At 39.5% G+C, this 72,089-nt stretch overlaps 3 pseudogenes; all 3 read left to right on the forward strand.

The window, feature by feature from the left end:
• Positions 1–1,721: 1,721 nt before the first annotated feature.
• On the forward strand, positions 1,722–23,937 carry LOC149163411 (endoplasmin homolog; annotated as a pseudogene).
• Positions 23,938–26,898: 2,961 nt separating this feature from the next.
• On the forward strand, positions 26,899–28,154 carry LOC149163412 (endoplasmin homolog pseudogene; annotated as a pseudogene).
• LOC149163413 (endoplasmin homolog pseudogene) lies at positions 27,991–32,692 on the forward strand (annotated as a pseudogene).
• The last annotated feature ends 39,397 nt before the right edge of the window (positions 32,693–72,089 follow it).

Below are 72,089 nucleotides of genomic sequence, written 5' to 3' on the forward strand. Positions count from 1 at the left end.
GTCGGTCCATGTCATCATTCAGCTGAGTCTATCATCATTCATAGGGTTGTCCTCATCATGACAGGTTCCATTGGGTCATTTTACACCTTGTTCATGCTTCAGTTGCGCCTAGGCAAGGTTCATTTGCCTCTCCTAGGGTTTTGAAGGCAATTTCTCTTGGATGGTCAAATCATTAGAAAAACTAGTATCCAGATGTTCATACACCTTCCCCTATCATTAAAGTACCTTATAAAATGCTTCCCATCACTGAGATTCCCCAAATTCCTCATTTTCGCACAAACCCTAGTTTCTTGCTACAACCTGGCAATTTTCTAGGTTGGGCCTGTGTTTTGCCCTTTTGGACCCCTTCCCCTCACTCGATCTCTGCGATTCCACTTTCCCTTGCTTCCTAACATCCCTCCCTGCTTCCAAAAATTTCCCCAAGAATTTAAAAGCCTCTTATCCCCTTCATTTCGCTTCATTTCGACAAAATCCCTTGTTCCACACATCGGGATAAGTTTCACTCAAATGATGTTTCAGAGAAATAAAAGATGAATTTTGGAAAACTGAGAAAGGTTTTTGTCCACAACATGCCAAAGAAGAAAAACCTCCTTCCCTTTTTACACAGGTGTCATGGTTTTATAGAAATGTCAAAAATACCGTTGCCTCAGGAGAATCAAATGCACCTCTGAAGTGACCTTGGGAAAATCAAGTTTTCTCCTAGCGTGGTTGGCCAAATGACTTTCTTGATGATTTAAATGATAACTAAACACACATATCTTTCCAATGAGCTATCATGGGCTCAATTTGGAGTTGAGGAAGGCATTCAAAAGTTGACTGCAACAGCACTCTGCCTTGAGGCAGCCTCATTTGGCACATTTTGACTAGTCTTGGGAGATTTGATTTTTGACAGAGCAAATGAACTCCAAATTTAAAAATTCTAGTTTTTTTGGAAAGTAGACTTAAAGACCTTTCCAACGAGCTATCCTATGCCTGATTTCAACACCGAGAAGGCCTCCAAAAGCCTCCTGTAAAATGAACTATGTAGCTGGGTGCGCGCTACGCATCAGGGTGGGCGCGCTACGCACCAGGGGCGCGCTACGCATCAACACACTTTTCTCAGTGTAAATTTACTCGTGCGCTATGCACCAGGGGCGCGCTACGCGTTGGGAATTCTGCCCAAAAATTCGCCAGCAAGTATTCAACTCCTCTCCTAACTCAAGCAAACCACAGGTAGGCTTCATTTCCATGGCTGGTTCTTGGTTTTGCAAGATTAGTGAGAAAAAATTATGATAGATGTGCCATGAAAAATAAATGTAAAAACCCTAAAGTTTCTGTGTGGATTCAAAGGCCTAGTTTGCTAGGGTTTCAAAATTACATGCTGCCAAGGTTTTCCCACTTTTGTGTTTCCTACCCCTCCCATATTCACCAACATTTTCCTCAAAAATTCTTCATAAAACCCTACACTATCCCCCTACAAAATTCTAACCCCTCCCTTATATTACAACCATAATATTCCCTACTTCACCCCAAACCCTAAAATATCAAAATTTCTATGCCCTTCCCTTCCCTAAATTCCTTGTTTTATTCTCATTGCCCCTATTTCCCTAATGTTTCCCCTTTCCTAACATTTCCCTTATATATTTGTGTCCCCTTGGTCACAGCATTGTCAGAGCAAAAAAGCAGTTCACATTCAATTGCACACCACAGTTTCATTCAAGGTAGTTTGTATATCAGCAGTCATGTCATCTGGTCACTCATCTGAATATGAGGCAGAGACCGAAAGTGATTCTCCCTTGAGAGAACAGGAATCCCGGAGGCCTCAGAAAAGTGGCAAACATGTCAGGGAAGAACCAATCAACCTTAGAGAATTGCATGCTTGTCCTCTTGCTATGCAGTGTTTTGAACATCATGAGACCAGGCCTATTTTCATTACATATCAGAGAGGCACTAGACCTTTGTTCGCAGCAACAAAGCGAGTATTATCTCCACATCATGTGGAAAGGGTCTCGCTTTCTTCTTCACCACAGGTACAGGATAAGGGCAAGAAGCCCAAGCATGAGGAGAGGTTTTCAGGTGAGCCATCGGGATTTGTTATCATTCATGATGATGAGACAACTTCAGAATCAGAGGAGGCCCAATATATCAGGATTATCAAAGAGCAAGAAACAGACATTCAAGCCTTGCAAATCCAGCTGGAGATGGCAAAGTCAAATATCAGGTATCTAGAGCAGTGGAATAAGCAGCTTGAGGACCAGCTCGCGATCATAGAGCTACAGAACATCTGTGAGAATCGCCAAGCTGCCCAACATAGGCAAATTGAGTTCACCTCTCTAGAGCAACAGGTAAATGAGGATCGAGAGGCTAATCTCGAGAGGGTCAACATCTACTTGGAGGAACGGCTGAAAAGGGCCGATAGAGATCATGCATTATTGAAACACATGATTATGCATTACAAGGTCCGGAACCTGGTTTGCAAGGCACGAATTAGGAGTCTTAAGGCAAAATTGAGGAAAATGGTCAAGAAGCAAAAACGGCAAAAGGAGCTTGATCGTCTTTGGATTTTGGCCAAAGCCTCTTTGGCTGAGCATAGTACTTGATTGGGGACCCCCAGGGAAAATTTTGTCAATTTTGAAATTTTTATGTAAAAAACAGGTTTTTGGGCTCAACGCATAGCGCGCCGCGCGCTACCCTGAAGATTGGGAGGTCCAATTCACGAAAGGTTTGCATTTTTGGATTTTTCATGATGAAATACATCTGCTTAGCCATTTCCAAGACATTTCATCAAGGTTTGGGTCCCCAAAAGGTCAAAAAACATGCAAAAAATGACCTCACTGCCCCTTTTTGGACACACAGGTAGCAGCCTTGGGAGAATTCACTTTTGGAGGGGCAAATGGACATCAAATTGGAAAATTCCACTTGGGTTGGAACGTATACATCTAGGGCTTTCCAACAAGCCAACCTGAGATCAATTTGGATGTCGGGAAGTGCCCCAAAAGCAGGTGGAAAGGTGCACTACACGTAGGGCTCAGGCGCGCTACGCATCAGGATTTTTGTACAGTTTTCACCTTCCAGCTCAGGAATTCGGTCAGTCTTGACCAGTTTTGACTTGTGATGGGATTTTTCACCCTCCTTGATGTAATTAATGGAACTTTATGTTGACTTGACACTTATTTACTTATTCTATATGATTCATTCATAAAATAGCAAAAATTTAATGAATGAATTGGTTTCCTAGCTTATAGAGGCAAGTTGTTTTGACTGCCTAGATTGTAGTGCTTTGTTTAGAATTGGTTGAAACAGCTCCTAGGATGATGAGCTCGACCCCTAGAGGCTAGGGAATGGGTTGGCATGGTCTATATTATGTATTTTCTAAATCATTTTCAGGGTTGGAGAGGTTGGACTCTTGAGGGATAAGCTTAGACTGTATTACACATTGTATCTCTGCAATTTTGGCAAAGGAAAGACCAAGGTTTTGCAGCACTATTTGGGATTCCTGTGGTTATTTGTGTTGATGGTGTGTTTCTCTCATGTACTTGTAATTTTGTTATGTGTATCATTTTCCTACTATTCTCTTCTGCAAATTAAACAAATGAAGTGTTGAGGTAGAATTCATAATCTTGTATGCTCTGCCTTTAAGTTTGTTTAATATCTATGTTTTCATCTGTTTAAGGAGAACTCCTAAAAGTTTCTCGCTCTCCTTAGCTCCTCACCAGTCATATCTATCCATTCAATTCCTTTAAAGACATCAGGATGATTGCCTACCTTGCCCCAAAAAGACCTCTGCAAAAACTGTGTCACATCCCCGCACCCAAAATTGCCTTTCCCTGTTTTCCAACAAAACCCTAAAAATCTTAAATCAAAATATATTTATCAATTTACTAGCCTAAAATCAGTATTCATATCAGTCATCTCAGCCCCTTTGAAAACCTTTTGCCGAGATAGACCCGGAGAGAGCCCTCTCCTGTCCTCGTAGGGCTAGCTACGAGGCTGAGCGTGGTTTGATGTTGCCTCGAGTTTTGCCTTCTTCAGCCTGAGGCAGATTTGAGCGCTAACATAGTGGCGACCATATTGGGGAGAAATGGTTTGCTTGTTGATGTCATTTGTTTTATAAGCTACAGACGGAGCCTGAAGTTATGCCAGGTAGCCTTCGAAACGCTTTTGCTTTGCATTAGCAAAAGTAGATAAACGCTGCTTCAGTCAATCTCCGGTCTAGCTTGTAAACGTGACATTTGACTTGTTAATTACCCCAGTACATGTATCAAGTTCAGATCTGATGGTTGATGGTGGACAACGATCAGACACATGAAAGGCTGAAATCATTCACCTGGCGACTCTAAATTAGTTTTGAGATCAGATCCAAAGACTCCACTGGAGGATGATCCTGACCAGCAAAAACATGAAGGGACAATATGGACAGATCAGGTATTCAAGTTGGAATTTCATCCAAGACATTTTGTTCTTTGTCATAAATTATTTCTTCTCTTTTCCCAAGAATGTCAAGAAGGCTTTGCAAAGTATATTGTATTTGAGAAGAGATCCTCGGCCTGCAGTTGATTCTTTCCCTTTGAAGATTGTGAATACCAAAGATTTGCATGCCTTTGAGCTTGATCAGGATCCTTTTTCTGAATTTTGTGATGACCATATTCAAATTGATGAGCCTCAAAAGACCAAGACCGATTCTATACTTGCTGTACATACCCCTACACCTTGTAAAATTCCAAATCGGTATAAACCTCTTGTTTTACCTTCTGTTCTTCATGCTTTCCCCAAAAATTATGATCTATACTTGCCGAGGTTTGATGGTGAATGTAAGAATGTCAATGCTGAGCAACATGTGCAGAATTTTGAGTCTTTTCTAGACCTTTTTGAAGTTGATAGTGAAGATGTTAGTATAAGGCTTTTTGCTCTTTCTTTGCAAGCCAAATTGAAGAGTTGGTTCAAAGCCCTGCCTGATGCAAGCATCTCAGATTTCCAGCAGTTCGTCAAAGTTTTTCTCGACAAGTGGATGATCGGGAAAAACCTTTTCTTGATTATAGAAGAGTATAACCAGCTGAAAAGATTGCCAGGGGAGACAGTACAACAGTTTTCAGCCAGATTTAACCAAGTTTATTATTCGATGCCAGTTGATATAAGGCCTACTCCTAGATCAGCTCTCTTGCACTATCCGGGTGCCTTTGATCCGGAGATGGAGTTTCAGCTGAGAGAAAGGGATATTGCAACACTTCACGAGATGCAAAACGGTGCAGTAAATGTAGAGGCTCATCTGCTGATCCGAAGGGCAAGGTTGAAGGAAGAAGAAATGAAAAACATAGATCCGAAAAAATCGACATCTCTAGAGGTAAAGCTTGACATTTTGGTAAGTGCAGTGGAAAAGATGATGGACAAGATCAACGCAAGGAATGATTATGATGTTCAAGCTCATGGCTCGCTGATTGAAGAAGAACAAGTTGTTGATCCAAAACATTTTGTTTCTGATCCCAGTTGTCATAGTGATTGTTTTATAGATCATTGTGAAGAAGAGAGAGCTGTTGATATGAAGTGTATGTTTGATGATGAATTGCCTCAGTTTGATCAGTATGATGATGATTATGTTCTCCAAAAAGAAGCTAATCTTGCAGACGAATCAGCAGCTGGTTTGTGGGAGGAAGAAGTTCACTTACAGCAGCTCGAGTACAATGATCAACCAATGCATATGAGCTATGACAATGATGAGGAAAGTGCATCAAAGTTTGAAGTAAGTGAAGGATCTTTGCCTTTTTGTTTTGATTCGTTTCAGTTCATCAGAGATAACTACCATGCAATCAGAAATCAAATGTCAACAAGTCTTGATTTGAAGCATCTTGAGAGCAATGAAAATTTTGTTCAAGACTTCTCATATTTAGATTTGCAATCCCCGAAAGCCATTGATTGTCAAGTTGCAGCCGAAGACTTGGAAGTGGACACACATGATTTAATGATTCAAGGTGACTCCATACCATTCTATTTTGAATCATTTCAGTTTTTGAAGGGTAGATTGCATAGTAAATCTTCAAATGAACAGCCTATAACAAATCAGCAATCTCTCAGTGTTAATGTTGAGGATGAGACAGACAACAAAATTCTTGAGCAGCTTGTAGCATCAGATTTGTAGCCACCAAATGAAATTGAAGGGCAGATTACAGATGAAGTTGTGGAAGACGAAATACAAGATTTGATGATGCAGGAAGATTCTATACCCTTTTGTTTCAAAGCATTTCACTTTATAAGGCAGAATCTTCGTAAAATCTATCAAGAAAAAGATGAACAACTAGAAGGATGTCATACATTTTCAATGGATACATTACAGTAGTCTTTTCAAGTTTTTCATGATCCAGTAGCTGATGTTTTGGATGAGGTTTGCAGTCAAAGTCTTTCTCCATTGACTACATGTGAGCTTGAAACATGTGCTGATATGAATTTGATCCGTCAGTCGGTTTCTTTGTCATTTTCAGCAGAGGTCTCGTCACAAGGCTCAGATCAAAGTTTGCATTCATGGTATGAGGAAAAGAGAAGTAATCCATTGGATGAGCTAAGTTCCAGTGTGCTTGAATTTCAAGATCCTTATGCAGTGTTTTTGGAGGTGGATAGAGAATTCATATCATTCTACGGATCTGTTTCCAAGTTGTCATGGGAGTTTCCTTTCAGTAGTTCTCTCTTGTTATTCATAAGCGAGAACTTGTGGAGAATTCAACCAGCAGACGGGATACTTACTTGGTTGCATTGGTTGTTTCATTTCACTTGATCAGGTGATGAATGAAAGTGTTAGAGTAGGTTTTGATGAATAAGCTCCAACCTGAGCATCATTTCCATTTTGTCGATTGTGTTTAAGTATTGAGTCAGTTTTTAGTTGAGTGAGAGTCAATTTGTGTCATCCGAGTCATCAATTTTCAGTCATGCATTTTAGTTTGAGTTTTTGACTCGATTGCCCAATGGATAAGGCGCTGGTCTGCTCTCCCAAAGATCTGTCGTTCTTGGCACCTCCAAGGAGCTACCATCCCCATTAGAGCCAATGTTAGTGTCAGTCTTTCCAACCTTCCTCCAGTGATCAAATATGCTCTTACAAAGTGATCTCAGAGTGTCAAGGTCAAATTTTGTCATTTCAAAGAGTCTTCAAGCAAAATTTGGTCACTAGGCATTAGGTCTAGGGTTTCCTTTCACTCCTTCTAAAGTTGTCCAAATGTCGGTCCATGTCATCATTCAGCTGAGTCTATCATCATTCATAGGGTTGTCCTCATCATGACAGGTTCCATTGGGTCATTTTACACCTTGTTCATGCTTCAGTTGCGCCTAGGCAAGGTTCATTTGCCTCTCCTAGGGTTTTGAAGGCAATTTCTCTTGGATGGTCAAATCATTAGAAAAACTGGTATCCAGATGTTCATACACCTTCCCCTATCATTAAAGTACCTTATCAAATGCTTCCCATCACTGAGATTCCCCAAATTCCTCATTTTTGCACAAACCCTAGTTTCTTGCTACAACCTGGCAATTTTCTAGGTTGGGCCTGTGTTTTTCCCTTTTGGACCCCTTCCCCTCACTCGATCTCCACAATTCCAATTTCCCCTACTTCCTAACATCCCTCCCTACTTCCAAAAATTTCCCCAAGAATTTAGAAGCTTCTTATCCCCTTCATTTCGCTTCATTTCGACAAAATCCCTTGTTCCACACATCGGGATAAGTTTCACTCAAATGATGTTTCAGAGCAATAAAATATGAATTTTGGAAAAATGAGAGAGATTTTTGTCCACAACATGCCAAAGAAGAAAAACCTCCTTCACTTTTTACACAGGTGTCATGGTTTTAGAGAAATTTCAAAAATACTGTTGCCTCGGGAGAATCGAATGCACCTCTGAAGTGATCTTGGGAAAATAAAGTTTTCTCCTAGCTTGGTTGGCCAAATGACTTTCTTGATGATTTAAATGATAACTAAACACAAATATCTTTCCAATGAGCTATCATGGGCTCAATTTGGAGTTGAGGAAGGCATTCAAAAGTTAACTGCAACAGCACTCTGCCTTGAGGCAGCCTCATTTGGCACATTTTGACTAGTCTTGGGAGATTTGATTTTTGACAGAGAAAATGAACTCCAAATTGAAAAATTCTAGTTTTTTTAGAAATTAGACTCAAATACCTTTCCAACGAGCTATCCTGAGCCCGATTTCGACACCGGGAAGGCCTCCAAACGCCTCCTGCAAAATGCACTATGTAGCTGGGTGCGCGCTACGCATCAGGGTGGGCGCGCTACTCACCAGGGGCGTGCTACGCATCAGCACACTTTTCTCAGTGTAAATTTACTCGTGCGCTACGCACCAGGGGCGCACTACGCATTGGGTGAGGCGCGCTACGCGTTGGGAATTCTGCCCAGAAATTCGCCAGCAAGTATTCAACTCCTCTCCTAACTCAATCAAACCACAGGTAGGCTTCATTTCCATGGCTGGTTCTTGATTTTGCAAGATTAATGAGAAAAAATTATGATAGATGTGCCATGAAAATTAAATGTAAAAACCCTAAAGTTGTTGTGTGGATTCAAAGGCCTAGTTTGCTAGGGTTTCAAAATTACATGCTGCCAAGGTTTTCCCACTTTTGTGTTTCCTACCCCTCCCATATTCACCAACATTTTCCTCAAAAATTCTTCATAAAACCCTACACTATCCCCCTACAAAATTCTAACCCCTCCCTTCTATTACAACCATAATATTCCCTACTTCACCCCAAACCCTAAAATATCAAAATTTCTATGCCCTTTCCCTTCCCTAAATTCCTTGTTTTATTCTCATTGCCCCTATTTCCCTAATGTTTCCCCTTTCCTAACATTTCCCTTATATATTTGTGTCCCCTTGGTCACAGCATTGTTAGAGCAAAAAAGCAGTTCACATTCAATTGCACACCACAGTTTCATTCAAGGTAGTTTGTATATCAGCAGTCATGTCATCTGGTCACTCATCTAAATATGAGGCAGAGACCGAAAGTGATTCTCCCTTGAGAGAACAAGAATCCCGGAGGCCTCGGAAAAGTGGCAAACATGTCAGGGAAGAACCAATCAACCTTAGAGAATTGCATGCTTGTCCTCTTGCTATGCAGTGTTTTGAGCATCATGAGACCAGGCCTATTTTCATTACATATCAGAGAGGCACTAGACCTTTGTTCGCAGCAGCAAAGAGAGTATTATCTCCACATCATGTGGAAAGGGTCTCGCTTTCTTCTTCACCACAGGTACAGGATAAAGACAAGAAGCCCAAGCATGAGGAGAGGTTTTCAGGTGAGCCATCGGGATTTGTTATCATTCATGATGATGAGACAACTTCAGAATCAGAGGAGGCCCAATATATCAGGATTATCAAAGAGCAAGAAACGTACATTCAAGCCTTGCAAATCCAGCTGGAGATGGCAAAATCAAATATCAGGTATCTAGAGCAGCAGAATAAGCAGCTTGAGGACCAACACGCGATCATAGAGCTACAGAACATCCGTGAGAATCGCCAAGCTGCCCAACATAGGCAAATTGAGTTCACCTCTCTAGAGCAACAGATAAATGAGGATCGAGAGGCTAATCTCAAGAGGGTCAACATCTACTTGGAGGAATGACTGAAAAGGGCCGATAGAGATCATGCATTATTGAAACACATGATTATGCATTACAAGGTCCAGAACCTGGTTTGCAAGGCGCGAATTAGGAGTCTTAACGCAAAATTGAGGAAAATGGTCAAGAAGCAAAAACGGCAAAAGGAGCTTGATCGTCTTTGGATTTTTGCCAAAGCCTCTTTGGCTGAGCATAGTACTTGATTGGGGACCCCCAGCCCAAATTTCAAGAAATTTGGGGAAAATTTTGTCAATTTTGAAATTTTTATGTAAAAAACAGGTTTTTGGGCTCAACGCGTAGCGCGCCGCGCGCTACCCTGAAGATTGGGAGGTCCAATTCATGAAAGGTTTGCATTTTTGGATTTTTCATGATGAAATACATCTGCTCAGCCACTGCCAAGACATTTCATCAAGGTTTGGGTCCCCAAAAGGTCAAAAAACATGCAAAAAATGACCTCACTGCCCCTTTTTGGACACACAGGTAGCAGCCTTGGGAGAATGCACTTTTGGAGGGGCAAATGGACATCAAATTGGAAAATTCCACTTGGGTTGGAAAGTAGACATCTAGGGCTTTCCAACAAGCCAACCTGAGCTCAATTTGGATGCCGGGAAGTGCCCCAAAATCAGGTGGAAAGGCGCACTACGCGTAGGGCTCAGGCGCGCTACGCATCAGGATTTTTGTACAGTTTTCACCTTCCAGCTCAGGAATTCGGCCAGTCTTGACCAGTTTTGACTTGTGATGGGATTTTTCACCCTCCTTGATGTAATTAATGGAACTTTATGTTGACTTGACACTTATTTACTTATTCTAGATGATTCATTCATAAAATAGCAAAAATTTAATGAATGAATTGGTTTCCTAGCTTATAGAGGCAAGTTGTTTTGACTGCCTAGATTGTAGTGCTTTGTTTAGAATTGGTTGAAACAGCTCCTAGGATGATGAGCTGGACCCCTAGAGGCTAGGGAATGGTTTGGCATGGTCTATATTATGTATTTTCTAAATCATTTTCAGGGTTGAGAGGTTGGACTCTTGAGGGATAAGCTTAGACTGTATTACACATTGTATCTCTGCAATTTTGGCAAAGGAAATACCAGGGTTTTGCAGCACTATTTGGGATTCCTGTGGTTATTTGTATTGATGGTGTGTTTCTCTCATGTACTTTTAAGTTTGTTATGTGTATCATTTTCCTACTATTCTCTTCTGCAAATTAAACAAATGAAGTGTTGAGGTAGAATTCATAATCTTGTATGCTCTGCCTTTAAGTTTGTTTAATATCTATGTTTTCATCTGTTTAAGGAGAACTCCTGAAATTTTCTCGCTCTCCTTAGCTCCTCACCAGTCATATCTATCCATTCAATTCCTTTAAAGACATCAGGACGATTGCCTACCTTGCCCCAAAAAGACCTCTACAAAAACTGTGTCACATCCCCGCACCCAAAATTGCCTTTCCCTGTTTTCCAACAAAACCCTAAAAATCTTAAATCAAAATATCTTCATCAATTTACTAGCCTAAAATCAGTATTCATATCGGTCATCTCAGCCCCTTTGAAAACCTTTTGTCGAGATAGACCCGGAGAGAGCCCTCTCCTGTCCTCGTAGGGCTAGCTACGAGGCTGAGCGTGGTTTGATGTTGCCTCGAGTTTTGCCTTCTTTAGCCTGAGGCAGATTTGAGCACTAACAGGTTGCAAGTGAGTCTGACAACCACAAAGGAGGATGAATCCAGCTCTTAAAGATATAGTCAAAGAAGAACTGCAAAAACTACTAGATGCAGGATTCATTTACCCTATCTCCGACAGTGAATGGGTCTCCCCTTTAGTGTTAGTTCCCAAGAAAAATGGTAAGTGGAGGATTTGTGTCGATTACAGGGAGTTGAACAAAGCCACAAAGAAGGATCATTTTCCCCTACCCTTCATTGACCAAGTGCTAGATGGCCTAGCAGGGAAGAAATTTTTATTCTTTCCTAAATGGATTCAGTGGATACAACCAAATCCAAATCTGCCTAGCAGAGCAGGATAAGACCACATTCACCTATCTTTGGGGTACTTTTGCCTATAGGGCCCTTCCTTCTGGCCTATGTAATGCTCCTGCCACTTTCCAGAGAGCAGTCTTGAGTATTTTCGCCGAATTAGTACATGATGCAGTGGAAATTTATATGGATGATTTTACACCTTATGGCTGTGATTTTCAAGAAGCCCTAGCTAACCTGGGAAAAGTACTACACAAATGCATTGAAATGAACCTGTCTCTCAGTCCTGAAAAATACAAATTCTTAATGACTGAAGGGACTATGCTAGGTCATTCAATATCTCAACAAGGATTGCAGGTGAACCTGAACAAAATAGCAATCATCCAAAAGGTCCCACCTCTGCAAAAGCAGAGATATGTAAGGAGTTTCTTGGGGTTAGCTAGATACTACCGAAGGTTCATAAAGGACTTCAGCAAGTTTGCCTCTCCTTTATTTGGGTTGTTGGCCAAATATTCTGAGTTTATCTGGTCAAAAAGTTGTCAAGATGCCTTAGACATTCTAAATGGTAAGTTAACCACTGCACCAATTCTTCGAGGCCCAAACTAGGCCTTCCCCTTTCATATTCATGATGATCCCTCACACAAAGCCATAGGAGCAACCCTAGGACAGGTAGAGGAGAAACTGCCCTATTCCATCTATTTTATTAGTAAGAACTTGTCAAAGGCTGAGCTAAATTATAGTGTGACCGAAAAGGAACTCCTGGTTATTGTGCATACATTAAACAAATTTAGGCATTACATTACAGGCTATCAAACATTTGTGCATACTGACCATGCTGCAATCAAATATTTAACGAACAAACTAGATGTGAATGCTCAATTATAAGATGTTTTCTTTTATTATAGCAGTTTGATCTAACCATTGTTGATAAACCTGGTAAGGAAAATGTAGTCATAGACTTTTTATCTAGGGTGAATCTGCCTGCAGGTGAAGAAGGAATGGTGGATGAACAGTTACCAGGCGAGCACTTGTTTGCTATTTCAGTTCTCCCTCCGTGGTTTGCTGATATAGAAAACTATTTGGTATCAGCACAGTTCCCACCAAACTTGCCCTCCAAAGAAAAGAGAAAGATAGTCAGAAAAAGCACCCCATTCACTTGGATTGGGGGCAATCTTTTCAAACTTGGCCCAGATCAAATCTTGAGAAGGTGTGTAAGGGAAGAGGAATTTTTTGACATCCTTCTGACCTATCATGATGGGCCTTGTGGAGGTCACTTTGCAGCAAGGAGGACAACATTCAAAGTGTTACAAGTAGGATATTATTGGCCCACTCTTCATCAGGATGTGAAAAAGTACACTAGTCAGTGTGATTGATGCCAGAGGATGGCAAAGCCTACTCCAAGAGATGAAATGCCCCTACAGCCTCAAGTGACTTTCTATCCATTTGACAAGTGGAGCATGGACTTCATTGGGCCTATCAACCCTCCTTCAAAGCAAAATCAGTAAATTATTGTGTGCACTGATTATTTGACTAAGTAGGTTGAAACCAAGGCAATTAAGGTAGCAACAGAAGAGAAGGTGGTTGAGTTCCTAAGGGAAAATGTATTCTACAAATTTGGGTACCCTATAGAGCTAGTCACAGACCAAGGCAACCATTTTACCTCCAACATGATTGAAGAACTGCTCAGCCATCACAAAATCAAGCATAGGACCTCCACTCCCTATCGTCCACAAGCTAATGGGCAAGTGGAGGTGACCAACAAGGCACTGGAGGGCATCTTAACCAAGGTCGTGAGCAGCAGCAGGAAGGATTGGGTAGAGAGACTAGTTGAGGCCACCTGGGCCAATAATACCAAATGGAAGATCACCACTGGATTTACAACTTATGATCTGGTCTATGGGAAAAAGGCCTTGTTGTCCATTGAGTTTGAATATAACACATTGAGGATGGCATCCCAACTACATTTGGATCTCAGTCATGCGCAGAAAGAGAGATTGTTCCAATTGAATGGCTTGGATGAATTCAGAATGCAGGCCCTCCTACATACAGAGATAGTTCAGCTTCAGAGGAAGATATGGCATGATAAACATATTAAGGAGAAGCAATTTCAAGAGGGCAATTGGGCATTGTTATCTGATTCTAGGTATAAATACTTCAAGGGCAAGCTAAGGACAAGATGGCTCGGACCTTATGTTGCGGAAAGATGCCATGATAATGGTTCAGTGCAAATCAAAACTATAGATGAAGAAGCCATTTTGTTGCTTGTTAATGGGCACCGATTGAAAATGTACAAGAGACCTTTATCAAAACAAGAGTTCATTGACAATATCAATAAAACAGTGATGATGGTGGAGCAAGTTTTAGCTCCTCCCTCATCAAGTCACTGAAAAAAATAAATAAATAAATAAAGAAAATAAAGAAAAATAATAAATAAATAAATCATCGTGAGGCAGCCCAATGATGAGAAAAATAGAAAGAAGAATAAGAAAATCCCTGGGTGAAAACCTTCCTTGAGGCGCCTAGGGCAAGTAGCTAGGGTGAAAACCTCTCTGAGGCAGCCTAGGTGTTTTTCAAAAAAAAAAAGAGAGAAAAATATATAATTCTTATTTGCAAGAGGGTAAGAAAGATAGTCGAGGAGAAAAAAGAGAATCCAAATGGAACCCTGCCTCATACATATTCATCTCCTCCACTCCTTACCATGCATCCCTACATCATTTATATCGTTTTTCCACTCCATTGCTTCGATTTATGCGAAGACTGTGTTTTCTATAGGATCCCCTGTATTCCTACAGGATCCCCTGAAAACATACAGGATGATCCTGTAGGAATTATAGTGGCCCCAAAAACCTACAAGAATCAATCCGAGGTCACATGGTAGGTTTGTTAGGTCCATAAAATGCATCCTAGGCATGGTCTAACACCTCTCCTCATCCACCATCATCATCCCTGCACTCACCATTCAAAACAAAAAGAGATCAGTTTCTGCCCGTCATAGGAGAAAAGAAAGAATAAAAGAAAAACAGAGGGGAGTAAGAGCATTACCTGAGTGTCCTTTGCTCTACACACACTCCTACTCCCTCTTTCCATTCATTTCACCATCCTCACAGCCCCAGCGAACAACATGATTAAAGAATTCTGAGGGAGAAGCAGTGATAGGACATCGTGTAGGAATTCCTGTAGCAACCTATCCCACAGAATGCCAATCAACAGCTAAAAGTCTTCACTAGGATGATCCAGGAGCTCCATAGTAGCAACAACATCAAATCTTCAGCTACAGAAACCTGCAAAAGTCAAGAAACCATTAACAGACAACCAGAGGAGGAAGAAGAATGACATGAAGCAAATAAAAAACACATCACCTCTGATCTTCGACAACTGCAACATGGCATCGAAACCACAGATAAGTATCCCTCTCACTCACTCATATGCATCATCTAATCAAAAGTTGTAAGGGTTACGAGATAGTTGGTTTATAAGTGAAAAGGTGGCCAGTTAACTTGGCCACCTTCATTCAGTCAGCACATGCAAAACCGGTGTCCTCTCACATGTGGCTGCAATCAACTCAAAGATAGAGGAGGAGTATGACAAGAAGTGGTTAACTATGGATCTACGAGGTGGGAGCTGATTACGAGGAGTGGGAAATGATGAGGTGGTAGTGGGGACCAACGGTCCAAAAATGGAAACATACCTCTGCTGCCAGCACACCACCTCACCCCGAAACACCATAAAGGGAAATAAAACATTGTTTTCATGCATTCATGCATTCCACCTCCTCGAAACTCCCTCACTCAAGTCGCTCTCATAACTCTGACCACCCACCAGAAGCAAGGATCCATCGTTCTACATAGGAATTCCTACAGGAGCATGCACAGGGAATCCTACAGGATATAGTCTACAGGATCAATCTAGAAGATACACAGAGGCAGTCTACAAGATAGGTAGAGAAGACTTCAAGAGGGCATATCACGGGAATTGTCCAATGCCACCATTCTAAAGAGTTAGGCTCTATCATTCCATCCCCATTTACAAGAAAATGAACTAGAAATAATATAAAATCTAGTGAATTTAGTAACTGTGAGAGGTGAATTACATATACAGTCAACTCTATTTTCCTCCTGCATTTAAAAAAATTGTATCAACCCTCTCATTTTCTCCTCAAGCTTCACAAGAAAGATGACAGGAGAGTTTAATAAGAGAGAACCCACAAACACTGTGAGGATACAACAACACCCCCAGGTGCTTGAAATCTTTACAAGACACAACTAGATGGGGTTTTTCAAAAAATTCACAGGGTATGATGATGAGGTGGCTCAAGAATTTGCTCATTCCCTCACTCCACATAGCAGAATCCATGCCATTGTTTTAGTTGGAGGCCTCACTAGAGATCTCACCCCATAGCTCATCGGTAGGGTCACCACACTTCCCATAGGAATTCCATGGAGAAAAGAAGACAAAGGAGACAATCAGGTGGCAAAAAGGAAATTCTTTTAGAAGGAGAAGAACCTACTAAGGACAAAAATGGAGTAAGGAGGGACATTCTACCATACCCATGGAGTGAGGTAGGCTACAAGCTCATCAAATATATGTCATGTGAGGGAAGATATAGTGTTTTTTATGGCTACCATTTTAGTATCCTTGAAGAATTAATATTTGGGGTAGAAACACCAGTTCACCAAAGACTCAGCATACCCTATTTCTTGATGCAATCACTCATAGACTCCAGCAACAAAGTAAAGGAATGAATTCCCAAAAATTGGCTCATCATGGGTTGATTAGGATCCTCATTGAGGATGCCCTCCAAAACCTCAGAATCCCTATAAGATGGTCAGTCTTTAGAGACTTGCCAACAGAGGAAGACATCAAAACCCTCACTTATGATGTTAGTCCTTCTGTAAGTGAGGAGGAGGCAAAACAGGAAGAAGAAGATACAGAGCTAGATAAGGATGAGATGGATGAAGAAGAAGCTAACACAAAGGAACATGATGAAGCAAAAGAATAAGAGGGAGAAGAGAAGGAGTATGATGATGTAACAGAGGAGGAAACTAAGGAAGAAACTGATGGAGATGAGGAAGAGCCACAAGAGGAAGAAGACAGGAAAAACAGAGAGGAAGAAGGCATTGAAACAGAAAGGGAAGAACACAAGGAGGAGTCACCTAGGGTGTCTCCAAAGGCCACTGAGAGGGAGGTAGTAGCTACCCTCACTGCTCTCAGCACCCTAGTCAAGCAAAAAGGAAAAAGAAGGAGGCAAACCCCACTATATTTCAGAACAAGAAAGAGCACAAGAATCAAACAAGGGAAGCCACAAATATCAACAAAAATTCCTATTGAGATTGAAGATTCCCCTACACCAAGAGACAAAATGCCTTCCCCTAAGTCACCAATCACCTATGTAAGGAGGCCTAGTACCAAATCAACTTCCTCAAAGGGTAAGGCCATCCTACAGGATCCACAGTAAAACCTACAGGAAGCAAAAATAGTCCTACAAGATACTCTGCTGAAACTACAGGAAGCATAGAAATTGGAAAGAAAGGTAGGGGAGCAGCAAGAAACAAAAGAAGAAGACCCAGAGACAAAGGAACCAAGCCCCCAACCTAACCTGGACTCCTACTACCATTTTATTGAAGGAGGCAGGGTAATACCTCAAAAATTTTCCATCCCATTGTTTTTCGAACTTGAGAAGGAGAGGACCAGAACCCACCGATAGATGCAAATCACCAAGTCAAAAGGGGTGGAAGACATTAGGCACATGGAAGAGAAGCTCAAAGAAATGGGCAAATATCTAAGTGGCTTAAGGGACAGAGAATCAATAATTAGAGATCAACTTGAGAGGGAAAATGCATGGCTGAGGGGACAGCTGCAATAAAGGGAGAACCAACTATCATGTATGGCCAACCTCTCCTTGGATGCCATCCAGTATAGGATGATAGCTAAATCCTAAGCTTTTTACATCAAAGAAACATGGCTACAGTTTCAGATTAAAACACTAGCACAAAGGGGCACCATGCAATTTCAGGACTACAGGCAGTTTATTGATCTTTGTGATCAAAGTACACTAGAGGATAGGGCCAAAATGGCTGAGTTTTATTTGCACAACATGGCCCTCACAGACATGAATGTTTTGGATCCTAATGCCAAGCTAGGAGATCTACAATTAATGGCTTTGCCATCATGGATGAACCATAAGGAATCAAGAGCTACAGAGATGAAAAGAATATTAGCCAGAGAGCAAAATGAACCTCTTTTTATCAAAGTTGAATAATCAAATCCCATGGCCCTAATTAGCATCCATAATTTGATTACAAATGATCCTCAGTTGGCACCTAGATATCTTGCTACCCAAGAGCAAGCAATTTCACATTTTGAGGATATGTTTAGGCTGCTACGAGATGATAGTATACATGCTTTCCTAAGGATATGGAACACACTGCCACACAGCTTGAAGATCAGAGAATATCACTCCCCTCAAAGTTTGAGAGAGGCACTCAATAGGACACCTATGTATAAGAAATCAATACAAAGGTTGAAGGTCAATTGGATAGGCCTAAAACTCAGTCCACCACCACTCCTAGGGATGCTAGAAGGAAGAAAATAAGAAGAAGAAAAGAGGCAGTGGGAAGAAGTACAAACAAAAGAAGGATTCTATGAACAAGAATAAGAGACCACAGCAAAGGCATGGGATGTCAGAGAGGCTACCAGAGCCATGAAGGACATGGACATTGACTAAGTTGCTCAGAGGATGAGCAACACTTTCAGTAGGGGGGTGATGATGAGCCTCATCATTGGGTAATTATATGGGCCTTAATTCACCTCCTAGCTTAGTCAAACCAACTATTCTCACAACTTATTGCGTACTTTTGATTATATTTTGTTTATGAGATGATTTAGAGTTGGATATTTTTCTTTGTGGTCTAATGTGCATTTAATGCAGGATTAAAGGTTAAAAGCAAGGAATTTTGGAAACAACCTTGGTCAAAACTCGAATGGGACAAGGGAGAGGAATTATAGGAGGAAAATCCTCCTCATTTACTACCCCTCCATTCGAATATTCCTCCATCAGCTCGAAGTGCAAACAGCCAAATCATGAGGACTAGAAGGCAACCGAGCAAGTGAAGACAAAGCACCAGTTTATCTTGAGTTTTGGAGTTGAGCCTCCCTAATTTTAAGGAAGTTGTTGGAGACTTTAGATGTATAAGTATAGAGACCTAGGACCTAAGTAGGATTCGGATTTTTGATTGTAAAACTCTATTTTATTTTCAAGCTGCAAGACTTGTGACATTTTTTTATGTAATCCATTGTTTTGATAATAAGAATGAGTTTTGTTTTGAGCCAGCACTAAGTTAACTCGAAGGGCTAAAGCTCTTGGGTTAGGGCCCAACCCTAGCAGTCAAAGTTCCTCTTTATTGTACATGTATCCTAGCATAGATTCCTAGTTTAATTGTTCATTTGCTTAAGTAGCTGCATTTCCATTACAACATTGTAGATTAGATTAGTTGTATGTTAGTTTGCTTCCATTTGTGCCTTCTTTCAATTATAATATTAGCAAGGAGAAAAAGGATCACCATAAGGTCGTCAGCAGGTGTCTCGACCTCACTTCCTCCCTCTGGGGCCATGACTTAACGAAGAGACCCTTCAGCAACCCCAAAAACACAGATTTCTAGTTATTGCATGAGCTTTGGAGTTTGTTGTCTTGATTCAGTATTTGGTTCATTTCATTGTCATCTCTTTCCATTACTCTATTTTTGCAATAATATCTCACTCATTCTTTCATTTCCTCCAACACTTTCTTCATGCATAATATAGGCAATTGGTTCATGCTTTTCTAGTTTATGAAGATGTATCTTGTTGCATATTTCTTGGGAGACACACATGTTTTAAGCACAACAGGTACTTCAAGAGGAGACCCAAACTTCATCACTAGCATCCACCTTCCACCTCATCCACCTTACCCATCTCTTGTTCCACCATCACCCTCACTAGTTTTTTTGTCCATTTTCATTGAAATTCCCCTAGATACATTGAGTGAATCTAGCCAACTCTTCTCTTGGATATTGACTCCTGAGTGTTCCTGGACCTTCTAACACCCCATCCCACTCATCACACATCTTTTCCAAGCTTCCCAACACCTCCAACACCTCACAATTAGCTCTCGGTTGTACCCTGTAGGTTTCTTGTAATTCCTACAAGATCATCCTGTAGTTTTCTAGTACATCCTATAGTTTTCCTGAAACGGCCTGTTTTGAGGCCGAATTGATGGGGAACCTCTAGGAAGTCACAAAAAGCCTCCTAGGACCCTTCCACACCATCCAACCACTCCATAAGCCTTTTAGCCATCCTCAATCACCTTCCATCCACCTATCACATCCACAAGAACAAATAATTTGCATGCTTGATTTTGCCAAAAAACCAAAAAAAGTGAAAACATATTTAGTTTAAGTTTTCTTGCTTACACATTAGTATGGTTTGATGCTCTTTACTTCTATAGCTTAAATAGCCGCATTAGGTTAGTGTTGATTTAGTAATTTTGCTTAGCATAGTTGTTTAAATGGTTAATTAGGATATGGTGTGATTTAGCATTACATGTTGTTGTCTTCATTGTTGTAGTAGAATAGCTCTCTTAGAGTAGATTTTCTCTTCTTCCATCAAAGAATCAAGCTTCTTATGACTCTATAGAAGTCTAGCTTGGAGCCCCTAGGGTCTCTCGCTGGATGAATAGTGACAACAGGTAGGACCCTCAATTTTACTTGTGCATATATCACTGTCACCTCCAAGTTTGTATGAACCCCAGGTTGATAAGTAAAGTTGGTAGCCTAGGAGTTGCAGCGTCCTTGCTACAATACTGGCGCTCATCACACTCCTTGAACCAAACAAATTAAACTCAACAAGGTACACCCATATACATCTAGGAATCCAGACACATCAACCTTGAACAAATATCATGGGAAGATACTAGGGTAATACCAAAACTAAGTGTAAATACCATGCAAGCTAAAATACCATGTACAAATACCATAGTAATAACAATACCAAGCACACTTGTACCATGGTAATACCTATAACAACCCCGGGTTAAAAGTTCATGTAATGAAGTTAATAAAGGAAAAATAATACCAAGGTCATGGAAACATATTCCAAGCTTAATGTTGGGAAAAATATCCTAGTGGGCATCACTTGTTGTTTATTTATGGCTAAGGAAAAGGAAAAGGAATTTGCAAAGGCATTGAAAAGGAAAAAAGGCATTATTTTCATTTATTTATTAAAATAAAGGAAAATAGGAGAAAATGGAGATGAAAGGTCACAGGTTTGCAAGAGAGGGAAATTGAAGGAAAAATAGATGAAAATGAAGAAATTAGAGGCCTCAATTATAAAAAGGCTTCTGAGGATCAGTTCACAACTTTGGTTATCCTTTTGTCAGTTTAGTTTTGGAATTGGCTTCAGAGAGGAGAAGAGCACCAAGAGTAGAAAGAAAACAAGCAAGCAAAGGAAGGATAAGGAAAGAAAAGGAAAGCAAGGATCAAGTAAGGAAAGGTTGGATCAAGTAGATTCAGTGAGAATACTTGTAGGTAACAAGTTGCATGTATGATTTCCTAGCTACTTTTGGCATGCATGGTATATGCATGTGTGTATTCGGTTAATTTTTTGTCATTGGCATGGGTTTTTCCTAATTTGACAATGGTTTCATCCTTGCCTTGCCATTTCTAGATAGCCATGGTGTGATGGGATTCATTATTGGTTGAGCTTTAGATTTCCAGAAGGTTTTTGGATCCAGGTGAGGTGGTCTCAGGAAAATCCCAAGGGTTGGGGAGTGGAGATGGTTTTCTCCGATAAGCCCTCAATAGTTGGGAGGAGATAGGAAAATCCCTCAAGGGATGGCAAAGTAATTTTAAGGCATCCAATCTTGGTTTGGATTTGTGAACTCAGGATCAATTTAGGTAATATCATGGTAGTGTGAGGGTGGAGGTGATTTAACCTATGGATTCCATTGGTTGTTTATGCATTGGTTTATCCCATGAGATCCCACATTCATGCTTGGAATATGGCACAAGAGTGATTGGCTTAAAGAGAGATTTGGTTCATCTCAATCTATGGTCGAGTGTGTTAGACTCCGTTTCATGTCAGTGTGAGATTGATTCTTCTTCAAAACCCTGTTTTGAAGAAGAAATCATTAAATGTGTTGTTTTAGACTATGTAATTTATTCTCCAGCTCTTCAGATGGCACCGACTTCAAAACTCCTATCCCTGCACAAGCACAATTCAGAATATCATTAGCAATCAGAGGCAAAGCTATTTGGAGAGGTCTCACTGGAAATCCCAAACAAACTTCATTGTCACAGCTATTGAATCAAATGATTGTGTTAGCGCTGGGAATGCCCTGCGTCTTATTGATCAACGAAATGTGGTTTGAGGCTAAAGAATCCTAGACATGAGCAGAAAAAGTTTACTCAGGCCTATTGGAAGAGCATCCGAACTTGTAGACTTATACATTTCTCTTCAAATGTGTAAGAATTTGGGATACAGAGAGCAAATCCTACATATGTGTGGCAGCACGGCATATGGGTGCTGTAGGAGCTGTTGCATTCTCAAAGAAAGCTAAGAACTTCTTTGTAAGTGTGAGCAGTGATCGCACAATCAAAGTATGGAGTTTTGCTAGCATACCATATTTGGGTGGTATTAGTAAGTCAATCAAGCTCTCATCACACGCTACGGTAGCAGCTCATGATAAGGACATCAATTCTGTGGTTGTTGCTCCAAATGATAGTCTTATCTGTACTGGTTCTCAGGATCGAACAGTTCGTATATGGAGATTACTAGATTTGGTACCAGTACTAGTGCTAAGAGGCCACAAAAGAGGAGTTTGGTGTGTGAAATTTTCACCGGTAGATTAATGTGTGATGAAAACATCCGGTGACCAGACAATCAAAATATGGGTATTATCGGATGGCTCTTGCTTGAAGACATTTGAAGGTCATACTGCAAGCGTACCGCGAGCTTCCTTCCTCACTCGTGGGACACAGTTTGTTTCTTATGGTGCAGATGGCTTGTTGAAATTGTGGACAATCAAGTCCAACGAAGGTATTGCAACTTTTGATCAGCACGAGGACAAGATCTCCATTCTATTTATTCCGCCAAAGGCACCCCACGACCTTTATGAAAGTTACTACAATGTCGAGGCCAATATCAAGTTGTATGTCAGGCGTGTTTTCGTTTCCGATGAATTTGAAGAATTCCTTCCCAAGTACCTAGGCTTCCTTATGGGTATTGTAGATTCAGACACTTTCCACTGAATGTATCACGAGAAATGCTTCAACAGCACAACAGTTTAAAGACAATAAAGAAGAAGCTAATTCGCAAAGCTTTAGATTTGATTCGTCGAATTGCAGAAGAGGACCCTGATGAATCAGATGCAAAGAGAAAGACAGATGCCGAGTCAGAATCAGAACCAGATACTGAAAAGAAAGGAAAGTATGTCAAGTTCTGGAATGAGTTTGGCAAGTCAATAAAGCTTGGAATAATTGAGGATGCATCAAACAGGAACCGCCTTGCAAAACTTCTGAGATTTGAAAACACAAAGTCTGGCGATAAACTGGCATCGTTGGACCAATACATATCAAGAATGAAACCAGACCAGAAAGACATATATTACATCACTGGATCTAGCAAGGAGCAATTGGAGAAGTCCCCATTCCTTGAGAAACTGAAGAAATAAAACTACGAGGTTATCTTCTTCAGAGACCCAGTCGATGAGTACTTAATGAAGTATTTGATGGATTACGAGGACAAGAAATTTTAGAATGTTTCTAAAGAAGGCCTTAAGATTGGGAAAGATTCAAAGGACAAGGAAATTAAAGATTCTTTCAAAGAGTTAACTAACTGGTGGAAGGATGTTCTTTCCAGCGAAAATGTAGATTCAGTGAAAATAAGTAACAAACTGGACAACACCCCTGGAGTTGTGGTCACTTCAAAATATGGTTGGAGTGAAAACATGGAGAGAATTATGCAGTCGCAAACTCTATCAGATGCTAACAGACAAAGTTACATGCATGGGAAGAAGGTACTCGAGATTAATTCAAGGCATCCTATTATTAAAGAACTCCGTGAAAGGGTCACACAAAATCCAGAGGAAGAAAATATAAAGCAAACTGCAAGCCTTATTGTGTGTGCTTCTGTTACACCAATTGTTCTTCCTATTGTACACAGTGGGTTTGAACAGGTAAATATTGTTGTCAGCGAACCTATGGAGTTTGATATTTCCACACTTCAGCAGAGAGCTGAGTCTGTGTCGAGAGTTCTTAGAGCATCCGGGGATGAATGCGATGACGGAAACAAGGCCCATCTTGACAGCTCTGGACGGCCAACAGGATTGGGTAAAGGATTAGATGAAATCGTGCAGAAATGATTTTTCATACAGATCTCAGATCACATTCAAAATGCCATGCAGAAGCTGTGCGCAAAATCCAGGCCTCTTAGTAAAAACGACCACAAATAATTTACACCTCCTGCAGCTGGGCATTGACTTGTAGTGATTTTCTCCTATCAAAATGCGCTTCAAGGATCTGCTTAAAGGGTATGGTATATGGCCCAAGAGCGCTATTCAAACGCAGCCAAAATTAGAAACGCAGATCATCTACCACAGCAGGGAGATAGGAACGCTCGCCCATTTTTGATCCTCAGTCATGATTTCATGAGATCCTAGCTCCAGTTTATTAGCCACCAGAGGATTTCAAGCGAAACAATCATCTATTTTAGGAAAAAGAAATGATTTTATCTCTTTTGTTGTAACTGTAGGTGAAACAGCGCCCCTATTTTGGGGGTTGATCTGTTGTTTTTTTTTTTTTTTTAGTTTTATTTAATGTATAAAAATAATTTTTTGTAAAAAGGGAGAGTTTAGTGTGGAAGAGAAAATTCTGAGGGCTGAGAGCTAGTGGAGAACAGAGCTTACCATGTACAGTTTTTGGCAAAGAGTTTAATGAAATTACACAGCTCTGACTTTTGAGATTCCTGTGGTATGATAATTTAGCATATGTTTTTCTTGTGTTTCATATGTGATCTGTTATGTTTCATTTCACTACATGATCATTTCTAATTGAACAAATGAAGTGTTTAGGTAGAATTCATAGTATTATATGCTCTGCCTATAAGTTTGTTCATATTTAATGTTTTCCTCTGTTTGACAAGGATTCAGTTCTATGCCCTTGTCAGCTCCTCACCAGTCTTGCCATCCCATTTTAAATCTAAATTTGGTGTTAAATTTGTTGCCTACCTTGCCTCAGTCGATAATCTGTGTTGTTCATTATATTTCTCTGTTCAAGCTGTGATTTTGCCCATGCAGCCCGGAAAAATCCCGTCATTTAATTAAAGACCCCTTTTTCATCAGTTTACTAGCCTAAAATCAGTGTTACCTTATTGGTCATCTCATCTATTGAAGATTTTACGAGATAGACCGGAGAGAGCCTTCTCCTGTCCCGTAGGGCTAGCTACGAGGCTAAATGGTTTGATGTTACCTTGAGCTATACCTTTCTCAGCCTGAGGTGAAATTTCAAGCGCTAACATACTGGCGACCATACTGGGGAGAACATTCAACTTGTTGATTGTCTTGTCCCAGTACATGCAATCAAGGTGCAGATCTGATGCTGATGGTGGACAGCAGTCAGACACTAATGCAGGCTGAACCATTCACCTGGCGACTCCAACTCGATCCGGACAGTCCAGTTCTCGCTGATCCATTTATGCAATGGTGGGGTATGTGGCAAACCCTGCCCTGTGTGAAGCTCTAAACGAATTTAGAGAGTGGTTAGTGGATATTGAAATTAATGAAGAATTTTTCAGTATTTTCCTTCAATGTTTGAAATCTCCGAAGCTTCATCTTGAAAGCAAAACTAAATTTTGTGAGTTAGTTGTTGAAAGAGTTTAAAGGGAGATTCAGTTTCTAGATGAGCAGATTCAGTGATATGATTTCCAAGACCCTAAAAAGTTCTTGGAAATCCTTCCTCATTCGAAACAAGATATCCTAGGATTGCCTACAGACGTTTACATTGACAATGTGCAGCTGGAAGAATGCATTGCAGAGTTGGGACAACCAACAGAGTCTGGCTTCCGTGATCCTATTACGGCATACATGGACACATTTTTCAGTTTGTTTGATAGATCAGGTTGTCTTGTTCGTGACCAGGCTCATTACGTGCATGAAGGGCTGTCAGCAATTACATCTGTGTCCTGGCAGAAGCATTCTCAAGCGGCGTCATTCTCAGGTTTACTTGAATGGTTAATTTGTCATTTTAGTATTACCTGATCTATTGTTTGTACAGCAGATTAGAGTAGATTTTGTAAATAAATAAGCAGCCATAAGGGCAGCATCTTGTTTTAGTTAGCTTGAAGATTGTTAAGTCATTTCAGTCTTGAGATCAAATAAGTTTGAGTTCAGTTTCAGTTTGAAAATTAAGTCAAGAGTTGTGTCGATGATGACTCCATTGCCCAATGGGTGGAGGCACTGTCTGTTCTCCCAAAGTTCTGCGGTTCTTGGCACCTCCATGAAGCGGAAGCTGCCATCCCAAGTGGAGCCGATGTTAGACTCCGTCTCATGTCAGTGTGAGATTGATTCTTCTTCAAAACCCTGTTTTGAAGAAGAAATCATTAAATGTGTTGTTTTAGACTATGTAATTTATTCTCCAGCTCTTCAGATGGCACCGACTTCAAAACTCCTATCCCTGCACAAGCACAATTCAGAATATCATTAGCAATCAGAGGCAAAGCTATTTGGAGAGGTCTCACTGGAAATCCCAAACAAACTTCATTGTCATAGCTATTGAATCAAATGATTGTGTTAGCGCTAGGAATGCCCTGCGTCTTATTGATCAACGAAATGTGGTTTGAGGCTAAAGAATCCTAGACATGAGCAGACAAAGTTTACTCAGGCCTATTGGAAGAGCATCCGAACTTGTAGACTTATACATTTCTCTTCAAATGTGTAAGAATTTGGGATACAGAGAGCAAATCCTACATATGTGTGGCAGCACGGCACATGGGTGCTGTAGGAGCTGTTGCATTCTCAAAGAAAGCTAAGAACTTCTTTGTAAGTGTGAGCAGTGATCGCACAATCAAAGTATGGAGTTTTGCTAGCATACCAGATTTGGGTGGTATTAGTAAGTCAATCAAGCTCTCATCACACGCTGCGGTAGCAGCTCATGATAAGGACATCAATTCTGTGGCTGTTGCTCCAAATGATAGTCTTATCTGTACTGGTTCTCAGGATCGAACAGTTCGTATATGGAGATTACCAGATTTGGTACCAGTACTAGTGCTAAGAGGCCACAAAAGAGGAGTTTGGTGTGTGAAATTTTCACCGGTAGATTAATGTGTGATGAAAACATCCGGTGACCAGACAATCAAAATATGGGTATTATCGGATGGCTCTTGCTTGAAGACATTTGAAGGTCATACTGCAAGCGTACCGCGAGCTTCCTTCCTCACTCGTGGGACACAGTTTGTTTCTTGTGGTGCGGATGGCTTGTTGAAATTGTGGACAATCAAGTCCAACGAAGGTATTGCAACTTTTGATCAGCACGAGGACAAGATCTCCATTCTATTTATTCTGCCAAAGGCACCCCACGACCTTTATGAAAGTTACTACAATGCCGAGGCCAATATCAAGTTGTATGTCAGGCGTGTTTTCATTTCCGATGAATTTGAAGAATTCCTTCCCAAGTACCTAGGCTTCCTTATGGGTATTGTAGATTCAGACACTTTGCCACTGAATGTATCACGAGAAATGCTTCAACAGCACAACAGTTTAAAGACAATAAAGAAGAAGCTAATTCGCAAAGATTTAGATTTGATTCGTCGAATTGCAGAAGAGGACCCTGATGAATCGGATGCAAAGGGAATGACAGATGCCGAGTCAGAATCAGAACCAGATACTGAAAAGAAAGGAAAGTATGTCAAGTTCTGGAATGAGTTTGGCAAGTCAATAAAGCTTGGAATAATTGAGGATGCATCAAACAGGAACCGCCTTGCAAAACTTCTGAGATTTGAAAACACAAAGTCTGGCGATAAACTGGCATCGTTGGACCAATACATATCAAGAATGAAACCGGACCAGAAAGACATATATTACATCACTGGATCTAGCAAGGAGCAATTGGAGAAGTCCCCATTCCTTGAGAAACTGAAGAAATAAAACTACGAGGTTATCTTCTTCACAGACCCAGTCGATGAGTACTTAATGAAGTATTTGATGGATTACGAGGACAAGAAATTTTAGAATGTTTCTAAAGAAGGCCTTAAGATTGGGAAAGATTCAAAGGACAAGGAAATTAAAGATTCTTTCAAAGAGTTAACTAACTGGTGGAAGGATGTTCTTTCCAACGAAAATGTAGATTCAGTGAAAATAAGTAACAGACTGGACAACACCCCTGGAGTTGTGGTCACTTCAAAATATGGTTGGAGTGAAAACATGGAGAGAATTATGCAGTCGCAAACTCTATCAGATGCTAACAGACAAAGTTACATGCGTGGGAAGAAGGTACTCAAGATTAATTCAAGGCATCCTATTATTAAAGAACTCCGTGAAAGGGTCACACAAAATCCAGAGGAAGAAAATATAAAGCAAACTGCAAGCCTTATTGTGTGTGCTTCTGTTACACCAATTGTTCTTCCTATTGTACACAGTGGGTTTGAACAGGTAAATATTGTTGTCAGCGAACCTATGGAGTTTGATATTTCCACACTTCAGCAGAGAGCTGAGTCTGTGTCGAGAGTTCTTAGAGCATCCGGGGATGAATGCGATGACGGAAACAAGGGCCATCTTGACAGCTCTGGACGGCCAACAGGATTGGGTAAAGGATTAGAGAAATCGCGCAGAAATGATTTTTCATACAGATCTCAGATCACATTCAAAATGCCATGCAGAAGCTGTGCGCAAAAGCCAGGCCTCTTGGTAAAAACGACCACAAATAATTTACACCTCCTGCAGCTGGGCATTGACTTGTAGTAATTTTCTCCTATCAAAATGCGCTTCAAGGATCTGCTTAAAGGGTATGGTATATGGCCCAAGAGCGCTATTCAAACGCAGCCAAAATTAGAAACGCAGATCATCTACCACGGCAGGGAGATAGGAACGCTCGCCCATTTTTTATCCTCAGTCATGATTTCATGAGATCCTAGCTCCAGTTTATTAGCCACCAGAGGATTTCAAGCGGAACAATCATCTATTTTAGGAAAAAGAAATGATTTTATCTCTTTTGTTGTAACTGTTGTAACTGTAGGTGAAACATCGCCCCTATTTTGGGGGTTGATCTGTTGTTTTTTTTTTGTTTTTAGTTTTATTTATTGTATAAAAATATTTTTTTGTAAAAAGGGAGAGTTTAGTGTGGAAGAGAAAATTCTGAGGGCTGAGAGCTGGTGGAGAACAGAGCTTACCATGTACAGTTTTTGGCAAAGAGTTTAATGAAATTACACAGCTCTGACTTCTGAGATTCCTGTGGTATGATAATTTAGCATATGTTTTTCTTGTGTTTCATATGTGATCTGTTATGTTTCATTTCACTACATGATCATTTCTAATTGAACAAATGAAGTGTTTAGGTAGAATTCATAGTATTATATGCTCTGCCTATAAGTTTGTTCATATTTAATGTTTTCCTCTGTTTGACAAGGATTCAGTTCTATGCCCTTGTCAACTCCTCACCAGTCTTGCCATCCCATTTTAAATCTAAATTTGGTGTTAAATTTCTTGCCTACCTTGCCTCAGTCGATAATCTGTGTTGTTCATTATATTTCTCTGTTCAAGCTGTGATTTTGCCCATGCAGCCCGGAAAAATCCCGTCATTTAATTAAAGACCCCTTTTTCATCAGTTTACTAGCCTAAAATCAGTGTTACCTTATTGGTCATCTCATCTATTGAAGATTTTACGAGATAGACTGGAGAGAGCCTTCTCCTGCCCCGTAGGGCTAGCTACGAGGCTAAATGGTTTGATGTTACCTTGAGGTTTACCTTTCTCAACCTGAGGTGAAATTTCAAGCGCTAACATACTGGCGACCATACTGGGGAGAAAATTCAACTTGTTGATTGTCTTGTCCCAGTACATGCAATCAAGGTGCAGATCTGATGCTGATGGTGGACAGCAGTCAGACACTAATGCAGGCTGAACCATTCACCTGGCGACTCCAACTCGATCCGGACAGTCCAGTGCTCGCTGATCCATTTATGCAATGGTGGGGTATGTGGCAAACCCTACCCTGTGTGAAGCTCTAAAAGAATTTAGAGAGTGGTTAGTGGATATTGAAATTAATGAAGAATTTTTCAGTATTTTCCTTCAATGTTTGAAATCTCCGAAGCTTCATCTTGAAAGCAAAACTAAATTTTGTGAGTTAGTTGTTGAAAGAGTTGAAAGGGAGATTCAGTGTCTAGATGAGCAGATTCAGTCATATGATTTCCAAGACCCTAAAAAGTTCTTGGAAATCCTTCCTCATTCGAAACAAGATATCCTAGGATTGCCTACAGTCGTTTACATTGACAATGTGCAGCTGGAAGAATGCATTGCAGAGTTGGGACAGCCAACAGAGTCTGGCTTCCGTGATCCTATTACGGCATACATGGACACATTTTTCAGTTTGATTGATAGATCAGGCTGTCTTGTTCGTGACCAGGCTCATTACGTGCATGAAGGGCTGTCAGCAATTACATCTGTGTCCTGACAGAAGCATTCTCAAGCGGCGTCATTCTCAGGTTTACTTGAATGGTTAATTTGGCATTTTAGTATTACCTGATCTATTGTTTGTACAGCATATTAGAGTAGATTTTGTAAATAAATAAGCAGCCATAAGGGCAGCATCTTGTTTTAGTTAGCTTGAAGATTGTTAAGTCATTTCAGTCTTGAGATCAAATAAGTTTGAGTTCAGTTTCAGTTTGAAAATTAAGTCAAGAGTTGTGTCGATGATGACTCCATTGCCCAATGGGTGGAGGCACTATCTGCTCTCCCAAAGTTCTGCGGTTCTTGGCACCTCCATGAAGCGGCAGCTGCCATCCCAAGTGGAGCCGATGTTAGACTCCGTCTCATGTCAGTGTGAGATTGATTCTTCTTCAAATCCCTGTTTTGAAGAAGAAATCATTAAATGTGTTGTTTTAGACTATGTAATTTATTCTCCAGCTCTTCAGATGGCACCGACTTTAAAACTCCTATCCCTGCACAAGCACAATTCAGAATATCATTAGCAATCAGAGGCAAAGCTATTTGGAGAGTTCTCACTGGAAATCCCAAACAAACTTCATTGTCACAGCTATTGAATCAAATGATTTTGTTAGCGCTAGGAATGCCCTGCGTCTTATTGATCAACGAAATGTGGTTTGAGGCTAAAGAATCCTAGACATGAGCAGACAAAGTTTACTCAGGCCTATTGGAAGAGCATCCGAACTTGTAGACTTATACATTTCTCTTCAAATGTGTAATAATTTGGGATACAGTGAGCAAATCCTACATATGTGTGGCAGCACGGCACATGGGTGCTGTAGGAGCTGTTGCATTCTCAAAGAAAGCTAAGAACTTCTTTGTAAGTGTGAGCAATGATCGCACAATCAAAGTATGGAGTTTTGCTAGCATACCAGATTTGGGTGGTATTAGTAAGTCAATCAAGCTCTCATCACACGCTGCGGTAGCAGCTCATGATAAGGACATCAATTCTGTGGTTGTTGCTCCAAATGATAGTCTTATCTGTACTGGTTCTCAGGATCGAACAGTTCGTATATGGAGATTACCAGATTTGGTACCAGTACTAGTGCTAAGAGGCCACAAAAGAGGAGTTTGGTGTGTGAAATTTTCACCGTAGATTAATGTGTGATGAAAACATCCGGTGACCAGACAATCAAAATATGGGTATTATCGGATGGCTCTTGCTTGAAGACATTTGAAGGTCATACTGCAAGCGTACCGCGAGCTTCCTTCCTCACTCGTGGGACACAGTTTGTTTCTTGTGGTGCGGATGGCTTGTTGAAATTGTGGACAATCAAGTCCAACAAAGGTATTGCAACTTTTGATCAGCATGAGGACAAGATCTCCATTCTATTTATTCCGCCAAAGGCACCCCACGACCTTTATGAAAGTTACTACAATGCCGAGGCCAATATCAAGTTGTATGTCAGACGTGTTTTCATTTCCGATGAATTTGACGAATTCCTTCCCAAGTACCTAGGCTTCCTTATGGGTATTGTAGATTCAGACACTTTGCCACTGAATGTATCACGAGAAATTCTTCAACAGCACAACAGTTTAAAGACAATAAAGAAGAAGCTAATTCGCAAAGATTTAGATTTGATTTGTCGAATTGCAGAAGAGGACCCTGATGAATCGGATGCAAAGGGAAAGACAGATGCCGAGTCAGAATCAGAACCAGATACTGAAAAGAAAGGAAAGTATGTCAAGTTCTGGAATGAGTTTAGCAAGTCAATAAAGCTTGGAATAATTGAGGATGCATCAAACAGGAACCGCCTTGCAAAACTTCTGAGATTTGAAAACACAAAGTCTGGCGATAAACTAGCATCGTTGGACCAATACATATCAAGAATGATACCGGACCAGAAAGACATATATTACATCACTGGATCTAGCAAGGAGAAATTGGAGAAGTCCCCATTCCTTGAGAAACTAAAGAAATAAAACTACGAGGTTATCTTCTTCACAGACCCAGTCGATGAGTACTTAATGAAGTATTTGATGGATTACGAGGACAAGAAATTTTAGAATGTTTCTAAAGAAGGCCTTAAGATTGGGAAAGATTCAAAGGACAAGGAAATTAAAGATTCTTTCAAAGAGTTAAATAACTGGTGGAAGGATGTTCTTTCCAACGAAAATGTAGATTCAGTGAAAATAAGTAACAGACTGGACAACACCCCTGGAGTTGTGGTCACTTCAAAATATGGTTGGAGTGCAAACATGGAGAGAATTATGCAGTCGCAAACTCTATCAGATGCTAACAGACAAAGTCACATGCGTGGGAAGAAGGTACTCGAGATTAATTCAAGGCATCCTATTATTAAAGAACTCCGTGAAAGGGTCACACAAAATCCAGAGGAAGAAAATATAAAGCAAACTGCAAGCCTTATTGTGTGTGCTTCTGTTACACCAATTGTTCTTCCTATTGTACACAGTGGGTTTGAATAGGTAAATATTGTTGTCAGCGAACCTATGGAGTTTGATATTTCCACACTTCAGCAGAGAGCTGAGTCTGTGTCGAGAGTTCTTAGAGCATCCAGGGATGAATGCGATGAGGGAAACAAGGGCCATCTTGACAGCTCTGGACGGCCAACAGGATTGTGTAAAGGATTAGATGAAATCGCGCAGAAATGATTTTTCATACAAATCTCAGATCACATTCAAAATGCCATGCAGAAGCTGTGCGCAAAAGCCAGGCCTCTTAGTAAAAACGACCACAAATAATTTACACCTCCTGCAGCTGGGCATTGACTTGTAGTGATTTTATCCTATCAAAATGTGCTTCAAGGATCTGCTTAAAGGGTATGGTATATGGCCCAAGAGCGCTATTCAAACACAGCCAAAATTAGAAACGCAGATCATCTACCATGGCAGGGAGATAGGAACGCTCGCCCATTTTTGATCCTCAGTCGTGATTTCATGAGATCCTAGCTCCAGTTTATTAGCCACCAGAGGATTTCAAGCGGAACAATCATCTATTTTAGGAAAAAGAAATGATTTTATCTCTTTTGTTGTAACTGTAGGTGAAACAGCGCCCCTATTTTGGGGGTCGATCTGTTGTTTTTTTTTTGTTTTTAGTTTTATTTAATGTATAAAAATAATTTTTTGTAAAAAGGGAGAGTTTAGTGTGGAAGAGAAAATTCTGAGGGCTGAGAGCTGGTGGAGAACAGAGCTTACCATGTACAGTTTTTGGCAGAGAGTTTAATGAAATTACACAGCTCTGACTTCTGAGATTCCTGTGGTATGATAATTTAGCATATGTTTTTCTTGTGTTTCATATGTGATCTGTTATGTTTCATTTCACTACATGATCATTTCTAATTGAAAAAATGAAGTGTTTAGGTAGAATTCATAGTATTATATGCTCTGCCTATAAGTTTGTTCATATTTAATGTTTTCCTCTGTTTGACAAGGATTCAGTTCTATGCCCTTGTCAGCTCCTCACCAGTCTTGCCATCCCATTTTAAATCTAAATTTGGTGTTAAATTTCTTGCCTACCTTGCCTCAGTCGATAATCTGTGTTGTTCATTATATTTCTCTGTTCAAGCTGTGATTTTGCCCATGCAGCCCGGAAAAATCTCGTCATTTAATTAAAGACCCCTTTTTCATCAGTTTACTAGCCTAAAATCAGTGTTACCTTATTGGTCATCTCATCTATTGAAGATTTTACGAGATAGACCGGAGAGAGCCTTCTCCTGCCCCGTAGGGCTAGCTACGAGGCTAAATGGTTTGATGTTACCTTGAGGTTTACCTTTCTCAGCCTGAGGTGAAATTTCAAGCGCTAACAGAGTGGTACATGGAAGTCCCTGACTTGGTTGGATTTTTCATATGATCGATAAGAGTTCTTTCCCCTTGTAATTTATAAGTAAATATATGTGTTAGTATGTGGCTTTAATTGTTGTTCTATCATTGTTATTTATCTGGTTATATGCTTGTTATAAGCATGGTAATATGACACGTTCAAGTCATGGCTCTTATCATGTTTCTACTTGTAAATGATTGGTTAATGAATGCATGACCTAATATATGTTATTGCAACTATTTTGAGAGGGAATTAGACCTTCATTATGTTTCTCAAAGAAGTTTTAGATGTCTATGTTCAGAGATGCATTCATGACCTGTAGATTTCATGTTCACCATGTGTTTGACTAAATGACTGTCATGGTTAGACCAGGTTAGGTCAATTTCTTGATTAAGTTTTGTGTTAGAGGCTTTGTCCTTTTGTCATTAATCATTAAAGAAAGTTTTTCCAAGTTTTGGGCGGTGGTATGGAGACTAGTGCTGAAAAAGTGGCTTAGATCTCGCGGTCGCTGGCACAGAACTATGTGAAAAAGACTACAATTTCTCCCTTGTAGGATTTTTCATGCGACAAGAGGGTTACAGTCGAATTTTGGTAATTTTATGCAAGCTTTTGGGAGTCCAGATCAGTGGAAAATCAAGTTAACTCAGGGTTTGGGCACCTGGAAGGGTGATTTGGCTCTTGGGGGTCTTGTAGCACCTGAGGGAATTTAGTAAGGTCTTTTTTATCGAATCCATTTCCTTAAGGTTATCTAGGAGGTTGATTCATGTCATAGTAGCCCTCATCTCATGTTTACCCTGATAGGCTAGTTAAAGTGGATAGATATGGGAGGAGATATTAGAGAGTGGTATCAAAGCATGGTTCAAACACTTGGACCGGATGGGCGAGATGCATGTGGTTATGTATGCATTATGGTGGTTATGGTTGTCATGCATGAGGTCATGGTATGCAGTTAGTATTTTAATGCATCATGATGGCATATTGATGTGATTATGATTAGACATGTATCGTGCTAATTTGGACTGATTTTGCAGATGAGATAAGCCACCCCTAAACGTTATTGAGGTATGATTTTAATTATGGTATCTATTTCATTTATGTGACATGATATACTTGCAATAAGAAGAGAATCAAATATGGCAATCAAAATGGTGGACTACAGTTCATGTGACTCTCCCTACAGATCAATTGGTAAGAAAGGAGATGAGTATTCTCCTGATATAGCCGATACATTGAGGAGTTTGAGGGTAGAGATTAGAAGTTGAAAAGAAGACAATGACAAGTTGTTTGAGGCTCATGAAAGACTTGCAAAGGCTCAGGAAAAGTAGGTAGATGTTAATAAAGTGATCCTTCGGAGTTTGTAAGACTTGCAAAGATAAGGAAAGTTGAGGATTAGTCAAGAGAAGGAAGAGAAGACTAATGGAGCCTATGGTAGCAGGTCTCGGTTAGGATATAGGTTGGATAGAAGGGACACAGTCATAGGTGGTAGATCATTGGATATGTTATGTTCCTATACCAATAGGAGTCATAATTTTTGAATAGTTGAGGTCAAATATGTAATATGTACATACCTTTGCTTCCTGCAAATGTTTTCCATATTCAAAAAATCAAAAAAATTAAAAAATGTAAAGAGGGTATGTCCTAAAAGAAAAATCAAAGGACAAAAAGGATAAAAAGGTCAAAAAAGATGAAAAAATGAACCCCGAGAAAAAAGAAAAAGACCATGAAAGTGTGCAAGTCAAAATTCCACTACCATTTACTTTTGATGTAGAATAAAAAGGTTGTGTGCATCTTGTTACCTTTGCCACAATCCATGAATGGTCAAAATGTTTAAACTTGGCTACTTCATGTTTTAAATTTCATGTTTGTAGATAGAGAATAAAATCTAACCAAACTATTCAATCTTGGTAGATAAGTAGATTAGGTAGAGTAAATAAAAAGGAGCTCAACTGTCTAATCTGAGCCCTTGGATGTAATAAGGTTAGACTTAGATAGATTACTTTTGTAAAAGAAAAGAAAATGTTTTGATAAGGGTTTGCCAGTTGAAGTGCACCCTAATAAAGAGTAGAAAAAATGGTAGGATGAGTAGATGGGTAAGTAGTTGAATGGTTGCAGAATTATGATGATTGATTAGATAAGATGATATTATTTACTTTCATCATTAAATTTCTAAAGTAAATTGATTAACCTCCATCATTCATTACATTTTTCACTAAACTAGTTACCAACAAAAGTCTTAAAGTACCTAAAAATATTAAGTTAAAAGGGCTCAGAGCATTTCTCTGACTTCTGGAGGGATCGGACCCTCGACGCAATTACTTATAGGTTCTAAGTACTGGAAGTCCCCTCACAAGCATTCACCCCCTTCATAATTCACTCATTTTCCCTAAAAAACCCCTTTTCCCTAAGGATAAAACCTTAGAAAAGTAATGATCCCCCAAGCAAATCCCTTTTTTGAAAAAACCCACAAAAATCACCCTAAGCCTAAGTTATAATGTGTTTATACAAAACCCATGAAATATAAATGTACATTGTACTTAGTGCAAAACCATTTTTCCCCTTGCATTCATATTAACTCCTAATTTTAATTATATTTATTAAAACCCAAAAATACCCCTTTCCCATATACTTTATTAAAAACCCCTATGTTAATATCCCGCCCCGAAGTTTGTGATGAGCCCCAAAAATGGATAATTATTTGGGCTCATTCAACCTCCTAATTTGACTTAATCCACCATTCTCATTAGTTTATTGCATGTTTTTGATTATATTTATGCTAATAGAGTGAATTTGGTTAGTCATTATGCCAAAAAGTCTAATGGGTGCTTTGTGTAGCCTTTTTGGTCAATTTGGAGACAAAATTGAAGGTCTTAATGAGCACTTGGCAGCCAAATTCGTGGGAAGACAAGCTAGAGGATTTGTAGGAAGGTGTCCCCTTCATTTATGGGCCCTTGCCTCGAATTCTCCACCATTAGCTCGGAGTTCAAGGGCCACCGAATCAATCAACACAAGGGCAGCCAAGCAAGTCAAGTAGGACTGTTGTTAACTCCAAGTTTTGGGCAGCCGAGTCCCTAAATTTTAGGAGGACTGTTGGGTCCTCAAATTGTATAAATAAGAAGGCTTAGGGCCTCATTTTGGTTAGCCAGTTAGTCATTTTTTTAGCCAGTGGATGTTAGCTAGTTAGCCAGTAGATAGTAGCTAGTAGTTAGTCATTTCATAGCCTTGTTGTAGTCATTTTGTAATTCGATTTGTATGCAATAGATTAGCTTTGCTTTCAGCTCATTCTCAAGCTCTCCTTGTGGACAGTTTTGATGTAACTCTTCATTCTTGATTAATAAAGATGAATTCAGCTTTGCACCAGCTCTAAATCTCTCTTGGGAGGCTGTAGCTCTTGGGGTTGGGCCCATCTCAAGCGCCCAGTACCTCCTTTGTTTATCTTTATGTGTGTTTGTTGCATTCTTAGAATAAAATCTGCTATTTGTATTTAAATCTTGCTTTGTTATTTAGATTTCTTTTGATGGTTAAAGTAGCTTCTCATGTTTAGAATAGACTGGTAGGATAATAACAAGACAAAGGCTACCAAACACCTTGGATCTCACCTCCCCCTCAGTGGAATCATGAGCTGGGACCAATGTGACTTTGCTGCCAACAAAAACGCTGTTTTGCTTTGCCATGCAATTCTTAGTGTTGGAATCCTCTTTTGTAGATGCTGATATTAGTAGTATTTAAATGCTTCAGTTGATGAAATCTTAGTGGCATAAGTTAGTTCATGCATTTCATTTCGAATAAACTGTTGTTCATTTCCTTTTGTTGTTACTTAGGTCAGAATAGAGTAAAGTAACTAGGTCATAGGTTTTATAAGTGTTTGTGTGTTCAGTTTGAAATACCACTTGCAGAGTACCCATTACCCTTCCTCACCTGCACATACCCCATCCAACCTACCTGTTTCATCCTTCACTCAGAACCCTTACCTTACATTTACCTCATTCGCTTACTTTGCCATGATTCTCATCTTCTTGGGCAACATCATCTCATCCCTCCTTGAACAAATCTCACCATCTACACCTTCTCCTCAACTCCATTCCCCAAGTCCTAGACCTCTTCACACCCCTATTTCACCTCCATACTCATTCCTCCATCTTTTTCCCTCCATCCATGCTCCAAAATCCCATTTCGAAACATCCTGTAGAAATCATGAACATCCTGTAGAACCCCTGCAGACTTCCTGTAGAAGCTCATAAACACGGTTTCTTGGTAGCCAAACTTTGTGAGACTCTCTGGAAGGGTGTTAGGGACCCCTTAGACCCTCTCTGAACCTTCCCAACCTTTCCCAAGCATTTATCCTCCTTGATCCACCTCTGCACAATCAAAAATAGTTAGAAGCACATGCATGATAATCCCAACAACTTAAACAAAAATACAAAAAGATGTTTTCTTCAGATAGAGGTAGTCCAGACACATGTATTTTACCTTCATAGAAGTAATGGCATCTCTTTTAGTAGTTTGCATGCTCTCCTTTGCGTCAGTAGGACTAGCTGGTAGAATTAGGGTTTGCGTTTGTTTTTGGCTTTCAGTTTCTTTTTGCAATTAGATTAGCTTCCTTCGAGTTAGCTTTCATCCATCAATTAAAAAGCTTCTTCTAAGAGCTCATAGAAGTTGGCTTAAGCTCCTAGCGGACTTGTGCCAGCTGACCAACTGACAGCTGCGGCAAGAGCTAGTACTTGTGCATACAGCACCATCGCTTCCAAGTTTGTTACGAACTACCGGGTTGATAAAATTAAAGAAGGGAGTTCCAGGAGTTGTAGCATTATTGCTACAATACTGGATCCCACCATATTTTTGGCGCCGTTGCCGGGGAAGCGTCAGAGTATTGGTGATTGCTGCTTTTCTTCTATTTTCCACTACAATCTTCTGCTAAGTAGTTTATTTCATTTCCATTATGCAATTTCGTTTATGCAAAAGTAGATTAGCATTTCCCGCTTTCATAGATTAGCATTTCTCGCTTTCATAGATTAGCTTTTCAATTCCGCAATTTCATTTTTGCAAGTGTAGAGTAGCATTTCAATTCTGCAAGCGTAGCCTAGCATTTCATTCCTGCAATTTCATTTGAGCAAAATAGATTAGTCATTTCCTGATTCCATTTCAATTCCGCATTTTCATTTCAGTAAGATAGTTAGTTGCAGTTCAATCTATTTTAGTTTTGCAGGTACAAGAAGAAAAATGCAAAAATCAACCAAAAAGATTTCATTTCATGCCTTGTAGGAGTAGAGATAAGTTAGAAATATGATTGCACAACACCCCCACTGCTTCACACAGCCAACATTCTCTCTTCTTCGATGGCTGTGATTAAAGAACCCTTAGGTGGACAGCAAGACATATTTGAAGAACCTCAAGGGAAGAAGAAGAAGAAACCATTCCTCTGGAGCAAATGGCTACAAGCAGAAATGTTGGGAGCAACACCTTGTCCAAAGACGAATTTGAAGATCAGATAGAAGACTTCAAGAGTGATATGAGGCAGTTTCTTGCCATGCAATTGGATACCCTGTGGATCCAAAAGAAGCAAGAGGAAGCCAAGAGGGCTTTGGTCATCTTTTGTCCTAGGTGCACTAGAAAGCATCCTAGGAACGAATGTCCAATGCACTCCCTAGAAGTGTGTTTCATCTGTGAAGAATACCATCCTACAAATCAGTGCCCTTCTTTGCCTGGACTTAAAGTTGCATATCAGAGAGCCAAAGGAGCCACTGAACCACTCCATTATATGAACCAAAGGAGGTCGCATGGACCTAGATCTTACCAGCAGGAGCTGCAAGGGACACCTGAGACCTATTATGACCCCTACCAAGCCACTTTCATGCCTTCTTGGGGTCCCCCTGCTCATCCTTCCTGGTTCACACCTCCTCCTTGTTCCTTCACAGATCCATATTATGCCCAACAAGTTGCTCATTCATTTCACTCTTATGCTCAGCCATAGCCTCAGTGGAATGCACCTCATCAGGAGTGGAGGCCCCAGTACAACTCTCATCCCACTCATTCTCCTCCACCACCTGCTCATCCACAACCATCGCCTCCTCCTCCACCAAGGCAACCCCAAATGCCTACCCAACCACAATGCCATCCATCTCCATCTCAATTTCACACCTCCACTCAACTACCCGTACCATTTCCAAGACCATACAATGGAGCAGCTCAACCCCATTGCAAATCTGAGGCACAACATATCCAAACAACTCCTCTTGAGCCCAATGATCTTCATCAAAGCTCAGGAAGAGTGTTGCAAAGCAGAGATTATATTGACAACATTGAAGGACCAAAAGCAAAAGAAGATTCCAAAGAGGAGATCAAAGAAACATGGGTTGCACTTGATGAAGAGAAGAGATCAGAATCAGAGATCGAGAGAGTTCCCTCATGGTTACCATCAAATCTTCCATGTATTCAAGAGAAAGATCAACAAAAAGAGGAAGATCAGAAGGTCATGATAGAAGGTGACATGAAGAATGATCCAGATCAGCAAAAGAACCAAGGATATCAAAGCTATATTGAGATATGGTTCCAGAAGGTCACTAAGTTGCAGCAGTACTTTCTTCCTCAGCTTTGTTTGATCCCTTCAACGCCAGATCATTTGGTCTCTGAGATCTGGATACTTGTCCAAGCATGCATTTCGAGCCTTCACATCATTTTTTCTCTAATCTCGATGTGCACATGGCTCCATTGGAAGTATTCTTATACTTGAAAATGATTTTTTTTTTCAAGTAGGGTAGGGTAGAAAAAAAAAAGAAAAAAAAAAAGAGAAAAAAATGAAAATAAGTGAAAAATAAAAATCTAAGGTGAAAACCTCCTTGGAGGCGCCTTAGATTGGCTCATTGATTGAAAACCTCCATGAGGCGGTCAATGGGTTGGGAAAAAAGAGAAAAGAGAATAAGATCTCTGGGTGAAAACCTCCCTTGGAGGCGCCCAGGGCAGGCAATTAGGGTGAAAACCTCCATGAGGCGCCCTAGTTGTTTTTCAAAAAAAAGAGAAAAAGAAAAAGAAAAATAAAACTAATTCCATTGGCTAATTGCAGGTTGCAAGAAGGACGTTTCATGACAGGAGGAGCACTCAAATCAAGATCAAAGGAATTTTTCTTGTGCCTTCTACAGGAAGCTCTGTATTTCTATAGGAAACATCCTGTAGAACCTTTGGACGAGCCAAATCCAATTTCAAAAGTGAATCTAATGGTGGGAATTTGTTGATTAGGCCTACAAGCACTTGTGTGTCCATCCCTTGCCTTTATCCATCATTTTTTTTTCCACCTCCTTGTGCTTCTCATTGTGCTTCTATAGGAACTTCCTGTAGAAATTGTGGGAAACTAGACATGGATTTCAAAAAGTGGTTTGGCGAACATGGTAGCTTCCTCGAGGGTTCAGAAGTCCTCATGCAATCTTCCAACTCCTCCTCCATCATCTCCATACCTGCATCACAGCCCAAGCTCAGTTTTTCCTTCCATGCAACCACTTGCAAAAAGCCTTGAAGCAAAAAGACATAGAACAAAATTTGTTTTTGCCATAACTTGAGAACCACGCATCCATTTGACAAACCGTTTTATGGGGAATTGTAAAAGGTTGATGGCAACATGCCTGAGTAGTTCCATGCAATTCTGGTGCACGATTTCCAAGAAATCAGCCTCCATCACCATCAGCCATTTTTGCATTTTCTCCATATCCGTGCATCCGTTTCAAAACCTGTTTCATGGGGATATGCATGTGAGTGATGGTAACCTACCCAAGCAGTTTCAGCCGATTCCAATGCACGGTTTCCGAGAAATCGAGCTCTGAAATCTTCAGCCATTTTCCATTTTTCTCGAAATCTGTGCATCCATTGATCACGATTTTTCTATGGGAGATGCATAATGATGATAGGAACATGCTCACCGAGTTTCAGATCAATCCGGTTTACCGTTTGAGAGCAATGGCGAAAACAAGTTCTGGTTTTGTGACCTTGCAGCAGCAGCAGCTTGAAGGTGCAGATTTGAACGTGGAAACAAATGCATGCAGCTTAGATCTGGTCAGAGGACACCTGCACAAGGAAAAGCAATAAAAAATCATCATCCAAGCCCTCATGCAACCAAAGGATCCAAGCATGCAGCAGCAGAACATGAGCATGCAGCAGCAAAAAGCTTCACAAGCAGCCGTTTGACTTCAGGTACGTGACTAAACCTTGTTCATCTATTCCATGAATCTAGTCTAAGCATTGCATGAACGAATGGAATGGTGAAATTAAGCCATGAATGTAGCAAGACACCCAGTTCTCTAGCACTCACGAGAAAGTCACGCAGCATGCATGGGTCAGTCATGCACGTGAAATTTAAAAAAACACGGATAGTGTGGGTAGTCTAAACTCCAGTGCAACTGATGGATGAGATTAAAGGCAGAGCACACATAGTTAACCACTGCAGTTCATGATAGCACAACAGTTGCATGGGCCAGCACACGTCGTTGCCACCTCACTCCACCAACAATCACGCAGACATCAATGAGCGCTCAGCTGTTAGTCAACTTGCACACAACTGGAAGTGTGGATTTTGTTGGTAATTTTTATTAGCACAAGAGCAACCACCATCAAGATTGCTACAGAAAGCTCTGATGCCATTGCAGAACTACAGTTTGCAAAAACACACAAATGAGGGGGCTATGGAGCATATACAGCGGAAGATTGCCAGACCAGTAAATGCAGATCCATCTGCAAAGTTTTGTGCAATAGCAATGGAAAGTTCATCTGGAACAGAAGCAAGAGAAGCTAGAGCCGTTGATTTTGCAAACAAAAATGTGATGGCTATGACTGGTGCAAAGGTTGAGGAAGAACTTTCTGTGAAACAAGGGCCGATACTTATTTGACTGTTGAAGAAAAGAAGAAATTGAGATCCGGTGTTAAAATGAATTTTGACTTTCTTTCTAACCACAAAAAGTTGTAGTTTACACTGACTTAGGCATTCAGCCTTCTTCCTCATCACTTGAAAGCAGTAAAAGTCAGATGGATTTGATTAAAGCAGAGAGCCTCCCTGATTTGACTACTTTATCTATTATTCAGGCAGATTATAATGTCATATCAAGTATCTGGTGGTTCTATTCTTTCATTTCTTCATAAAAGTCTCTTTGAAGTATCAGCACAAAAGGATGAACCCGCTAGAAAAGACAGTACAAGCATAAAGAAGCATCCAAAGTAACTGTGAAGGATTTCCACAGAGATGGTGCAAAACATGCCGTGAAAGATCAGGCTGATGACAGATGTTAAGAAAGAAGTCAACGTGGATGCTGCAAGGATACCTTGAAACAAGCCAAGTTCGAGCGCTTTGACAGAGAGCGTTCAAAGGAAACGAAAGGGAAATGAACAGAAAGCTTGTCAAAATCTAATTTTAAGAAAAGAAAAAATGCCTCTGAGCAAAGACTGTGTTTCAAATATTGTTGATACACAGCTTTTTCAAGACCAAACTACAGGAGTGTTATGTCGGTTTACAGTATCCACAGACCCCGATTTACAACTCAAAGCTACTGGAGCTGATGTTATATCAATTCTTGTAAGGGTTCTTCAATCTAATACTCCTTTAGCAAAGTGCAGGGCAGCCATTTCACTTGAGCAATTTTCACAGAATTCAAGAAATTTGAGCCCACCAGTCAAGAAAAAGCAAGGTTTTTTATGTTTCTCACCTTCTTCTGTTAGGCGGTGTAGAGTTCATAGAGGTGTCTGTTCAGATTAGAACTTCTTTCTGTCTTGTTGAGGCAGAGAAACCAGTTAAAGGCCTGGAAACACTTTTTCCCATCCAGTTTTGGCATGCAATGTCTATTCTCAGGCAGTTCATTGTACTTGTGTGCTTTTATAATACATTAGACTTGCCATTTGTGTTGGATTCGTCAGCTTTCAGGCAGCACAGTTCAAGGAGAAAGCACCCTCAGCCAAGCAGGCTAAGACAATGCCGACTGTTTCTACAGGAAGACAGAGAACTGTTAGCAGACTGTTTCTACAGGAAGTTAGCAGACTGTTTCTACAGGAAGCTAGCAGACTGTTTCTACAGGAAGCCAGCGAACTGTTTCTACAGGAAGTTTGAAAAGAGGGAAGCAAAAGGAGAAATCGGCCGAGCTTTTAGCTAAGGAGGCCACCAGGGCCATCAAAGATGAGGAGAGAGATTGGTTGCTCAGAGGATGAGCAACACTTTCAGTAGGGGGGTGATGATGAGCCCCAAAAATGGATAATTATTTGGGCTCATTCAACCTCCTAATTTGACTTAATCCACCATTCTCATTAGTTTATTGCATGTTTTTTATTATATTTATGCTAATAGAGTGAATTTGGTTAGTCATTATGCCAAAAAGTCTAATGGGTGCTTTGTGTAGCCTTTTTGGTCAATTTGGAGACAAAATTGAAGGTCTTAAAGAGCACTTGGCAGCCAAATTCGTGGGAAGACAAGCTAGAGGATTTGTAGGAAGGTGTCCCCTTCATTTATGGGCCCTTGCCTCGAATTCTCCACCATTAGCTCGCAGTTCAAGGGCCACCGAATCAATCAACACAAGGGCAGCCAAGCAAGTCAAGTAGGACTGCTGTTAACTCCAAGTTTTGGGCAGTCGAGTCCCTAAATTTTAGGAGGACTGTTGGGTCCTCAAATTGTATAAATAAGAAGGCTTAGGGCCTCATTTTGGTTAGCCAGTTAGTCATTTTGTTAGCCAGTGGATGTTAGCTAGTTAGCCAGTAGATAGTAGCTAGTAGTTAGTCATTTCATAGCCTTGTTGTAGTCATTTTGTAATTCGATTTGTATGCAATAGATTAGCTTTGCTTTCAGCTCATTCTCAAGCTCTCCTTGTGGACAGTTTTGATGTAACTCTTCATTCTTGATTAATAAAGATGAATTCAGCTTTGCACCAGCTCTAAATCTCTCTTGGGAGGCTGTAGCTCTTGGGGTTGGGCCCATCTCAAGCGCCCAGTACCTCCTTTGTTTATCTTTATGTGTGTTTGCTGCATTCTTAGAATAAAATCTGCTATTTGTATTTAAATCTTGCTTTGTTATTTAGATTTCTTTTGATGGTTAAAGTAGCTTCTCATGTTTAGAATAGATTGGTAGGATAATAACAAGAAAAAGGCTAGCAAACACCTTGGATCTCACCTCCCCCTAAGTGGAATCATGAGCTGGGACCAATGTGACTTTGCTGCCAACAAAAACGCTGTTTTGCTTTGCCATGCAATTCTTAGTGTTGGAATCCTCTTTTGTAGATGCTGATATTAGTAGTATTTAAATGCTTCAGTTGATGATTTCTTAGTGGCATAAGTTAGTTCATGCATTTCATTTCGAATAAACTGTTGTTCATTTCCTTTTGTTGTTACTTAGGTCAGAATAGAGTAAAGTAACTAGGTCATAGGTTTTATAAGTGTTTGTGTGTTCAATTTGAAATACCACTTGCAGAGTACCCATTACCCTTCCTCACCTGCACATACCCCATCCAACCTACCTGTTTCATCCTTCACTCAGAACCCTTACCTTACATTTACCTCATTCGCTTACTTTGCCATGATTCTCATCTTCTTGGGCAACATCATCTCATCCCTCCTTGAACAAATCTCACCATCTACACCTTCTCCTCAACTCCATTCCCCAAGTCCTAGACCTCTTCACACCCCTATTTCACCTCCATACTCATTCCTCCATCTTTTTCCCTCCATCCATGCTCCAAAATCCCATTTCGAAACATCCTGTAGAAGAATTACAGAACATCCTGTAGAAATCATGAACATCCTGTAGAACCCCTGCAGACTTCCTGTAGAAGCTCATAAACACGGTTTCTTGGTAGCCAAACTTTGTGAGACTCTCTGGAAGGGTGTTAGGGACCCCTTAGACCCTCTCTAAACCTTCCCAACCTTTCCCAAGCATTTCTCCTCCTTGATCCACCTCTGCACAGTCAAAAATAGTTAGAAGCACATGCATGATAATCCCAACAACTTAAACAAAAATACAAAAAGATGTTTTCTTCAGATAGAGGTAGTCCAGACACATGTATTTTACCTTCATAGAAGTAATGGCATCTCTTTTAGTAGTTTGCATGCTCTCCTTTGCATCAGTAGGACTAGCTGGTAGAATTAGGGTTTGCTAGGGTTTGCGTTTGTTTTTGGCTTTCAGTTTCTTTTTGCAATTAGATTAGCTTCCTTCGAGTTAGCTTTCATCCATCAATTAAAAAGCTTCTTCTAAGAGCTCATAGAAGTTGGCTTAAGCTCCTAGCGGACTTGTGCCAGCTGACCAACTGACATCTGCGGCAAGAGCTAGTACTTGTGCATACAGCACCGTCGCTTCCAAGTTTGTTACGAACTACTGGGTTGATAAAATTAAAGAAGGGAGTTCCAGGAGTTGTAGCATTATTGCTACAATACTGGAGCCCACCAGTTTGAAACATAAACTTTATTAATAAATAATTAATGGGTTAATTAAGTCAATCAGCAACTAATTAATAACCAAGACCCACCACCGAATAAAAGAGATTAATAAATCAATTAGTGATTAATTAATAATCTGTCCCCACCAATGAAATCACTCCCAACATCATTAAACCTCCATAATCTGCAATTAATTAATCCTTCCGCACTTAAACCTCCGCCGGCCCCCTCCATTAAACTTTATATTAAATCATCACCCCAATCACCGTACGATCTGACCCCTTTTGATCCAACGGTCGACGCTCATATCAGGCGGCCTCCAAAGGCTAGCCTTTACCCACCTGATATGGGTGGTTTCACTATTCACCCTGTTGCTTCGTGGCACCCGATGAATGGCATCGGGCAGCCTCCCCCCAAAACCACTCCAGCCCAAAAGCAGTGTGATATGAACCCGCTTACCGCCTCCCTCTAGATGACAAAATGTCTCATCCCCCGCTTAACGCCAAATGTACCTTTCCCCTTGTACCCACAAACATAGTTGACTTTGTGAATAAAACTAAAAAACTCATTGTTTTTAGTTTTATCGTGAAAGAGACCAATCAGACCTCCATGCAAGCACCAGAGTACGTGCAACCGTCAACCCACGTCCAACTGCCAAATTGCTGAAGCTGCTGAAACTCCAAACCACCTTTCAGTCATGTGCGCTTCATGCAAACTATGCACAGTCGCCCATCACTCCGTTCAAAGCTGAAACCAGGTATTTACCCAAATTCGCTGAGAAACCCTGTTTTATTCCCGAACCTTGACTCAAATTGCTTCAAATCGCTAAGTAATTCAATAAAATAGTTGCCCAGTGACTCCAAAATACTTTGAACTAGACCAGTTTTCCCCAATTTCACTAAAAACCCTTCGCCCCCATCCTTGACTCCACAAGAACCAAGGATGGATGCTCCCATTGCATTGAATGTCCTACCAATTTCTACTCCCCACAGAGATTTAGACCATCTCCCATTGGCAGATAAAGATTTTCAAATTAAAGATACCTCTGTCCAAGAATCCCCTTTGAAACTATACTGCAGGTACAGAGACCAGTACCTAAACCTTGCAGAAAAAATAGGTCTTTAGGAATCAAGTTTAGCCAAATACCAATTCCCCAGAGTTCATATCTTCCCAGAGATTATCCATTATTTCCATATGAACTATAGTCCCATCCAAAGAGCAATGATGACCCCTGACCACTCTGTATTATTTACCATCACTGCTGAGTCCATAAATGAAATGCTGCAGTTGCAACCAGGCCAAAACCTGGCCCTTCTTTCTATTGGAGATTTTCTTAACAGATTCCCTACACTCACCTCAATCAAACTTGCTCAATTATTCCAAACCTTCATTAGGGAAGAGCAATATATTCCAAAGGATTCTCCACCATACATGTCTACCATATTCTCTGATCTTGGCTAATACATTATAAAAATGATATCCAGTGTGTTAGGCCAGACTACAAGTGAATTTGTTGACGAAATTATTATAGCCTTTATGTCCATCTACTCTTCTGGGTAGCCCCCAGCCATCATTTTTTACTATGCTAAGTTCATTGCTGATAAGATGCATGACCAATTCATGAGGATGGATAATGAAAGAGTGTTCAAATATTCTTCAGTTTTATATCATCTTTTCCTGTATTATCAAGCTAACAAATTCCCAATCACACTCCAAAAGCTTGATACCAAAGGCAACCCTAGATCAGTGGTCTTCTGGACTTCATTAATCCACCTATATGACTCTCAATATTCTTATACTGATTTCATAGATCTCTTTGTGCACCCAGTGGCAACTGTGCTTTTAGGAAGTCCTCCCCCCAAAATCAGTGTAGATATCAAGAGGGTCCTACAGTTGTCCAAACAATATAGAGTGCAGGATTGGTACTTGTACCAAAACCACACTGAAATTAGAATATATGGATGTGAGTTGGCTCCCTACAAACTGCCCAGATACCTCCCCATGAGATTGTTTGCTCTGGAGTACTACAGGCAAATGATCAATTCAGATGAAGTCCATTTTGTGAAGGACAAGAAGAAAGCTCAACTTAGGATAAAATATCAGCTTGGCCCATTTATATGTAACAGTAGGGAAGCAGGAAAGGAAGCAGAAGAAATCCTCCAAAGGCTGAAACTAAAATAAAGTTTTATCTGGAGATATGACCCTTTAGAGTTCATTTGCAATAGGAGACAAAATAAAAAATTGTATCCTTATATCCACCACAGAATTCCTGAAATTGAACAGTATGCTAATCAACTAGAATGGGTGGAAAACACTTTGGTAGACCAAGATAGCATAGAAGTTGTTGTCAATAATGTATTGATTGATTTAGAAAGAATACTTGATGAAGATTCATTTGTACAGGTTCCAGGAGAGTCCCAATCTCAAAGGGAATCACAGAGACACAATGGGCAAACAGCAGAAGAAGGACCTCAAGAGCAAGAGCCATCAGAGTAGCTAGAGGAGTCAGAGCAACCAGAGATATCAGAAGAACTTGCTCAGCCAAAACATACCATGAGTAATCCACCTATTTTACAGAATCCTCTAAATGAGAAGAAGAATCCTAAGAGAGAGAGAGAGGAGGCCACCCCTTCTAGTAGACCTGTTGCCAAGACTTATGTCAAAGGGAAAAGGTTGAATCCATTTTCAGAGCAAGATTTCACTGAAGAAACAGCTGGAATTGCAAGTACAGAAAGAATAGAAAGTAGGAAGACCACTCCCTCAGGAGGTACACAAGAACCTTCCACCTCATAGGCTCAAATGCTATAGAGACAACAAAGTGTGGAAGTATCCTCCTTCAGAGCTCCAAGTGGCTAGAGCCAAGACATTAGAGAGAAATATAAAGAAATAAAGGCCAGGAATGAAAGATTGAAGGCCCAAATCTATGTACATTACCTAAAAATGGCTCCTACTAATCAGACAAGGCTAATGTCAGCCTTTGATGTGAAAGAGGGCAAAATGCAGATGACTTTTATGAAGCCTGCTACAAATCAGCTTAGATCAATTGCAGATTACTTGAAAATAGTCTTTGAAGTATTGGCAAAGGATATCCATCTTATTGAACAAATAGAATTACAAGCAGACTGGGGAAATGGTTTACTCCACCTTGACTAGCAAGGAAATTGTAGCTCACCAACTCCAAAATTAGCTGAATAATATATCAGTGCGATTCCAATTAGAGAAGGCCTCTTCACAGGCCAAGGATACCAGAATAAAGTCCTTAGAGGACTTAGTCATAGAACTAGGGCATGATCCCAAAGATGTGAAAGCTACAGAAAAGCTTATTAAAATGAAAAATGATGATATAGCTGCACTGAAAAATCAGCTTAAAATTCCTTCTCTGCATCATCCTCAGACAACTGAAGTATTGGAAACTCGGAAGGAGGAAGAGCTTATGGACTTAGTCCTTAAGCTGAATGAACAATTAAAAGAAACAGAGAAATATTTTGATAACATGATACAGTCTAGACAGAGTGAGTTGGCCACCACTCCTCAGACTGTAATTCCTACAGTCTCTACAACATTACCTTCCACGTTGGCTACTTCCTTTGCACCAAAAGTTCCACCAGCTACAACTCTGCTAGTTACAGGTACATCAACAAGCACAGGGACATCCACAGAAAAGATAGCTGAATTGGTGAAATCCATGGAGGAAATGACCATCCAGGCTACTAAGCTCAAAAAACTTAGAGAACAAGTGTCAAGTTTGGAGACTGATTGCAAACTTGCACAAATACAACAGAAAGAAGAAGCTCAAAAGAATCAAAGAATGGGAGAGAGAATAAAAGTCCTTGAAAAGGACTTGACATTGCAACAACCACTGGGAGACATGAAGGAAATTATTTGGGCCAACATCATTGATTCCATCAATGATGTTTGGCCTTCTATTCAAGTAATTTTTGAACAAACTGAACTGGTAAAAACGGCTACAGAAGCAATCCACAAGACAATGGAAGAGTTGGGAGATAAGCCTAAAGAAGCCAACCAATTGATAACATTCCTGAACAGCAGAAACAGGTATCAGCTTGATGAACTGGAAATAGAAGACAGAACAGGAACTATCATAGAAATAAAGAAGGTTCTCACTAAGAGGAACCTTATGCTCAGTCTTGAGAAAAAATGCCAGAGCATCCAAGCTGACATTGATAGATTTATGACCAAGTTTGGTATTTTAAGAGAAAAAGGACTTCCCAATCCTATGGTAATACATGACAAGCTGATGACCCAAGATGATTATGTTGAAAGACTAAACAAGTTGGCCAAAAGCCAAGCTAGTACTTCAGGGGTAAAAGCTCTACCCACTGGAAAGGTTTTATATGATAGTCTGGAAAATATGTTTTTCATAGAGCATAAGTTCAAGCACTTGTTCGTCAACAGGCCAAATTTTGCTAAGTACACAGAAGCTGACGAGATATATAGAAAGATGATAAGGATGAAATTACTTGAAAGTGAATGGTGGATGAAACTAACAGGTTTACTATAAATTTACTGCAGTAAATCTATATGGCAGCCAGGTTAAACAGGTAAAACAGAGTCAAAGTACAACAGGTAAAGACTATCAGTAGATAGAAGACATAAAGTGAATCCAGCACATAAGTATCAAGCAATTGAAAGAGCCAAATCCGAATTACAACAGCCAGCACAGTCACAATAAAAGGGACAGCAAGAAGACAGTTCTCCATCTGTCTCTATCTTCATGCTTAAAGATATTTTCGGTTTCCTAGAATAGTTCTCATATTGTTATGAGATATTTTGTAACATTTTTGTATAAATACTTCACAAGTTGAAGTAATTAGGGTGGATTAAAATACATTTCTGTAGACATTTTATATTGAGGCAAGGAGCTATTGTACTCAAGACTGGACTGGTTAAGCTGGGTTATGAAATAAAGCAAAGGACATTTCACTGGATTCTTGTGCACAGTTGGAACCAAATAAGTATTATCTCTTCATGTTTAAATATATTTTTCTCGTCATGTTATAAATATTCACATGTGTCTCTTATGAAATCTGAAAAGTAAACAAGGAATGATATCTCAGAATTAGCTTAAGTGCTCTCTGTTTTAACTGTTTACTCTTTTTATGTTTTCTGCTAAACTATCTTGGTCTGGGAATTCTCGATTGCTCCCTTACTTTTGTAGTTCCCCCCCCCCCCCCTTTGGTCCATAATAAAGGATTCTTAGTTGCCCTTTGCTACTGATCATCCTTCTTTTCTTCATCTTAATGCCAGTTAAGCATTCTTCATTGCCCTTTGCCCTGGTTAGGACTACCTCATCCATTCGAACTTGCAGATTTGCTTTTTGCTGTGCTAGCCTGCCTTGTGAAATCTTACTTTAGTGATTGATCTGATCCAATTAAACCACTCTTTGATTGACTCCATAGCCCAATGCCCTGAATACTTGTTCTGCCCATATGTTTTCTTAATTCCACCACCCAATCAAAACAAAACACCATGAGCACTAATAACTAGCCTGAAATCCTACCCAAAACAAAGTTAAATTATAAAGAGAGAGCCCTCTCTGGACTTAGGTTGGCTAGAACCTAAGTCTAAAAGATTAGGTTTGTGGTTACCTCAGATTATTCCTTCTTTATAACTTCTAAGGAATACTTCTGAGTGATAACAAGATGCACCTCACAGGAGGAATGCTATGTATGGGTTTCATTCTAGTTCCTCATACAAGAGACATCACCATCATCACTGTCATCATCCTTATAGGATGAGTGAGTACTTGCCTGAGGATTTCAAGAAAGTCAAGCCTCCTCCATTTGAAGGAGAGATGAAGAAGTCAGAAGATGCAGAGGCATGGTTTCTTGGGATGAAGAAATTATTCATATTAATTAACTATTCAGAGAACATGAAAACCAAAATAACTACCTTCAGTCTTAAAGGGAAAGCATATATTTGGTGGGAAGATGTGAAGAATATCAAGGGCATTCGAGAAGAAAAGTTTATTTGGGATGATTTCGAGAGAATATTCTAGAATAAGTACCTATCTAAGAGATATGACGCTGACAGAGCTAAGGAGTTTTATGAGCTTGTTGTAGCGGCTACAACCACCCTCCAAAATATTACTCATGCTTCGATTTTGGAGCTTTCCTTCCTATCCATGGGAGCTAATCTTTCACTAATTCAAGTATTCCTGCTTTGACTCAGAATTATATTTTTCATCCGTGCTTGTGTTTGATTGTTTTCATGCTTACATGATCTTTCTAAGTCACAAGCTAACCTCCTAACTTGGTCACACAACAATTTTGGGCTTGCCTCCAGAAACTATGCAATCCTTGAAGGTAGTCATCCTTGATTATTGGAATTATGGAGTTCATACTAGAAGCCATCCTTGAGCTCAGAGATTTCACAGTCATGGAATGCATCCCATCGCTGAGCCCAGAAACTACGCAATCCATCACTGATCTCAAAAACTGTACAGTGCACTAAGCCGAAAAGTTGCCAAGTTCCCCAGCTTTGTGAAATCTTTCCTGGTAGTGTGCATGGAAAGTTTCCTTAGAAAATCAAGAAAATGAGAGGGAAAAATCATCCCTAGGAAATAGGAACCCATTATTAGTTTCCGTGGCACATTTCTATTTTTAGAAGATTCCGCCAAGTGTAGCTTTTTCCTTGATTTTAGGCATGCACATCATAAAACCTCATTTGCTCAAATCTAGTTAATTGACGCCTGTAAAGATCATTTTCACATTTGATATTGGAGATCTAGCATTCCTGGGGAGATTAAGGAACCTTCGGTGCAGTCACTGTCACTTTTGTCATCTTTTGCCACCTTTTTGTCGCTTTTTTCCATTCCTCTTGTGTGAGTGTTGTTTTACTTATTTATCTTCATGGTTGTTGTATTTTCATCTTATTTTAACTTGTAGAATTTTTTTTCTAAGTTTTTGTTTTCCTTTCACAAGTGTCACATTGGTTTTCCTGTTTTTTCATCGATGGTCGTCGTTGCAGCGACTCTCCTCACATACTTGATTTTCCTTTTGTTTGGTCAGTTTCTGCACTTGATCCGCATTGATTCATTCACACTTAGTCAGTTTTACACTCAAGCTCACATAATCATTCATTTTTATCATTTTTCACACTTCCACTACGTAGATCTACACCTTCCTTGGCCAAATATTTCATTGCCTAACTGGGCACTGCGCAATCCTAAGGCTCAAGCTACAAGCTTGGCCTCTGGAATTGTGCAGTGAGAAATATAGGTTGGTCCAACTATGCATTGCGTAGTTCCAGGGCTCAATATGTCACCTTGGCCACTACAACTGTGCAATGTGCAGTCTCTCCCAGTCTCTTCCCTGGCAAGCCTCAAGCTTCATCCTTGGTTGTTGGGACTATGCAGTGTGTAATTCCCATAGTCAGGCAGTCTCCCTTGTTGATAAAAATTGCACAATCCTTCTCTCTAGTTGACTGGTTTGTTGCTTAATCATGCTTTGAAGGTAGATTTTGAAGTTAATGTTTGCTTGCCATGAGTTTCCTTTTTGTACCATAGGTACCACACTTGTGAAGCACTTTTCTCCAGCAGTTTTTAGTACCATGGAACCTAAGAGAGCTGCTTCAAAAGAGATCATTGAAAGAAGTAATGAGGAAGCAGTTGAGAAAACATAAATGGACTTGCCAGTGTATGCAGACACTTGGTTTTTTATAGAAAGGGGCTTAACACTAACATGGAAGCAAGTTAATGAATCTATTTTAGCAAATAGCCATGAGGAAGATCTAGTGGAAAATTCCAGAAGTAGCACCAGCCAAAAGCAGAAATCTCATACAAGATAAGGGAAAGAGAAATCTTGTTGATAGTATAGGGGGAGAACAAAGTTGAAAGATGGAAGTGTATCCAATCCTTATGAAAGCAACTTTAGCAGCAGAAGCGAAGAGGAAGCAGAGGATACAAAGAGCAGAGTGGAGGAAGAGAGAAAAGCACAACTTACAGGAAGCAAAGCTGAGATTGAAGCAAGCTAAACAAGAACTAAAGGAAGATCGGGAGCTGAGGAGGAAAGAACAAGAAGAGAATTAGAAGCAGGAAGAAGAAGAAAGGAAAGGTGCCATAGTAGGAGAAACATCTCCAATACAGGTTGAAAAGCAAGAACAGAACCAACCAGCAGTAGAGGAGGAGGGTGAAAATATGTAGTATTGGGAGCTTGCTCAACAGATTAACGACTTTATTGAAGTTTTAGATACGGATTTAGAATTGGAACCACAGAATGAGGATTTTGACATGATACGGAGCGCACCACAGGTCATCGTTCAGTCTCCATCACCTGCAGTAGCAGAGTTAGCTCCAAGCGAATAAGGTGATGTTGTTCCTCTTGATGATGATCCAGTAATGGATTTGTACAATCTGTCTTATGATGAATTCTAGAAGATAACTGTACAATCACAGAGAAAGAATTTTCTAGTTGATTGATGATCCTCAGTATTGCAACAAGAATGTGGAAACTCCCGAGGCTACCAACTTTAATTATCAATCCGGGGTTCGTACAAACTTAAGAGGTATCGGCACTATATGTGCAGCATACAATGTGTCCTTCATTTGTTGTCATGATGTAATGGAGTGCATGTACTGAAGTCAAATCCTAAACTAATTGCATAAAATGAAATGTTTGAAATGGAACCTTAACCTATTGCAAGAAAGAAAGTACAAGGAAAGAGAATGAAATCAAATGCTAAAACACACCATTTTCTAACTAACTCCTAAGAGGCTTTGCTTCAAAAGAATGCTAAGTTAACATGTATGCAATCATACTGTCCTAAGCATGCAGATTCAAACCATCAAACCTTCTACTGTTGTACATGTAAATGAATAAAATAAATTTGTTTTTCTTTTTGTCTTTTTTCATGTGAGAGTGTGAAAGATAATCTCTTTTGGTGATGTGGCAGGTGGCTTGGAGATGATGGTGAATGGTCAGAAGGTTTGGGAGACAAGTAGGGACCCTTTTCTAGCTTCCTAGAGGCTTTTTCCTCAATTCGGCCTCAAAACAGGCTTTCCTACAGGATGCTACAATGATTTCCTACAAGATCCCCTAATTTCCTACATGATGTACAAATTTACTATAATTCATCGAATGAACAAGCAAATCAAATCCAAATTGGATGGGAAAAATTTTGATATTACATTCCAAGTAGAGTCACTCAAAAATACCTATGTTAACCCATCCAAAAAAAAAAACATTACCAGTCGAAAATCTAGAAATTCGAGAACTAGTGAGCTAGTAAATCTAAAAAATGCCTAACCAAATCAAGTGCAAATACAATCGGGTAATTTTTGTTATGAACTAGAATGTTTTTGTGATTTAATGCAAGTGGAATCAATTCAATTCAAGCTCGTTAGCATGCTTTAAAAAATAGCAGAAATTTATTGTTCTTTACTAAAAAGGAGGTCCAGCGATCTAAATTTGGGAATAAGAAGACTAATCCAAGCAACTCAATGATTATTATGAACTTCCAAAACTTTTACAAGGATGAAATATTGCTTTTGATCCTACAAAAGAACTTACATCAACCATTTAACTCAATCCTACAACAAGAAATCATTAATTCTAAATGCAGAAATAGAAAGAAATAAAAACAAGATATGCATCTGAATAAGAAGTGAAAATAAGGAAAGAAAATGATACAAAAGGGCTCTGAGGTTCTTGGGATGGCCAAGCCCAAGGAAACTTAGAGACCTATGGAGGATAATGAGATTTAGAAGTTGAACATGACACCAATCTTCATTATTTTCATCAATATAATTACATCCCTGCAAGAAAATACAATGGAGTTGCAAAAATACAAGCTTTCTCCACAATAACACTAATGAAAATCCCCCCAGAGGAAAATTTGACTTGGTAATTATACAAAAAGATTATGAATCATTCTCCATGAATGGAGGAAGCTTTTCCCACCAAAATCCCTTGATTAGTGGATCTAGTCCCCAATACTAGGAATTTGCATTAAATAACAGGGAACACATTCCTAGATTTTCTTAAATCATTCCCTAGAGGAAAGTTCGACTTGGTACTTATAAAAAATGATTAAGAATCATTCCCCATGGATGGAGGAAGCTTTCCCCATCGAAATCCCTTGATTAATGGATCTGCTCCCTTGATTGGTAGATCTGCTCCATTGATTGGTGGATCTGCCCCCTTGATTAGTGGAACACATTCCTAGATTTTCTCAATCATTGGAGTTCCACAATTTGTGCCATAATTCCATAATATCTTGTTGACTTATTATTTATTATTGATCCACCAATAGTAGGGAACAAGTCCCTAAATTATCTCCTCCTCCAACTCTTCATAATCTGCCCAATATTCGCATGATATTCCACAAAAATAAATAATATTAGGCACAAATATTCAATTATTCATAAACCTTCCTAATGAATATATTAAAGTTAAAAATAAATTATCTAATGCAAAAAGAGAGGTTTAATGTGTTGAAAGATGGCCATAGGCCTTAATTTATGTTTTAAATTAGAGGCATGGGCCGTAATTTATGTCTAATTTAGAGGCCCATCATACCCCCCTGCTGAAAGTGTTGTTCATCCTCTGAGAAACTTAGTGACCTCATTGTGCCTCATCCATGGCCCTGGTGGCCTCTCTCTTGTGTATTAAGAATATTGGTTGTAAGCTCTACAAGGACAAGCCCAAAACATATTTTTTCAAAGAAAAATCATTGTTTCTTGAGACCATTAGCTTGCTTTCTTTCCCTTATTCAAGATGTGCTCTTGAATTATTTTTAGTTTGGCAAGGTCTTCCACACCCTTATTGGTATAGAAAGTCATTTATTTGACTTAGGGCTGCCTGCTGTAGGATTTCTGGATCACTATAATTCCTACAGGATCATCCTGTAGAAAACATAGTCCCTTTGTAAACTGAAGTAAAATAGTGGAAAAAATGACAGAAATGGTGGGGGAATGAATGGTAATGAGTGGTAAAATAAAAATGTGAGTGGCAGGGGTCTCTTTTTATCCTCCTTTGTTCTTTGACCGTCCTTCTTGCTGACCTGCAAATGGAAATTTCATGAAAATTGAGAGGATGTTCTCTTTGTTTTTTTTTTCAAGAATGAAATGGGATGGATGAATGATGAATAGATAGTGAATATGAAGTGGATGGAGGGCTTGGAGTGTTGTGGTGACCTTGGCCTTTGCAAAAATTTCTTATTTTAACTGCTGTCCTCATTCCTGGAAATCATCACCCTTCATAATTTGACTTTTCAACATTGCACGAGTGAAGGAGTGAGATGGAATCAACTAGTTGAAGGCAGCTGAGACTACTGACCCATCCTTAGCTTATAAAACCTCATCTCTCATGCATTGACAACAAATTTCTAACTATAATATGCCCAAGAGAAGAGGTCAAGAATATTGCATACCTGTACTTACCTGATGGTTGTTGGAGAGGCATGCATGCTACTGCTGAGTTGATGTTGATGTGTAGGTGTTGGATGGTGATGCTGATGATCCTGATGCTACTGCTAAGCTCTGGAGGATCTTCTTTGAACTCTGGATCTCCTTTAAAACTGCTCACTACCAATCTTGTAGGTGTTGTTCTATATCCTGTAGGTTTACAGGACAACGACTTGTTTTGTCCATATCTCCCAAATGGTAGACTGGATTGAGCTGAAACTTTTTGAGCATTTTTACCTCATCATTATGCACCTCCCCATAGATAAATTTTGGTCATTGGATGCACGGATCTCGAGAAGAACTAAAAATCGCTGAAGGTGATGGAGGCCGATTTATTGGAAACTGTGCACTGGAATTTTCTGAAATTGCTTGGGCATGTTACCATCATCTATATGTATCTCCCCATGAAACAACTTTTTAAATGGATGTACGGATATTGATAAAATGGAAAAATGGCTGAAGGTGATGGAGGCCAATTTCTTGGAAACTGTGTATTGGAATTTGTTGCAATTGCTTGAGCATGTTACCATCATCCATATGCATCTCCCCCTGAAACAAATTGGCAAATGGATGCATGGTTTTCAAGTTATGGAAAAAACAAATTTATGCTTTATGTATTTTTGTATCCTGTAGTAAAACAAAGCATCCTGTAGTTTTTTTCGACAAGAAGGAAAATGAGTGGTAGAAGCTTGAGAATGATGGGTGAATGGTGAAAATAGATGAGGGTGATGGATTGGCATGGCCTTGGCCTTGTTGGAGCATTTGAGCGAAGTAGGATAAAGTCAAAATTTGACTTCTTAGACTAGGCTTGACCAATTTTCCTTTTGGTACCAACCTGTTCTTGTTGCTTGCAGATGTTGGAGTGTACATGCATGCATGGGGCAAGGATTCTTTTATTTTTTTCTCTTTTTTTTCTTATAGGCCTACTACCTGCCTCAATGAAGTTTTCAACTAGTAGGTCTGCCTAGGTGCCTCAAAGTAGGTTTTCACCTAGGATCTTCTTTTTTCTCTTTTTTTTTTCAACCCATTGACCGCCTCATGGTCATCTTGTATATCTTCTTCTACCATGATCTTCAAGTCTTCCTCTTTTTGTTGATTGATCTCTTGAATACATGGAGGATTTGATGGTAACCATGAGGGAGCTTTCTCACTCTCTGATTTTGTTGTCTGCTCTTCATCAAATGCAACCCATGTTCTTTGATCTTCTCTTTTGATTCTTCTTCTTCTGGATGCGGTCCTTCAATGATATCAATATAATCTCTTTTTTCCAATACTCTTCCTGAGCTATGGTGAATACCATTGAGCTCAAGAGGAGATGTTTGGAAGGGTTGTACCTCAGCATTGTAAGTGGGCTAAGCTACTTCAATGTGTGGGTCTGGAAATGGTGGTACAAGTAGTTGAGTGGGAGTGTATATTTGAGATGGATGTGGATGGGGTTGTGGTTGTGGTGGAGGTGAATGGTAGGGATAACATGGAGTTTGGTATGGAGGATGTTGAGGAAAATATTGAGGATATTGTCGATGGCTCCCATAAGTTCCTTGCCAACCTTGTTGCCAAGATTGGTTTTGGGATTGAGATGACCAATGTTGCCAAGGAAAGGGTGTGTTCCAATTACTTTGAGGTGGATATACGTAACCTTGAAATTGTGAATTAGGCTCTTGCATCATACTAGGTTGAATAGGCTGCCATGGTCCTCTTGGAGCTACATAACATAGATGCATTGGTGATTGACTTTCTCTATTGTCCTCTTGGTAAACTTCCTTCAACCTTGGTAATGATGGAGAATGTTTAACATCATGTGATTCTGCAACACAAATATCAGCATTTTCTTTTACTTCATCTTGTATTCTTAACATTTCTACTTGTTTTGTTAGATTGCTAAGAATTTCTATTTCAAAATCATTAAACAAATTTCCAAGTTTAGATTGACTTACCGATCTTGATGCTGATTTACCTCCTCTTTCTTTTCCTCTTGATATGTGTTTGCATGTTTCACAAATTTCCTCAAATGATAATTGATATACATCACCTCTACTAATGAGATTAAGGAGATCAATCCACTCATCCCTAATTGTTCTAAGTAAGAGGGTTTTTAGTGTGTCGGATCCTAAATGATGTAGTTTTTCCCTCTTAAGAGTATACATGAACCTCTCTATTAGATACTCTAGACTCTCATCTCCTCTTTGATTCATTCTAAAGATTTCTTCTTTAAGATCATGATCTTTATATTTTTCTATAAATATCTTTTGCATATCATTCCATGATCTTATTGAATTAGTCCCTAAATGATCAGATATTGATCCATGCCCTTAATGATAGCTCAAATTTCAAAGTGTTCGAAAGAATGTTGAAGTTGAGCAACCGTATAGATCTCATCTTCCTAATTCCGACGCCACGAATGGTTCGAAAAACCGACACCGTATGAAGAAGATATCGCAATTTCAAAAAGTTCAATAAACTGCAATTTATGGACATTTGACCAAGATTAATTTGGTTTAAGAGCTAAACCTTTCCTTAAACGTCTTTCTTTAAGTTCCGTATTGAGCACGTGGGCAATATTCAGATGTGGGAAACGATATCTCACACGGACAAAAATTTGTAAATGGTATTCTACAATTTCACGAGTGGACGATGCGATATCCATTGGATCTAGAGAAGTGAGATCAATGGCACGACTGAAGCACTTGATAAAAGGGAAAGTCAAAGAAGGATCGAGTGGGATTGATCGATGGTGGAGATTCTACTAAGTGAAATGCTTCTGATGCCAACGTAACCGTCGGTTGTAAACAATCCCACGTGGTTGCAGTTAGTACGACCACCAGTTCTACGAGAAGTTTCCCTAACCGCAGGGGTTTATACCGCCACATATGAGTGCCCAAAAGTTACGGTTATGTTAAAAGCTAGCTCCAATGGTCAGCCTGGCAAAGCGGCTAAACTTAGGGATTATGGCAAGTTTAACTGGAGTTAGGTACAGTTCGCCAAAATTGGTGGAGTATCCCTAGGGGATATTGACTAAATGCACTCCAGGAGCAGTTTTCGACCAGAGAGAGGGAGAGTGAAAACAAGAGGCTAGCTAGGCTAATTGGAGCCTGATGAAGCCAATGGAATAGTCCATAGAAGCTGAGGAAGTCATCTTCATAAAGATTTTCATCCAGGGAGATTTTGGAGCTCAGGGCCACCAAGGGTTGGAGGTAGTTGTAGGAGCTACCAGTACTCGTTCTCAGCAAACCAATAGTCATTCATAACTGTAATGAGAATTCTGAATCCATTGCAGGGATTTTCAGAAGCATTTGGAGACTTCTAAAGGCCGAGATGCTACAGGGAAGTTTCAGGCAGCCTAGTGCCAACCGTGGAGGAAGGCCTAGTTTGGGGATGCAGTGCTCATTTTGAGAAAATGATCAGTCTATTGTTGGTGTTTGATATGTGTTGGAGATAGTAGAAGAGGTTTCAATGATAGTTAAATAATTCTTAAGGAGTTAGTGCCATCAAGAAGCTCAGGGTAGCTCAAAGCACTGATTGAAGGAATCAAGTCTAAGGGAGATTAGATATGTTTGCAGAGTGATGAAAGCCATGACAGGGATGTAGATAGTATTCTAAGCCCATTGGTTTAGTTTAGTAACCTTTGGAGTTAAGTGTGGAACTTTTAAAAGAAACTTTGCCATAATCCCAAAGAGCCAAGTCAAGATGAAAAAAGCTCAAGGAGATGTAGCCCACGATATTTGGGTGAACTCCCATATTAAGTTTGTTGTTATGTGTTGATGTTTATTTTTTGCATTATATGACTGTTATATGTGTTTAATATCAGCAGAAACAAATGGAATTAAAACACTTAAACAGTTAAAAACAAACAACATACACCTGTCTCAAGTATTTAATTCCGCAAATGTCATACATAAGCTAGATCATTTATTTGTCAAGCTTTGAGTGGGAGGTTCTTGTAAGCATAACAAGTTGTTAAACCCCCATTTCAGATCAGGTGGTATCAGAGCAAGTTGCTTGATTGACAGAGCATAGTTGCTTGATTGATAGAGCAATAGGTTGCTTGTTTGACTTGAAAGGTGTTTAAATAGTATAAAGAATTTGACTGCTTGACTATATGTAAACTGACTATTGTTTGAGTTTGTGAAGGTGATGGGAAAGCTACTGATAGCTAAGTCTAGGGGAGGACAGAAAAGAAGAAGGGATGAAGGTATTCTCCTTACCCAAAGGACCTCAAGGAAACCCTTGAAGCACAAGAGGGTTTTTTTGCAAAAGGTTGCTTGAATAAGAGTTTGACTCTACAGCCATTAGTTCAGAGGTTTTGTCAATAGATTCTGAAAGATTTGTGAATTTTGTTGAAATTATTTTGTTCATTTCTATAATGAAAACTTCTACAAGTGAGTTTTCAAAATCGTCCTCATTCAGAAGATTATTTTATGAATACATGAAGCAAGACTTGTTCATCATGATGGATATGGTGAAACAAATGTATGAAGATGAAAGCAAGAGCACCAAACTTCAAGAGCAGTTGAATTCCATGAAGGAAGAGAAGCAGTTTCTTTTTGACAAGTTGCAGGAAATGGAGATCCAACTTCATATTGCAAATATGAACCTAGAAAGGATGCATGAGATAGAGACACAGCTCCTTGTTTCCAAAGAAGCCTTAGTCAAGCATCAGTTTGAAGAAGAGGTAAACAATCCTAGTTTGTCTTCAATTTCCTCTAAGAATGTTTATGTTGGTTCTTTTGAAAAACATACAAGAGGCATAGGGTCCAAGTTGATGTCAAAAATGGGCTATGAAGGAAAAGGATTGGGCAAACATGCACAAGGCATTGTTGAGCCAATAATGGTTGAGGAAAGGCCTAAGTATTTGGGTCTTGGCTATGGACAATCTTGTGGAGAAAGTTCCAAAGCAGCCATGAAGGCAATTGAAACAGTTCCTAGAAGGAGTTCCATTTTAGGTTCTCTACCTCAAGTTTGTAAAGATTCTATTCATGAGGAATGCAATTGTTTGAAACATACTTTTCAAGAAGAAGGTGTTCATAAGCATGCACTCAAACATGAGAGTTGTGAAATCTCTAAAATCATTGAAGAGATTGATGGTGTTCCAAAGGGAGACAATTCTTCATTCAATTCACCTTCTCATGAAGGCAACAAAGGTGAAAGAGAAAGGTATAAATATGATTTCAATCACACTTATTTTGATCATGTAAAGCATGGTAAATTTCCACATAAGCATTGGAAAAAAATTGCATGTTCCTTTTGTGGTTTGGTTAACCATAGTGTTTCTAGATGTTGGAAGAAAATGGCCACATACAGGAAAATTTTGAAGAAAAGGAGGCAAGAAGCCAAAGGTCCATCGGACAAGCCAAATTATGCTGTAAAAAAGATGAACATGTGTTGCACTTATTTCCATAACCAAGGACATATTGCTGAAAAGTGTTCGACTTTGAATCCAACAATGCTTCCACGAAATTTGAAGAAGGTGGAAAAAGAGAATGACAAGAATGGAAAGGAAGTTTCCATAATTAATGTGTTTCGGAATGATTCACCTGTTGATGTCAATGTGCAATTAAAGGAAGCACCTTTGATGTGGATTGGTAAGAAATGGTTAGATTTCTTATCCAATTAAAGTTGTGTGTCTTTTGACTTGATGCATTTCTTTGCCAATGGAATGCAAGTTGCAGGGTTTTACCAAAAAGGTGAATGAAAAATTTGAGTATGAGACTCGCTTTATTGCAGCAAAATTATATTCATTTCAGCTTTGTAAGTACATGTACATATGATTGAGGATCTTGTACTTATGATTGTACTTGAGAGAAATTTGAAGAATGGAATACATACATGAGAATGGTATGTATAAACAAAGGAATGTTGATAATTTCATTGTATTTGAACATGTATGTGTAATTGACTTGGTGGTTGATTGCTTTGTTTAAACATGCATGCAATGTCATGTCGACTTGGAAAAGTTGATTTTGTCTCCAAGATTGAAAAAGGGAGATAATGATGAAGTGTTTCACAAGAGGTGGAATTCTTTCTACTTTGAAAAAGAATTGTCAAGTTCTTTTTGTACATGTTTGACTTGGAGAGTCAGTTGTTTGAAAGGGTATGTTTTTGTCGGCTTGTGTTTTATTCGATCATTTGTATACAAGATGTAAAGACATGATGATGATTCACATGATGCGAATTTATGTCGTGAAGTTGTTTTTCTTGCATTTTGTTGTTTTTGACAAGATGTCAGAAGAAGATTTGCAACAGCAAAAGTCGCCATAGAAGTGGCTTGGTAAGAAGTGGTTTGACTTCTTGACCCAGTAAAACATACTTTCATTGGTACATATGCAAATTTCTGTTAAGTATGCATATATTTGTGATGTAATCTCACGTTTGTTCAAGCCACCTTGGGTTGATTATCAAGGAAGCGATGTTCAGCTAACTTCTGTAAACTTCTCAATAGAAATTCTGAATGAGTTCAAGGAAGACAGTTCTTAACAGGAGGATAAGTGAATCTAGGAAGGGAAGTGTCAACTACCTTTGAGTTTTGGTTTAATGGCACTAGCCATGCAAGGCAAGTGTATGGAGGCTGAAATAAGAGGGTGATGTACTCTCATCTACGGTACAGATCAGTATATCAGCCTTTTGGGGTCCAAAACATTCCTAATGGGGAGGAGTGATCAAATATTGATCCATGACCTTAATGATAGCTCAAATTTCAAAGTGTTTGAAAGAGTGTCAAACCTGAGTGGTCGGATAGATCTCGGCTTCCTGATTCTGGTGCCGCAAATGGTTCGAAAAACCGACACCGTATGAACAAGTTATCGAAATTTGAAAAAGTCTAATAAACTGCAATTTATGGACATTTGACCAAGATTAATTTGGTTTAAGCGCTAAACCTTTCCTTAAACATCTTTCTTTAAGTTCCATATTGAGCACATGGGTAGTATTCGGAAAGTGGGAAACGGTATCTCGTGCAAACAAAAAGTTGTAAATGGTATTCTACGATTTCACGCGATTAACCTTAGTGGTCGACATGTAGCACGAGAAAACCACTTTTCTTGCACACTCTCGATCTGATATCAGTCATGCAAGATTTCACACGAGATTGCATGATAGCAGTTCGATTGGATGGGTCACATCGACGGTAGAGATCGTCCGGGCTAGTTGGCAAGCAGACGACACGATATCTGTTGGATCTGGAGAAGTGAGATCAATGGCGTGGACTGAAGCACTTGATAAAATGGAAATTCAAAGAAGGATCGAGCGGGATTGATCGATGGTGTAGATTCCACTAAGTGAAATTCTTACGATGCTAGCGTAACCATTAGTTGTAAACAGTCCCACATGGTTGTAGTTAATACGATCGCCAGTTCTACAAGGAGTTTCCCTAAACGTCAGGGTTTATACTGCCACATATGCGCGCCCAACAGTTACGGTTATGTTAACAGCTACCTCCAACTCTTAGCCTGGTGGAGGCTAAAGTTAGGGATTATGCCAAGTTTGACTAGAGTTAGGTGCAGTTCGCCAAAATTGGTGGAGTATCCCTAGGGGATATTGACTAAATGCACTCCAGGAGTAGTTTTCGACAGGAGAGAGGGAGAGTGAAAACAAGAGACTATCTAGGCTAATTGGAGCTTGTTGAACCCAATGGAATAGTCCATAGAAGTTGAGGAAGTCATCTCCATAGAGATTTTCATCTAGGGAGATTTTGGAGCTTAGGGCCACCAGGGGTTGGAGGCAGTTGTAGGAGCTACCAGTACTCGTTCTCAGCAAACCAATAGTCATTCCTAACTATAATGAGCATTCTGAATCCATTGTAGGGATTTTCAGAAGCATTTGGAGACTTCTAAAGGTCGAGATGCTACAGGGAAGTTTCAGGCAGCCTAGTGCCAACCGTGGAGGAAGGCCTAGTTTGGGGATGTAGTGCTCATTTTGAGCAAATGATCAGTCTATTGTTGGTGTCTAATATTTGATGGAGACAGTAGAAGATGTTTTAGTGATAGTTAAAGAATTATAAAGGAGTTAGTGCCATCAAGAAGCTCGGGGTAGCTCAGAGCACTGATTGAAGGAATCAAGTCTAAGGGAGCTTAGATCTGTTTGTAGAGTGATGACAGTCATGACAGGGATGTAGATGGTATTCTAAGCCCATTGGTTTAGTTCAGTAACCTTTGGAATTAAGTGTGGATCTTGTAAAAGAAACTTTTCCATAATCCCAAAGAGCCAAGTCAAGATGACAAAAGCTCAAGGAGACGTAACCCACGATATTTGGGTGAACTCCTAGATTAAATTTGTTGTTATGTGTGGATGTTTATTTGTTGCATTATATGAATGTTATATGCGTTTAATATCAGCAGAAACAAATGGACTTAAAACACTTAAACAGTTAAAAACAAACAACATACACCTGTCTCAAGTATTTAATTCCACAAATGTCATACATAAGCTAGATCATTATTTGTCAAGCTTTGAGTGGGAGGTTCTTATAAGCATAACAAGCTGTTAAACCCACATTTCACATCACTAAACTCATGAACCATTTAAGAGCTCTATCCTTCAATGTTGCCGGAAACAAACTCAATTTTTGAGTTTTTAAGAAGTAACCATAAGATCTACAAACAATCTCAAATTCAAAAAGAAAGGTTTTCGGATCCTCTGACTTAGACCATGAAATTTTGGAAGAAAAGATGGAGGGATGTTCTTCATGTGCACACTATTATCAGTATCTTGAATGGGAAATCCAAGAGGATCTTCCTCATTATCATCGTCTCCATCAATTTCTTCTACATCCTTTGCCAGTTTCTTCTTCTACCTGCAAAAGTGAATGGTGATATGGCTCTTACTACACCATTTGATCAAATGGGGGGGTGGATTGGTGTTGGAGAATTTTGTTTTTGTTTTTATGATTGAATGAAAACTATAATGCAATGCAATTTTATACTTTTGAAATTAAATATGCCTAATGAATTTATTTTTTGTTTTTGCAAAAATTAAAAAGAAATGAATCAACTGGCGAAGAAAACGATGCATACTTTGACACCTCCCCAGCAACGGCGCCAAAAAGTGATGAGTCTTGGTATTGCAACAAGAATGCAACAACTCCCGAGGCTACCGACTTTAATTATCAATCTAGGGTTCGTACAAACGTAAGAGGTATCGGCACTATATGTGCAACATACAATGTGTCCTTCATTTGTTGTCATGATGTAATGGAGTGCATGTACTGAAGTCAAGTCCTAAACTAATTACAGAAAATGAAATGTTCGAAATGGAACCTTAACCTATTGCAAGAAACAAAGTACAAGGAAAGATAATAAAATCAAATGCTAAAACACACCATTTTCTAACTAAATCCTAAGAGGCTTTGCTTCAAAATAATGCTAAGTTAATATGCATGCAATCCTACTTTCCTAAGCATGCAGATTCAAACCATCAAACCTTCTACTGCTGTACATGTAAATGAATAAAATAAATTTGTTTCTTTTTTTGTCTTTTTTCATGTAAAAGTGTGAAAGCTAATCTCTTTTGGTGACGTGGCGGGTGGCTTGGAGATGATGGTGAATGGTAAGAAGGTTTGGGAGACAAGTAGGGACCCTTTTCTAGCTTCCTAGAGGCTTTTTCCTCAATTTGGCCTCAAAACAAACTTTCCTACAGGATCCCTTGATTTCCTACAAAATGTACAAATTTACTATAATTCATCGAATGACAAAGCAAATCAAATCCAAATTGGATGGGACAAATTTTGATATTAACTAGGATGTCTTAGGTCCCCATTCCAAGTGGAATAACTCAAAAAGACCTCTGTTAACCCATGCACAAAAAAAAAACATTACTAGTCGAAAATCTAGAAATTTGAGAACTAGTGAGCTAGTAAATCTAAAAAATGCCTAACCAAATCAAGTGAAAATTCAATGGGGTAATTTTTGTTATGAACTAGAATGTTTTTGTGATCTAATGCAAGTGGAATCAATTCGATTGAAGCTCGTTAGCATGCTCTAAAAAATAGCAGAAATTTATTGTTCTTTGCTAAAAAGGAGGTCCAACAATCTAGATTTGGGAATAAGAAAACTAATCCAAGCAACTCAATGATTATTATGAACTTCCAAAACTTTTCCAAGGATGAAATAATTCTTGTGATTCTGAAAAATAACTTACATCAACCATTTAACTCAATCCTACAACAAGAAATCATTAATTCTAAATGCAAAAATAGAAAGAAATAAAAACAAGAGATGCATGTGAATAATAAGTGAAAATAAGGAAAGAAAATGATACAAAAGGGCTCTGAGGTTCCTGGGATTTCCAAGCCCAAGGAAAATCAGAAACCTGTGGAGGAGAACGATATTTAGAAGCTGAACATGACACCAATCTTCATTATTTTCATCAATAGAATTACATCCCTGCAAGAAAATACAATGGAGTTGCAAAAATACAAGCTCTCTCCACAATAACACTAATGAAAATCCCCCCTAGAGGAAAATTCGACTTGGTACTTATACAAAACGATTATGAATCATTCCCCATGAATGGAGGAAGCTTTCCCCACCAAAATCCCTTGATTAGTAGATCTAGTCCCCAATGCTAGGAATTTGCATTAAATGGCAAGGAACACATTCCTAGATTTTCTCAGTCATTCCCTAGAGGAAAATTCAACTTGGTACTTATACAAAATGATTAAGAATCATTCCCCATGGATGGAGGAAGATTTTCCCACCAAAATCCCTTGATTAGTGGATCTTCTCCCTTGATTGGTGGATCTACTCCCTTGATTAGTGGAACACATTCCTAGATTTTCTCAATCATTGGAGTTCCACAATTTGTGTCATAATTCCATAATATCTTGTTGAATTATTATTTATTATTGATCCTCCAATAGTAGGGAACAAGTCCCTAAATTATCTCCTCCTCCAACTCTTCATAATCTGCCCAATATTCTCATAATATTCCACAAAAATAAATAATATTAGGCACAAATATTCAATTATTCATAAACCTTCCTAATGAATATATTAAAGTTAAAAATAAATTATCTAATGCAAAAAGAGAGGTTTAATGTGTTGAAGGATGGTCATAGGCCTTAATTTATGTTTTAAATTAGAGGCATGGGCCTTAATTTATGTTAATTTAGAGGCCCATCAATGATCATGCATCATTTGCATTCACTAGAGAGGGTGATAGTGGCAGACACCAACAAGAATCCAAATTCCATTTCTGAATCCAACTTGGCCTTTGCAGGTGCACCAAGATCAAACACTTAGTATTTGACGGTTGAGAATAAGCAATTGGCACAAAACTTACAAGTTTCCTAGAAAGAGATAGAATAGCTCTACGCAGTAGCATAGAATGCAGTCTCTACACAGATCTACTTGGAGGAAATGAAAGCAGTGATACTTGGTGAAGTATCAACACTTGGAGAGACCATGAGGGACCTCTATGATAAGCTCATATCCATACATAAGGAATTTTTTCACTTGCATGGTTTGCAGCAACACAACAGAGACTTTGTCAAAACCCTTAAGAATGTACAATCCACCATTGTCACCATGCATGAATGGGAAATGTGACACAAAGGGGCACTGCTTAACTTGCCGAAGAAAATCAAGCCACATGTAGAGCTAGAGAAAGAAATATTTCAAATGTTGATTCAAAAAAACATGCAACTCGCATCTTTCATTGGCAATATTCAAGCCTCATTTTTTTCGCATGGAAAAATCATAATTTTCATTAATATAGAAAATTACATGTTGAATATGCTTGATATCATATGATATATCAGTTGTCTGGCCACTATCTGTACTGTTTTGTCTCAAAAATAAGTCAATCCCATCTAAGGGAGACTGCTATGAGTAATTACATATAAAAAGTTTAGTAATATATAAACATAAATATATGCTATAATTCAAATATTTACGAAAAAATTATGCCATAGAATACTCATAAGTCAAGGCCCCTGGCCTCATCAAAATTGCTCATCCATGAATGGGCGGTGATAATAGCTATATGAGTCCATATCCTGTTGTTCATGGATCAACCAGACCCCCCTTGGCAGGTGCGTGGATTCCTTGGATAGCTTGTCAGAAACATTATTGTGCTCCCTGTATATATGTTGATAAGAAGAAATGTCAACATGTTTTCTCAATCTCAAAGCGTCATCTAATATGTGACGGAGGGTGTGTTTGTGACAAACAATTTGTTGATTAAACCATTTTATAATGATTCATGAGTCACCAAAAATTCTACAATTTTCTACAGCCTTTTACAAGAGAAAAATATAATAAGTGTCAGAGAGATATAAGTTCTGCAAAATTATTTGTTCCCTTCCCCCCCCCCCCCCCAATCCTTGGAAAATTTTAAGGATGGAAGTTTATCTTAAAGTTTATAAACCTTGGTGAATCCTACTAATGTCTAATAGACAAATTATAAAATGTTTGATTCTATCTTTTGTAAAAATATCAAGATTTTTTATTGCATTATATTAGTCTATATAAGATCTTGGCGATTTTTAAGGTAAAATAATTTTATACTATAAAACTTGGGTGAATTATTTTTAGCAAAAAATAGAAATTGACGAAACGGTTTTTTGGAAGAAGTATATAAATTTAGCCCACTTGCGAATATTAGACCCTAAAAGTTTCCCTACCCCAATCCCATTTGAATCTTATAAAAGTGAGAGTGTGTGATATGAAAGTATATGCCTCCACCACAACCATGTAGTTGTGTTGATCCATCAAAATAAGCCCATGGGATGTCATAATCAATGTTTTCAACAAAGATGTTGTGAGCAGGTGGTGCTCGAGTTTCCTCCGATAAGCTATGAAATTTTGCGATGAGATGAGAAATGTCTTGCGCCCAACATGGTGCAGTATCAGTTAATATTATCTTGTTCCTCTGTAACCAGATACACCAACAAACCTGTTGGGCATCGGACCCCCCCACAGCATGTTTTGGGGCCCAAAGCCCAAGTTTTGTTTAAATGTATTGTAAGACTCTGTGAATTGTGGGCGCGGAGCGTGAAGTATAGGTTGAGCCATAGGGTTGTCCGCCCTAAGTTTTGTAACGTAATGTAATGTCATGTCGGCCTACCCATGGTCCGTGGACCATGGGATTGTATAAATAGAGCGAGGCTCTAAGTTGTAAAGATAGCTAAGATAAGACAAGAGATGAATATGAATGGTTCGAGCATAGAGTAAGAGTCTAAGAATATTGGGTCATAGTAGTAGGAAGAGGCTCTGCAGCTGAGTGCGCGGAGGTCTAGTAGAGTCCACAGCTAAGTGCGCGGACCCCTGCAGTTGAGTGCGCAGGGCGGTGTCGAGTCTGTAACCTTGAACAAAGAATAATAAAGAGAAGTTGATTCCAATTTCTGTGCATCTGCTTGTGTATTGCATTCTATACATTTATATTGTTTTGTTTATCGCGCGCACTTATATGAATGCTAGATATACTATTAATTATCACTAGAATTACACAGATAAGTTAAGTAATCGGATAATAACAGGTTAATAGTAAGGAACTTGGGTAATAACATGAATCACGCCCCGAGTAAGGTTGCGTGAAGGCAGCATCACAAGTTGCGAGGGACTAGTAGACACGCGCAGCGACGTGCGGGCAAGGTCAAACTGCGGACCGCCAAAAGCTCATCAGACATCCCCAGGGTGCAGAAACCTAGTTCTAGCACCCTCCCATACTACTTCGAGTGAGACCTCAGTCCGCGCTCTGCGGACTGTTGCCAAAAGGGCCAGTAGTACCATGATTTGTTTGGCTAAATCACCTCTGAACCTAGGTCAGGCCCATACAAGCCAACAAATGGTTCTGTTGTCGGGACCAAGATCTGCATAAGGGATGTCTGATGTCATGCCACTAGAAACCAACAAAGAAATAAATTGAAGGGTGGTTGGACAAGAAGATTCACGCATTCTCAGCAGAGGAAAATAGGAACCCGCGAGTATCTAAGGAACAGTGGTTGGAGCACTACTTATATATGGAAATCCATGAAATTTTCTTTGCATCCTTTCCTTCTGAGTTGTATGAGTGGATCGCGAAGCTAGCAGACAGTTAGGGAAGGTGTAGGCTCGAAAAACCAATTGTGTGGACTCCGGAATTAGTGCGCAGACTAGAAGCGTCAAGAGATAAGATCATGCGAGTTGTGGACTATTGGCTCAACCAAATTATAGGAGGATTTATCATTGAGTTCACGGTAGATACGACCGTCAGCTACAATGAGGTGGAGCGACATTTCCTCAAGGGATCGCGAGGTAAGTATA

The sequence above is a fragment of the Pinus tabuliformis genome, chromosome 5_1 (genome assembly GCF_031772625.1).
Source record: "Pinus tabuliformis cultivar Carrire ecotype Pingquan chromosome 5_1, CPIR1, whole genome shotgun sequence".
NCBI classification, from domain to species: Eukaryota; Viridiplantae; Streptophyta; class Pinopsida; order Pinales; family Pinaceae; genus Pinus; species Pinus tabuliformis.